General features: G+C 40.0%; 6 protein-coding genes across 9 annotated transcripts; 3 read left to right on the top strand and 3 right to left on the bottom strand.

The window, feature by feature from the left end:
• Positions 1 to 6,076: 6,076 nt before the first annotated feature.
• Positions 6,077 to 22,889, bottom strand: trmt44 (tRNA methyltransferase 44 homolog; the record flags this gene model as incomplete). Its single annotated transcript, XM_083937189.1, has 11 exons — positions 6,077 to 6,619; positions 7,329 to 7,445; positions 12,951 to 13,299; positions 15,646 to 15,829; positions 16,282 to 16,388; positions 17,779 to 17,850; positions 19,155 to 19,262; positions 19,632 to 19,700; positions 19,792 to 20,011; positions 21,191 to 21,308; positions 22,553 to 22,889. The coding sequence occupies 11 exons, from the start codon at positions 22,887 to 22,889 to the stop codon at positions 6,369 to 6,371; spliced, it is 1,932 nt and encodes a 643-aa protein (XP_083793315.1). The 3' UTR covers positions 6,077 to 6,368.
• A 4,773-nt stretch (positions 22,890 to 27,662) lies between these two features.
• On the top strand, positions 27,663 to 40,184 carry tnk1 (tyrosine kinase, non-receptor, 1). Of its 4 annotated transcripts, XM_083936784.1 has the most exons (15): positions 27,663 to 27,681; positions 27,760 to 27,967; positions 30,207 to 30,385; positions 31,902 to 31,963; positions 32,074 to 32,265; positions 34,222 to 34,374; positions 34,471 to 34,748; positions 34,853 to 34,979; positions 35,151 to 35,297; positions 35,773 to 35,867; positions 36,644 to 36,877; positions 37,595 to 37,659; positions 38,756 to 39,264; positions 39,345 to 39,440; positions 39,717 to 40,184. In XM_083936784.1, exons 3-15 carry the CDS (start codon positions 30,223 to 30,225, stop codon positions 39,891 to 39,893), a joined length of 2,298 nt encoding a protein of 765 aa, XP_083792910.1. In that variant the 5' UTR covers positions 27,663 to 27,681; positions 27,760 to 27,967; positions 30,207 to 30,222; the 3' UTR covers positions 39,894 to 40,184. The 4 variants fall into 4 exon arrangements, with proteins under 4 accessions (XP_083792910.1, XP_083792911.1, XP_083792909.1 ...); XM_083936785.1 differs by lacking the exon at positions 27,663 to 27,681 and having other exon boundaries at positions 27,703 to 27,967; positions 30,211 to 30,385; XM_083936783.1 differs by lacking the exon at positions 27,663 to 27,681 and having other exon boundaries at positions 27,703 to 27,967.
• Positions 40,185 to 41,151: 967 nt separating this feature from the next.
• On the bottom strand, positions 41,152 to 51,209 carry LOC310963853 (phospholipid scramblase 2-like). The gene is made up of 8 exons (XM_083936798.1): positions 51,005 to 51,209; positions 50,182 to 50,276; positions 46,488 to 46,765; positions 45,780 to 45,822; positions 45,365 to 45,585; positions 43,491 to 43,652; positions 43,161 to 43,322; positions 41,152 to 43,049 (listed from the first exon to the last, which is right to left on the bottom strand). Exons 2-8 carry the CDS (start codon positions 50,192 to 50,194, stop codon positions 42,990 to 42,992), a joined length of 939 nt encoding a protein of 312 aa, XP_083792924.1. The 5' UTR covers positions 50,195 to 50,276; positions 51,005 to 51,209; the 3' UTR covers positions 41,152 to 42,989.
• A 6,089-nt stretch (positions 51,210 to 57,298) lies between these two features.
• On the top strand, positions 57,299 to 59,180 carry LOC310964287 (uncharacterized protein). Its single transcript, XM_083937357.1, has 5 exons — positions 57,299 to 57,412; positions 57,492 to 57,590; positions 57,700 to 57,905; positions 58,373 to 58,436; positions 59,050 to 59,180. The coding sequence occupies exons 2-5, from the start codon at positions 57,492 to 57,494 to the stop codon at positions 59,089 to 59,091; spliced, it is 411 nt and encodes a 136-aa protein (XP_083793483.1). The 5' UTR covers positions 57,299 to 57,412; the 3' UTR covers positions 59,092 to 59,180.
• Positions 59,181 to 59,362: 182 nt separating this feature from the next.
• phf23b (PHD finger protein 23b) lies at positions 59,363 to 64,761 on the bottom strand. Its single transcript, XM_083937186.1, has 5 exons — positions 64,260 to 64,761; positions 63,073 to 63,104; positions 61,948 to 62,040; positions 61,235 to 61,850; positions 59,363 to 61,087 (listed from the first exon to the last, which is right to left on the bottom strand). Exons 1-5 carry the CDS (start codon positions 64,285 to 64,287, stop codon positions 60,894 to 60,896), a joined length of 963 nt encoding a protein of 320 aa, XP_083793312.1. The 5' UTR covers positions 64,288 to 64,761; the 3' UTR covers positions 59,363 to 60,893.
• A 1,884-nt stretch (positions 64,762 to 66,645) lies between these two features.
• On the top strand, positions 66,646 to 69,470 carry elp5 (elongator acetyltransferase complex subunit 5). Its single transcript, XM_083937305.1, has 8 exons — positions 66,646 to 66,895; positions 67,011 to 67,071; positions 67,181 to 67,261; positions 68,134 to 68,345; positions 68,495 to 68,670; positions 68,754 to 68,849; positions 68,941 to 69,041; positions 69,182 to 69,470. Exons 1-8 carry the CDS (start codon positions 66,841 to 66,843, stop codon positions 69,288 to 69,290), a joined length of 891 nt encoding a protein of 296 aa, XP_083793431.1. The 5' UTR covers positions 66,646 to 66,840; the 3' UTR covers positions 69,291 to 69,470.
• Positions 69,471 to 70,458: the final 988 nt, after the last annotated feature.

The following is a 70,458-nucleotide window of genomic DNA, read 5'->3' as shown; positions in this document are numbered from 1 at the left end:
ATTACACACAATTTAACAAGGTCTTACCATTTGAACCATCTTTTATTTTTAGCCAATAGTGGAAGTGGAAGTTGTACTTTCTGCTGCAAAAATGAAGGTTAAAGGTCAAAGGTCAGTAACACAAACACTGAATTCCCTTTACCAACAGCAGTGACTTAAGTGTATGCTACCTTTCCACAGTAACGTGAAAGAAAAATTGTTGTTAGCATGTCCGGCTGAACAGTTAACTACCTACGTTAACCCAGCATTACTCTGCAATTTGTGGAGTTAGCTTAACTTGTCATAGAGTTAGCTTAACTTGTCATAGAGTTAGCTAAGCTTGTCATAGAGTTAGCTAAACTTGTCATAGAGTTAGCTAAGCTTGTCATAGAGTTAGCTAATCTTGTCATAGAGTTAGCTAAACTTGTCATAGAGTTAGCTAAGCTTGTCATAGAGTTAGCTAAACTTGTCATAGAGTTAGCTAAACTTGTCATAGAGTTAGCTAAGCTTGTCATAGAGTTAGCTAAACTTGTCATAGAGTTAGCTAAGCTTGTCATAGAGTTAGCTAAACTTGTCATAGAGTTAGCTAAACTTGTCATAGAGTTATCTAAGCTTGTCATAGAGTTAGCTAAACGTGTCATAGAGTTAGCTAAGCTTGTTATAGAGTTAGCTAAACTTGTCATAGAGTTAGCTAAACTTGTTGATCGCATCCTAGAAGTAATTTCTCTTGTAACGTTATTATTAACTACGTGAAACAGCTATTGTTTGTAAATACAAGTCAACAGGATGCTTAATGCTAATGTTAGCTTAATTAGCTGTCTACAGCTAATAAAAATCTGCTAGTAACAGTTCAGACCACCATATCCTGATGTTTAAACAAACAAAATCTTCAACATTGTAGTCGCCAATTAGAAATGAGAAGCCTGCTTTTGTCTTCCACTGTTTGAAATAAAGGATTGTTACGAAGAAAAGTTTCAGGTGGAAAACAGGCGTAGCAACAGGCTTAGTGCACTGTAAATATGAGGGGGAATAAATATGACTCAATATATTAAGTCAATATACTGTACTGAAACAATCGCTCTCTACAGAAAACTTAGAAACAAAATAATAAGAAAATGATTTGGTAAGGCAGCAAAAACAAAAGAATCGATCGCAGTGACAGCTGTCAGCGTTGCAGTTCTACACGGCTCGCTTTGCTGAGAGAGACCACTGTATGTCACCGGGCCCCCATGGTGCCACGATGAATAAAGCATGAGATAAACACAGGGAAAGATGTTGACTTAGGCATAGAGATGCATCCACTGCTCCTGACCTAGATTTAAGGCATGTGGAGTCATTTTCTCTGTCTGCTAATGTGTTCACCTCCTTTCTTTTGCTTTCCCCATCTCTAATTCAGTCCTCTGGAATTTCTTCAGAGTGGATGGACATCATTCAAACACGGTATGAGAACAGACAAGTAAAGAGCGAAGAAACCATGAAAAGGAAATGTTCTTCTTAAGTTAGCAAGAACATGTCAAGTACCATTTGTAGGATAAATAACCAAAGCTCCCGTTGAGTGTGAGTCATTGTACAAGAAATATCCACTTTTAAAGGAAACTGTTTGTTTATAGTTCACATAGTTTTCTTCTAGAACAGCAACAGGATCCTGTTGGAGCCAATTCAGCTGCACACACGCTCCCAGCCCCCATGTTGGGAACGACTATCCTCCACTAGTGTTGTTGTTTTTTAATCATCACTTATTTCTCTATGATGAAGACTGTGTGATACGCTTGAAAGCTCCAAACAAAGCTTGCAGTTGGACCTTGACTTGTGATTGTTTTGTTAAACTATTTCATAATGCTGATTAAGGTATTACACAGAGGCGCGGCCAAACTTTAAACTACAGCGGTGACAATTCACAACGTTTGCAGTGACAGTAGGAGACCTGACCTCGCTAGGGGGGCCCCACCTGAGTCCACCCAAGTTTTTATTGTTCTGTTTTATATTGTTCTTCATATTATGTTTGAATAACAAGTTTTTTAATCTTTATATTCATATTTTGAAAATAATTTACATTGAAAATAAATAAAACGTGTTCCTTCTAAATAAAAAATGTTTTCATTCATTCATTCATCTTCAACCGCTTATCCCGGGGTCGGGGTCGCAGGGGTTGCTGGAGCCGATCCCAGCTGACATCGGGCGTGAGGCGAGTACACCCTGGACAGGACGCCAGTCTATCGCAGGGCACATAGAGACGAACAGAATTTTTTTGTTGGTGTCAGATTAACTTTTAACGTGATGTGGGACCCCCTCGAAAACGAGTTGGTACATCTCAAGGGGTTTATCCCATCGAATTAATCAATTTCAAATTTCAATATGAACACTAGTTTGAGGGGCCCCCCCTGTAAATTTTTGCCCAGCTCCCCAACAAACTCTAGAATGGTCTCTGGTATTACAGAATATGTATTGTATCTATTATAGATTTAAGTAGCTTTTATTCTAATGAGTCCGCTACTGTAGAGTGGTAAGTGGTAAGTAAGTCACTCAAAATTTGATTGGTCATAAAATGTGTTATTATTTATAGACACTTTTCATGAGAACCATGGCCAAAGGCACAAAGTTTAAAGTGGATTTCATAGTCACATATACTCATTGTTTCGACAGCCTTTTAAATAACTCTGCACACTAAACAATAATGGCTGTATGCAACGTTGACTTGATCTAGCAGACTTTTTTTTAACACTTATAACTTATCGCTCCTTCTCACTTATTTAGTTTGTACTTATTTCATTTCAATCTGCTGCTAAACTGAACAGTGCGTATGTTGTATATTGTATAAACCTACGCTTAACCACGATGTCTGTTGCACTCTGTCACACTTAGTTAATTGCTTGATTTGTCTTATGTTAGCTTTATATTGATTTGATTTATGTTTATGCTTATTGTTACTCTGATCCTTCCCCACCTTTGTATTGAAACTGTTGCAAAATAATTTCCCTCTGGATAAATAGAGCTTCTTGAATCTGAATCTTGGATCTTGAATCTTACACTTTTCAACCAAATGAAACCCAGTTTTAACCGAGACGTCTAGACATCCTTTCATCTGCAAATTATCAAAGCTAGGCTTACTGGATTCTTTACCGTAATCAACTGTTTCCATGTACTGTGCAAAGGAAACTGTTTCCTTGTTTGTATCAGTTGTTATTTTTGGCATGATGATGCATTCCTCAGTTGGGTGAACAGCAGGCCCCTCCTATGTCGTGTTTACATGAAGGCACTCAGTGTGGGGGGTCCCTCTGAGCTACAGGGCAGCGGTGCAAGGCGGACACAGACAGAGTTATAATGATGCATATTGAACATCTGTCAGAAAGGGCTTGGGTCCAAAGGTCACTGCAAGCGTGGCTGCAAGTGTGCGTGGAGTTGATGACGGGCCACGCCAAATACCTCTGCAGTTAAATGAAGGGCTGCAGGTCGATTGCTTCGGCTGATCTTTGCAGACCCTGACGCGAAGGAGTATTTTCAAGAATTGATTTCTTCCTGGAGGCATAATGACACAAAGGGGAAGGGTGAGGAAGGCAGAAATTATTTGAGCAGGTCGTTAAAATCCACACTTTGTGCACGTTATGACTGAGTACCGCCTGTCGAAACACAAACACACTCACTTTGAGCTCCACTGTGGTTTACGTCTGTCACAGCTGAAGATTCATTGATGTCTAAATGGCCTTTCATTAACAGTCATTTGTCCAGAAAACTATTAGAGCTTTGTGTGGTGCTGGCTGTTTCTCCCTGTGGTCAGACTGAGCAAATACATGTACGTCTTCATCCATATTCAAAGACACAGCCCCTGAGCTGCAGGGGATATGGGGGCATCTAGTCTACTAATGTGTAACTAACCTTAGGATGTCCTTTTTAACCACAGTATGGATTTTATGTTCATCCGAACAGGAAAACCAGTGAATGGACTCTGGGCACATGATACACAACCTGAGACAGGACTCACTGATTTCATTATTTTTTGGTGTTGTGTCCTGAATACAGATATTGTTTTGTTTTTCCGTTCATCAGTGGTTAGCGCTGTCGCCTCACAGCGAGAGGGTTCCTGGTTCGAATCCCTTCTGTGTGGTGTTTGCATGTTCTCCCCGTGTCTGTGTGGGCTTCCTCCCACAGTCCAAAGACATGCAGGTGTTAGGTTAATAATTGACTCTAAATTGCCCGTAGGTGTGAGGGGTTGTTTGTCTCTATGTGCCCTGTGATAGACTGGCGTCCTGTCCAGGGTTTACCCCGATGTCAGCTGGGATTGGCTCCAGCACCCCTGCGACCCCGATAGGGACAAGCGGTCGAAGATGGATGGATGGAAGATAGTCAAAATGGCTTCAAGACAAAAGAGAGACATTTTTAAGTCAGAATTGTGATATACTAAGTCAAAAATACAACTTAATCAGTCAAAATGATATGCTAATAGATATAAGATGATTAAGTCAATATATACAGTAGTTTTTTTAATTAAAAGTATAGGATAAGTGAAAATATAGTGTTTATAATTCAGAACTTATGAGATAAGTAAAACTGTTGACAAATATCATAGTTTGACTTAAAGATGTACTCAATAAGATTTTATCTATTCAATTGTCTTTTAAGTTACTATCTATCAAAGAGTGAGTTAAAACCATTGTGACTGTTCATATGACCCCCTAAAGAAACCACTTCTACTTTACTGTAATACGCAACGTTTTGTTGAGTATTACAATATCTGTGTCTGTGGCGACATTCCCAGGCTAGATGTAAATAAGGCGCCATGTTGGTCTGTCGTTCTAACTTGTCACTAACAGTTATGATGCATTTACTTGCAACCGGAAGTCAGAAACTTCAAACTTGAGTCAGGCTTGTAGTCAGTAAGGACAGAAGTGTAATAGGAAAATGTATGAGTGTGTGTGTGTGTGTGCGTGTGGATTTAAGAGGGTAACATATGGGGGACGGGAAAGTGGAGAGGTTAATGTGTCAATAAAGTTTTTAAAAAAAAGACAAAAAATAAATATTCTACACGAGCCTTTTCTCATTCTGCATTCTTGTCTGTACTTGTGTTCTGGTGGACCCAAGAACTTTTCCAATTCCATAGTCCGCATCTGGCCAACTACGGTTCAAATGCCCAGATGTGACTTGCTCCACCTATTTTATCGAGGATGGCCACTCTGCGTCCTCCTGTCCTCCGGAGTGTGGACTCCGAGTCACACTTGCCAAGTCTGAACTACTAAGCTCACAAGTCTGAACTTGGAATACTTGGTATTGAGAAACCGCTATAGTGACCATCAACGTTTTCTTTTCCTGGGTGAATAGGCTTCCATGAGATGGTTGAGAAAATGTTTTTCATAATTTGAGTGGCTTTACGATTCAGTGGTGCACATTAGTGGCTCCACCATCAGTGGTGTAGTGGAGGGTGTACGCAGGTAAGAGAGACAGCAGAGTGTACCTGTGAGACAGGTGCGTGATAGAAAACATTCTTCCCAGTCTTCTTTGACACTTCACATTCTTCATCTGTGTGACTGCAAAACTGGATAGACTCAAATAGTCTGTCTTTATGTTTTATTGTATCACCGGTGCGATCGCTCACACAAACAAACAAACCCTGAGGAGATGCTTCCCATCACCCCGCTGCAGTCCCTGTGCGGGCCTCATTGTTTTTGACATTTGAGCCACAGGGTGATGGCAAACTGCGTTAGAGAGACACAGCAGAGGGGGCCAGAGGGGACGGCATGCGGCTCACCCCTCAACTCCTGCCAACAAATAATTCATACCGCTAACATTTACTTTGTTCAAACGCTCGCTGGTCTTTATCCACCGCCCTTCCTGTGAACCTCAAAGAACCTCTCTGAGGACAATTAACCGACTAAGTGAAGTCTATAGAAGCTTTTAAAGTGTTGCTGCAGTGGAGGGAAAAGTTGAAAAATACCCTGAGTGCTCGACAAAAAATAAATCCATGACAGACTTGATAATCTTTAAGAAAAAAGAAAAGAGACATTGCTTGAAATACACTTTAATGTACAGTAAGCGCAAACTTTTCTGAGCTTTATAAAAAGTCCACTTTTGAAAATAAGTAAAACAAATTAAATTTCAGCAGACAACTTCACCCAGAGGTATCAGCGGGCTCCAACAGCGAAATCTTAAGCTGCATCACATTTTGGCAGCCTTGCACAGAAGAAAAAGGATACTGTGAAATTTCGAGACCTCAATTCCGAGAAATGATGCAACGTGGCATCAATAAAACTCACACTGCCTGGACCTGAACTTCTTCCTCTTTGTGGCTGCAGAGCTGCACGTGAGGACTTTTCCAGGAGGTCCAATTAACGGAAATAGAAAATGAACACTGTTGATGAGAAAAATGGTGTGTAAATAAAATAGTTCAAATTAAGTGTTCAGGAAGACTGAGCCAATCCAAAGGCATCGGTTTTCATCTTCTTCAGAGGTCTGGTCGACGGCCGGAGGTCATCTTCACCGTGGGCAAAGGCGCAGTGTTCAGTCTGCAGGGGGCAGCGCTGAGGATGGTGGTCGTAGAACCAGCAAGGGCGAGTTTTCAGGGCACCAGGGGCGACGGGCTTCCTCTTGGCATCTGCCCTGGGGGACTTCCTGTCCCGCCAGTCTCTTATGTACACCCGTCCTCCTTCCACTGAAAAAGAATGACAGGAAGCTGCAAGACCTCTTTAAAATAAAGTGCTCCTTTTCCAAAGAATTACTAAGGGGTAATACAAATGTACAATGGATAATCCAGTTTTCTAATGAGTGTAAATAGCACTTGAAAGAATTGCATCTCAATGACAACTGAGCGAACTCCATCTGCTGATGAAGATCGTGAGATATTAATTAAAGCTCCTATACTATGCTCATTTTCAGGTTCATACTTGTATTTTGGGTTTCTACTAGAACATGTTGACATGCTTTAATGTTTACCCCCTGTCTGAAACGCTCTGTTTTAGCACCTGTCTCTTTAAGACCCCCTCATGTTTCCCAAACTTCTGCTCTCTGAACGTCATTGCAGTCAGAGATTGACTGTAACAGCACTGTAGCAGCACTTTATACCTACTATATATATATATATATATATATATATAGTAAGGTTGTGACATTACAACCATACAGAAGTCTTTACGCCTCGTTTAAAGACATACGGACTGTGTGCATTTGTCTGTGGATTGAGAGATTTCATGCTTTCACAGTATTTATGTCGCTCCTCCTCCTGCTTTATAATTCAAAAAAGACATGGAAATCTCACTTTTTTAATATGGGATCTTTAACTACATTTGGGAAAACACACTTTGCCTTCAATTTCATGTTGACTGCGTATAAATCGATGTATGAATATCGAACGTGGACTCTACCTCTAAAGACTTGGTGGTTGTTCCTTAGCAGCGTCTGAAGGCCTCCACACTCCTTCTTCAGGAGCTGCAAGGTTTCCTGCTGCAGCAGCCCAGCGACCTCGCTCACAGAGAGGCTGCCTGATGAGGGGGAAGAAAAGGATGACAGATAAAAGCAAAGAACAGAGTGACGGAGGGGGGGGGGGAGGGGGGTCTATCGACATTACGTTCATCAATATATTAACACGCTGCTGCAGCCGTGCACAGAAATCACTTTTATCCAACACTACAGAGTGAGAAAAAGGAAACTCATACAGCTGATTGGCTTGGGTCGATGCTAGCAGTTGTTTTGTTGTTGTTCGTGTCTGTGAAAATGCTCCAGGAGTGAAAGGGTGATCAATGCCATATACCATATGAGATTTTACAGAAAGACAGGGAAAAACACAGCAGTCACTGTCTATCAGTGCGGCGCTGTGAAGTGCGCTCACTTAAAGCTGCTCCAACAAGCTGTCAGAGTAACCAGCATGCATTTCACCGCTGCATCTCCCACCGGCCGCTTGAGAGCGTGAGTCACTGTCGACACTCCCAGAGCGGGACATTAAATTTAGATACCAAAGAGCAAAAAAAAAAAAAAAAGTAGAAAAAGGGACATTGAACTGTGTGAAGTCCTATGCTACAAGAGCTCTGTTCCAAGAGATTTTTTTGTATTTCAGGCGTTGCCCTTCTTTACCCCCAGAAGAGAATTCAATCAGGACTGACCTTTGGTTTGTACAAATGACAGTCTTCATCCTCTTTTCTCTCACATATTGTGGAGGGACACACCGCAGGATTTCTAATGCTTGACTCTTCTGCCGTTTCATAACAATATTTGACCCAAATCTGTAGACATCATAATGGGATCTTCATCACACTTTTACATAAAAATCTCTAGTGGCGCTCCTGGCAACACGGTTATTCGATATGAGAGAGATTCACTATGAAATGCATTGTCTTTACCTTAGATCTAGGTATTTTAAAGCTGGACTTTTATTAATAATTTGACACTACAGGTGAATTTAGCGCTATGAAGCTTTTCAAAAACATATTGTCTACTCAAATACATCCTAAACTTAGCTGGTCAGACTGCTTAGTTAATACCTCAAATATGCGACACACACACACCCACCTTCACAAACACTCGCGCAGCCAAAGACAGTGTGAAACTGGGCAGACTGCCGTCCTACAGCCCTGACGCCAGGGAGCTCCAGGCCTTAATACAATATCAATACAGCATTTAGAGCTGCCCTTTACTGCCTACAATGTTAATGGGGATTAATGGGAGAAGGGCAGTATTGACAACGCAGACTGTGCTTGGACTAAGACCAACAGAGACCATTATTAATGGCTTGGCTTGACGTGCAGTTGGACATTTTTTTAAAGACCGAACGTCCCCTGTGCAAAACGCTAAAACGGCCAGTGATTGATTGATTGTTGTGGAGGATTGTTTTTCGCTGCTTAAGCCAATTCAGAATCAGGCTGAGTGGGGAAAATTACCTCCAAGATCGCTGAGTGGTGAATAAAACATTTGAAGAGATCAGACACACACAGCTGTAACACACAGCGAGGTCAGAATTATCCAAAGGGGTCACAAGATGGTTACCATGTTGGGAAAGAAGAAGAAAACATTCACTTTCTTTTTTTCTTCTTCTCTCAAATCTTTCCTTTCACTTGTGAAGTAAAATTTGATGAAGAGCCAAAAAAATCATCCCACTCATAACAACAACACTCACAAATCAAGTAAACGGCACAACAAGATTTATAATAATTCCCAACATAATATTATGCAGAGCTGCTATTTTAATTTTTATTAAATAATGTGCCAATTACCTTCTAGATGATTCTTGCAAACAGTCAGGTCTTTAAAAATGTCAGGAACTGGTGAAAAATGCCAACTGCAATTTCGCAAAGCCCATGTTGACAAATTCAAATTGCTTGTGCTTCGCCATTGTTTTCATCAAACACAACTTCAATGTTGCTTTCTACTCATCGATAAATCAACTAATCGTTGTGGCTCTAATGTTATTGACACGGTGTAATGCTCAAGAGAGGGGTGAGTGCAGTTCATCAGTGAACACTGCAACTGTGGAGGAGAAGATGAACATACCGACAGGTCTTCTGGTCTTAATTGGCAAAAAGTGAGATAGGCAGCGCCCACTCGTTAATAACATACTGAACCCTTCTCCCTGTTTCATGCGTTACTGTAGCTGTCTTCTGTTCTTTGGTTTAGTGTTGCATGCTAGATGTACAGCTGCAGTGACTTTCTTTCTCAGCATGATTACATAACTGCCTGAGCCAGCTGCACACACTAACGGCTCGCCAGTGACATATACAGTAATTTCACTTCTGGGTGCAAATATCACGCTACATAACTAGACTACTATAAAATAGAACAATTTCTCATTGACCCCCAAGTTAAACAGGCCGTTTTCACAGCATAATTAAACCTATTTAAGGCCTGGTACAAAAAAACATTCTAGTCTGTATGTTTAGGTCATATCTCCATGACAACACAGAGGGGGGTGAATTTTTTTTCACCATGCTAGTTTTTATTTTATTGTAGGTTAAAGTTTATGAATAATTAGGGACGTGGCCTCTTGATTGAAAGCTAGCCTCTGGCCATCACTTCTCCTCGGAGGTAAACGTGAGCCAGATGGACGTATCTCCCTCCCCAACGTCACATACATGCCCTTTTTTGGTAAGAGGAAATGAGGCGGAATCAAAGTCTGACAAGATGGCGACTCCCGTAGGAGAGTATGATTGGATGAAGTTGAGAGAGGCTATGTCAATTTTTTTATGCAGTCTATGGTTATGCATTGAGTATTTGACAGAAACCTTATGATGTCACAGTGATGTTGACCTTTTGCATATAGAATCATCACTTCATCACTTCATCCCATTCAGACATTTGTGTGAAATGTTGTCAAATTTAGCGAAGTTACAGCCTAAAAATTTAAGTTGTGAGGTGACAGTAGCCTTGACCTTTGACCTCCAAAATCCGATCAGTTACAAAAAGAATATAGAACGCAGCAGAACAGCAGTATTTTACACACACACACACACACACACACACACACACACACACACACACACACACACGCACACACACACCTATTCCTATGACTGCTTGTGTCGTGTTGAAGCTTCATCACTAGCATGGGCGGAGAGAGGTAGACACCAAATAATTGTTTGGGTAAATCTACAGGCTGTTCTCCTCTTATTCCTTTTAGATAACCAGCCAAATGTGTGTGTGTGTTTGATATTTACACTTGAAATGAGGGATAGAAAAGAGACTTGGTGCTCAGGAGCAACTGATTATACACATGGTCATCAAAATTTGGACTTGCGTTAAAGCCTGGAAGCTAAAATTCTATTTAAGTATCGCTTCAAATATCAAAACATGAATAGATCAAATCATCAATAATCCTCATAGTCTTTAAAGATGCATTAAAAATGGAGAGAAACTGAATCCAAAAGCCCTTTCGATGACTCTGAGGTCCTCCTGGGTCTTTTCAACATAAGCTGACTCACCGTGAATTTACCCTTTGTTCCTACACAGCATAACTGGTAGGAATACCTCAATACAAATGCATACCCATGCATAAATCATAGATGGCGGTGCATTATTCATCCAGTCATCTCTTTACAGGGTTACAGACTCCCTTTATTCGCTCTCCCTCATTCTTTCGTCCTCTAATTTCAGCACTGACATCATGACAGATAATTTTCTGTCTCGATCATAGTGGTCCTCTCCTTATGTCATGTGTCATAGCGTGTGCGTGTGTGTGTGTGTGTGTGTGTGTGTGTGTGTGTGTGTGTGTGTGTGTGTGTTTGTGTGTGTGTGGGAGGGGGCACAGAGGTGTTCACAAAGGTGATGTGCAGGTGGTGTATGTATGTGTGTGAGGCAGCGTGCGTATGTGGCACTCTCTGTACCGTGCGGAGCAGGAAGTGGTTGGCAGAGAGTGAGATACAGAGTTCAAAGTGGCGACGCCGTGTGTCACGAAGGCCCTGGCGACCGATGCTGAGAGGGGGACAGGGTGTTGACGAGAGGAGGAGAGGGGGGGTGGGTGGATAGGATAATAGAAGGGGGATCAGATGAGAGGTTCGGGCTGCAGAGGCTGCCAACGTGACACAAAGCATGCGGAAATGTATTTTAAGGGCGAGAAATGTGAGAAGTGATTCATCCGTGTTGTTTTGGAAGTGTTCGGGTCACATCTATAGCTGCCGTACAGATCCAGTTTAAATGGAGTTAAAGGTATATTTTACATTTTGAGGAACACATCTGTTCACTTCGTTTCCCTGTTTCTACTCTTTAGGCTACGCTAAGCTAACCAACTGCTGGTTATAGCCTTACATGAGAGCGGTATCGATCTTCTCAGCCATTTCTATTAAAATTAGAAATAGAGTCTAGTTCCTAAAACATCAATTTACTCCTTTAAAGACCCGAATCTCACTTTTTATACTTCTGTGTTGCCTGAAAAGTATAAAAATGAATAGCTTTTTAAAATCGCAATTCTCACACACTGAGCTAATGATGAGATAGGCACTGCTAGCCTTAGCTAAAGCTAAACCTAATTTAAATATTGATTTTGCCTACCTGTATATACAAGGCATCCATTTTGATGGACAATTGGTAATTGTGTACAGTAAAAATGGTAATTCCCATAGATTGTTTATAAGCTAGCTAACATTAGCTTTGTTAGCAAGTTGCAACCGAATTGCCTCCAATGATTTAATCCAGTTTTTTTTTACGGTTAGGGTCAGGGTTAGAGTTAGGGTCTACATCATCGGACCCTTTTCTCAAAAAAGAAAAGGGTCCAATGTTCCCCATTTACATAAAATGCAGGGAACATAAGTACGCTCCCATCAAAGTCCTCAGAATTTAACACAGACAGACACAGACACTGTGTCCGTCTTTATTACACAGTCTATGTTGATTTCACATAACTAAATGATGCAGCGGCTAAATACAATCCTGAACGAGTAAAAGGCCTGGCTAAACTCCTGCTACCGCTAACATAACTAGCTTAGCAGATGTGTCATTTCTGCTACCTTTAAATTGCACATAATGCATTAAAAGGGAGTCAAAGGGCCACCTAGTAAAATAGAGATGCATTTAATTATAAGCTATAGGCTGTAAATAATGCAAATAATGTTTTCATAGACACTCTAGTTAAAATTAACAAGAAAGCTAAATTAACACATTTTGTCAGTAAATGCTACTTTTCTCAACAGAATGTCGTATCTGCATTTTTAAATATTATGTTAAAGGTAAAATAATCAGCCAAAAATGTCATAAAATGAAGGCATCTCAACCTTTGTATCCGATGTGTTTGCTGGACAGCCTGAAAAATGTGACCCTTCTGTAGATACTAATCTCTTCCTTTGTAAGACATATACATGAAATAGCTGCCTAGCAACAGTTATTCATTACAAAGTAATGAATTCAGAAACCCCCAAAGTGCAAAATAACAGTACTGGATGAGTGAGCTTTACAGAAGTGTCCTACTCTGGATTTAAACTGAATCTGTCACTTCAGTAGCAGCTCTGTGTCCAGGGAGACTTGTGTGATTTTTTTATCTTAGGTGCTTTGTGGTTGTTGCGGTTTACCTCCTCGAGTCCAGTCACTGGAGGACCCGCCGCCGTCATCATCAGTCATTCCCAGAAGAACTTTAGCAACCTGCAGGACAACACCATCAACCAAGTCCCGCGGGAGAGTTGCACAGTTTCGAACCGTTTCAACCCTGTCTCTGGGCTGGAACCCTTCTCCCCAGCTCCTGTCGGGGGTCCTGTCAGTGTCTTTGTTCCCATGGCAACAGTCATCGTCATTTCCGATGTCTGACCTTTGAACTGCGACCCCAGAGGCTGTCTGGCGGCTCTGGATGTAATGAGCTCTTCGCTGCTCTGCATCGGCCTCGTCAGATAGCTGGTAGTTTCTTGACTGTCCCACGAGACACACCTGCAGAAAAAGGAGCTTAATGTCAGGACGACTCCCATGGGTGCTGAGGCACAAAAGTGGAAAACAGAAGCTCTGAAGTAACGTTACAAGTCCTCCACATGTGTGTTACAATTGACAAAACAACCAGCATTATTATTATTATTATTATTAATATTGTTAATAATTCAAAGAAATTTGGTTTCCTGTGCTGATGTTTGGGAAGATTTTGCTTTCATGAATAATTTGATAATAACTGATCCCTGTTCAGTAAACCACAGTAAATACTTGCTTGTTCTTATTATGTGTCCATGTGTACTGAAACCATTAAAGGCTGCCAGCTGTGAAAGAAACGTCCCTTTGGGGACAACAAAGATTTGATTTATTCCTGTCTGTCTATCCTAAATAAGGCTCAGGTGGAGAAAAGGCAGAGATGCACAGCTGTGCCTGTTTGAAGAACAGCAATGCATTTTATGATGATTTGGCAGATAATTGTAATGACCCTTATTATAGGAAGAAATATGTTCATGATCTCTGCTTTAATGGAAAGTCACAGCGAAGAAAAAAATGAGGCGCAAAAGAAAGGTAATGCAAAGAAAGCCAGGGCTGCACCTATGAGTTCAAAGGTATCAGGCACATGTGCATTAAAGGTCCCATATGGTAAAAAATTAGATTTCCATGTGTCGGGGTTGTTTATTTTTTTATTAAAAAGGATGTTGAGTTGCTATTTAAACAAAACCCCTTTTCCAAGTTGTATAAAATATAAATAAAAACTGAGACCCCATATGTAATTCAAAATAACACAAAGACGTAATTTCAATATTGTGCTAGCATAATATTTTATGCTAGCAACATGTTTCAAAAAAGCAGGAAGAGGAGCTAAATATTTGTATTTTGTATTATTCATTTATTTCAGACTTGTAATCCAAAGATGAGAAAAAAACCAAAAAAAAAACAACACATTGAGAAGAGAAAAAAGAAGAATTAACAATTTACACATACAGTCTGAAAAGGGGATGGAAGGAAGCAACGCTTATAAATTTCCAACCCCTCACCCAGCACCACCCAACCCAAAATAACATATTATAACAATACAATATATTGTAGTGACACAAACAGATATACATGACAAACAAAACAGACATATAGACAGACAAACAGACAGACAGGCCCAAACTTTTCCTGCTTCTACACCCCCTCTTCCCTCCAGAACATATAGGCAACAGAGCAAGTGCCAGATAGGCAATTAGCAGATAGACAGGCATTCAGACAGACAGGTGTTTAGACAAACAGACAGACCCTCAGACTGAGAGACAGGCAGGCATCTATACAGACAGAGACAGACAGGTAGGCAGAGCGATAGACAGACGCCTAGACAGACATATATACTGTGAAAGCATGAAATCGCTCACTCCACAGAGAAATGCACACAGCCTGTATTCAGAAACTGTTTTTAAACGAGCTGTCAGGACTTCTGTACGCTTGTGATGTCACAACTACATTATATATAGGTAGAAAGTGCAGCTACAGTGCAGCTACAGTCATTCCCCGGTCATGCAGTGCAGAGACGCAAAGACCGGGGAACGCTGACCAATCAGAGCACACGGGATTTTTCAGGATGGGGCTTAAAGAGACAAAGAAGAGTGTTTTAGACAAAGGGTGAATACAAGTATATTCAGATAGCCAGCATAAGAGGAATAATGTGTTTTTGGAACATTAAAGCATGTAACATGTTGTATATACCCAAAATACAAGTATGAACCTGATAATAATCATTATATGGGACCTTTAACTGCTCAAGAAACCAGCACGGTGTGGCATTAACTTTTTACCACCCACTGGTTCACTATGTAGTCTTTTTACACACTGCCAGTGCTCTGAAAAGTCACAAGTCTGTGAATGTGTTAGATAATATATACATATATATATATATATATATATATATATATATATATATATAGCTCAACTGAATAGAATAATCTTGTCGGTTATTGTGTTCCAGGCGGAGCATGTGGTGTGCTACAAAATACTTGTATAATGTCTTCTGTGGCTTCGGAGGGTGCCTTCCAGTGTGTGGGCATTTATCAGGAAGGGTCTAATGACATGATTAAGTTGCATTATGGGAACTGTAGGATCTCTAGTTTTTGCTGGATGACCCATAGTGGGGCCTAAGGTCAGGATACGTTGGGCTCTGCTGCTGATTTTGGCCATTCTTTAGAAAGTTAAATAATACTTTGCAACTTGTTTCAGAGTACAGATCAAAAGAGCAACATATTTTAAAAAGACGGCAATCACACAGTATGACAAATGTGTAAGGATAACACAAGTGTAAAATAGAGGAAGTCAGTTCTGACTCTGGACTAAGCCTACCCGTTTGGTGGACGGTATTCTCAGGCAGTCCTCTTCAGTGTTGAAGCCACTTAACTGGCTGACCTCTGTGATGAAGTCGATGTATTCTTTATACTGAGACTTCTTGCACTGGCGTCTCTGGTATTTTACGTAGAAGTCGAAGAAACAGCAGGGGAGGACGAAGTACCGGCAAGAGTAAGATGACCTGCGGTGAGAGCAAAACACAAATTCTTATCCGGTACCAAAGAAAATGCCTTCAGCTGTATTGAGTTGTGTAAAATTCAGAATCTGAAACAGACAGGAAACAACAACTGTAGACCGAGGCTCAACATCGCCATCAGGTGGTCGACTTAAAATATACAAACTTGTGAGCGCGCGCACACACACACACACACACACACACACACACACACACACACACACACACACACACACACACACACACACACACACACACACACACACACACACACACACACACACACACACACACACACACACACACACACACACACACACACACACACACACACACAAACACACACACACAAACACACACACACACACACACACACACACACAATAATGGTATTCCAAATTGGAGAGATCAGCTGGCACTTGAGCTGCTGAGAGAGATTGTGTCTGCTGATGACTTGCCTGGCTGCTATAACAGGGATCCACGGTGTGAGCTCGTCCGAGTGGTTCCCAATCAGCCAGTCGGTACCAGGAAATAAGAAACTCTCGCTGGGAGTAATTGCCTTTTCCTGAAATAGCAAAGACCCAAAAAAAAAAAGCACAAGAGCTCCTTAGAGTGGGGAAGATGCACGTCTGTGTGATTTGCTTCTCAATCACTTTATGGAAATTGTGTTAAGAGGAAAACTTTTTCTCTTCTTAAACTTTTAATATATCGTGTATGAAGACTCATTTAGTCTTTGGGCTGGCTTTTTTTAAAATGATGATCAGATAAACACAATGCAGCTAGGAATTGTGGGAAAACATTTCCTATGATCTGGTTCCATCGCCAGCATCACAAATAATTAAGGGTAAGAGCACTGAGGTCTTCCACATCTGCTCCCAAAGACAAAAATCAGTCAATAATAGATGATGTGAAATGGAAAGCAGTCAGCTCCTTGTTGTCAAATGAATGACTGAGTCCAGGAGGGAGACAGGACAGTGCAGTGTTTTGGGGCAGATTTCCCTGTAAATGTGTGTGTTTACATGAATTTGCCTTGTTTTCAGTGGTTAATTTTTGTAGCTTGTGGCAATTACTAAAACCAGAATTCCAGGTAATGTCAGTGTGAAAACTTCACTATTTTATAACTGTTAAAGCAATTCTTACCTTTCTGGCATTTTCACACTTTTCTTTTTTAATCTTAAAAAGCTCCTAATAAGTGTATGTCACACTAAAATGAAAAATAAATCCACCAGGTGTTGAAATACAAAAATAGTTCTATATATTTTCATATTCATATATTTCTGATAAAAGTCCAAATAAAATAATTTGCTGAGCTTCCTGGCTGTCATCCGTCACTCTGTTTCACCTGCACTGCTCATGCTGCGTTGCCATGGGAAATCCAAAGTTTCGGACCTCCAACTAGGGAAAGTTCACTGGCATATTCATTAGTAGGAGGTTCCACTTTGACAGGCATTCCAGTGCACTTTGCCTAGTTGGAGGTTTGAAACTTTGGACTTCCAATTGCACTTGAACGCAGCATTTCTCTCTCAACGTGTCGGGGAGGAGGGAGGGACTTTGGAGAGAAGCGCTGAGTGCTCTGAGAAATGCAAGAAAGGTAAGAATTGCTTTAAATAACAAAATAAATCTTATTTTCTATCTGCAACTCAAATTTAATAAAAAACTATTTAAAACAACAATCAAAGGGACCCTGACAAAACATTAAGGTTTTGTGCTTTGATACGAAATATTTTCTCATGATCTACAAAGTTCAATGCAATATCTCATACTTCAGAAGAATGAAACGAGAGCACAAAGCAGCAGCAGCAGTGAGGGGGCGAGGCCGGCTGAAAAGACACCTACAGTACAGTGTGTGATATGGATTCCCTGTCTCATGTGAAAAGATAATAACACTAATTTAAAAAAAAACCTGAAAGGGGGTTACAATGAATCCGCCTTCTTCTTGCTCCAGCTTCCCTCACCTCTAGCAGAGTCTGGGGGCCGTACATGCCCCAGATCTTCCTCCTGCGAATGTCGATGCCCTTTCCAGGATGCTGCAACACAAGACGGCGTGACGGTCAGTGGCTTATAATCACTCTGGGGCCGCATTCACACTCTCGACTGTCAAACCGCGGCGTGAAATCTCAATTACCCCTTGTCCTAGTTTGTGACTAGCCATTATGGCGACACGCTGCTCTAGATTTTGGATCTTTAGAGACATGAATCCCCTCGCCTTGCCTCACCAGCCCCATGTCATTGATTAAGCTGCCAGGGAAGAGATGGCTAATTGAAAGAGGTAGTTCATCTGGGTTTTAAAGGGGTTAAAAATCTGTTATTCCTTCCTTCATTATATTATATAAAAAATACTTTATAGTGAATCCTCTGGGAGGTCAGTGTGAGTAAGTCAGACAGTTGAGAAGAGCTGCACAATTACTCCATTAACTTATTAATTGATCGAAATAATATTAATCCGCAACTATATGAATAACCGATGATATAGTTTTAAGTCATTCTTCACGCAAAAGAAGCCAAATATGTGCCGATTCCAGCTTCTCAAATGGGATTCACTGTTCGTTCTTATCATATGACAGTGAATTCATTATATTTTGGTTCAGCTCAAAGATTTGGCAGTTCGATTCTTTACGACATGGATATTCAATTAATTTGGAATTGGGGCCGGTTGACAAAAATGATCCAAAATGAGGGGGCGGAAAAATATTGTCTTTGTTTTATCAATGTAAATAGTAGTCGTAGGCCTCAAAGTGCAACAAGCGTGTCAAAAAGCAATCCTTGTTAAATGAACAAACCTGAAGTTTTCACTCAATTATTCGTTTGAGGCTCTTGTTTTTTACTTGCGTATACAGTAAACAGTATTTTTCTTGTAACAACTATTAACGGAAAAATCGGGTAGAGTCGCTAACAGCCGGACGTGGCTAACACTGATTAGCTCGGGGCAGTACGATGAAGGCATTAAAAACGTCTTTTTTAACCACTAATTCTGCTCAAAATAACACCAAACCTCTGCAGTAGCATGAGAAGAGTCTCTACACATAAGCATCTCTCCAGGCATTCTCTATACAGCGTTAAATCATGAAAAAAAATGTCTTGATGGCTTATTTGATATACTTTCATGCCGAAAAAGACCATGGAGTCCATTTTTGCTGAACTTCCACTTTACTACTTCAACTACTGTGTAGTCTCGCCATATGAATCAGTACATACAAAATACTTCAGCAAGCTACCATGCAGGGTGCCGGCCAACCATCAGAATGAATGATGACTCCCTCCCTCTCCGAGCCACAGCCGTCCCCAGGAAGTAACACACTGTATATCACATATTTATCAGCTCCTAACTCACCCCTTCATTTGCCAGTATGTGAACCAGGAGGCCATTTCCACAGCCCAGGTCCACAAAGGACTGTCTGGCCGTCAGACCTTTCTCTGCTCGCTCCTCGGCCCACAGCACCTGCAGGACGGGATAGAGACACAACGTTAACTGTGTGTTTGAGAGAGTTATCAATCACCGGCGGCGTGACACCTTTCACCTGCCCCTGGCAAGACATATGAATCGATTCACTGGGTCAAAGACTTTTTTTTTCACACTCGCATTGACTGACCCAGTTGTGGTGACAGATAAAAATGAGTTTCACCTACACATACATGTACACTATGGACGTGTTTGTAAACCTGGCTGTGGTCATGCACATTTCAAGTCCAAAAAGAAATATGAGGCATGTGGACTATTTTTTTCATATCAATCTTCACGACCCAATTCAAGTATTATTCATCAATCAATCATTGATTTTCATCTTAAAACTTTAGAAATTGAACTCACAAGGAGATATGTAGCAATGGCAACGTCCTCATAGACAAACTTCTCCGGATCTGTAACCTCAGGCCAAACCTGGAAACATGGGGCAAAATATCAATACTCAGTAATAAAGAGGAATAAATGTTAACAGCATTATAACGGCCTCACACTGAGCAGACATCACCTTGACCATGGCCTTGTACTTCTCCTTCAGCCGCTGGTACATGACGCTGTACTTCTCCACCGGCAGTAGAGACAAGGTGCTCGGGAACTCGCCGCTCTTGCGCTCGGCGGCCCAACGCACCAGTTTAGGCAGCAAATCGGCAGACAGCCAGGGAAGCTTTGGGTACGCCACGCCATCAGAGAACCACGCGTCTGAGGCCAACACATGCAGCTCCAAGACCCTGCAGGTAAAGGCATCCAGTGGAGATCACTGTGTGTCAGCTGGTTTGAGCTTATTTCAATGACAATTTATTCAGAAACACCTGCTACTAAAGCGTAATACTGACAAGATTATGGCTTTAATGTGGGTACTGCTTGATTACCTAATATTTAAGGCCTGTGTCTAAAATCAATTAATAATATCTTCAGAAGTATGAAGTATGACACAGGTTTAAATCTGTAAATAAACTTAACTTAAACCTTAATGAGGGAAGAATCTTTTTTATGCTTGTGTCATGTTGAACTGTACAGAACATCTGCCCCACATGGTTTCTCATTGATTTCTGTATCTTGATTGATGTTTGATTGAAATGTTCATCTTCAAATATGTAAATTAAATTAAAAGAGAAAAACAAAAACAATTTTTTTTTCAATGATCGTACCATTGCAGGCAGACAAAAATGTAAAACATCTCTGAATAGAGGTGCAGTTGAGAAGTATAACTGACTTAATCACAACCCTTCTCCATAATCAGAAGTATTTCATTTCTTAAAGTATTCATAATAATATAATTTATTGTTATATAAATCACTACTTATCTTTATTTAATAACAAGATATAAATTAATTCCAGCATATTTATTTATAATGTATAACGTGTTAATCACTTGTTATCTTTACTTTATAACAAGACATAAATTAATTTGAGCATATTTATAAATTATAATATATATTAATCACCACTTATACTCTTTAAAACAAGATATCAATTCATTTCAGCATATTTATTTATAATTTATAAGAAGATATAAATTAATTTTAGCATATTTATTTATCATTTATAAGAGGATATGAATGAATTTCAGCATATTTATTAATAATTTATAAGAAGATATAAACTAATTTCCACATTTTTATTCATAATTTATAAGAAGAAATAAATTAGCCTTGCATGTTGTTAAAAAAAACACTGAGAACAACGATAGAAATAGTTCAAAGTTCAAATATTTGAACTATTAAACAAAAGCAAGACAAATATTGATCTTGTGTAAACATCGTCGATACGAATATTTCTGAAGATATTTTCATCAAAAAAATAAGGTATTCAGACAAAAAAATAGACAAATGATCTGTTCAGTATTTCTGCGTCCTTTGTTGTTAAAACGTTTACCTCCGGGCACAGATGCTCATTGGGCCACTCACCATTCCTCACAGTCCTGATGCAGGAGCTGCAACTGATAAATGTTGCCCCTCTTTAGAGACACCCGTCCTTCTGAATCCTCTTCAAATGGAAGAAAGGTCACTCGTTGTCTCCCAAAGTCTTAAATGTACATTTGCAAAAGTTATTCAGAGTTCCTTTACCTTTTCCAAAGTCAAATTCAAACACTTTTCAAGCACTTCAAGCACAGGATCGACCGATATGGATTTTTTTTCCATCAGCCTTAGCCGATGACCGATACGGACTGACGATTTTTTGAGCCAATATTTGGAGCCGATTCTACTTTTGCCCCCTCAATTTACATCATTAAAATTACACAATAATGATAACAAATGTTTTTAAAAAAGGAACATTTATTGAACTTAAAAAAGGCGTCTCCAGCAACACGGAGCTGCCTGTGGACGCCTGTCTGTAAATAATGCCGGAAAAAACTATCGGCGAACGCAGCATTACATCAGTTGATACCGATACACATAAAAAAATGCAAATATCGGCCGATAATATCGATCTATCACTACTTCAAGGTGCATTTTCATGCTTTTCCAGCACTTTACAGCTACAACTACAAACTACATTTTGTATACAATTCAAAAAAATTAAATTCAAAAAACTTTATTTGTCCCCGGGGGGACAGTGCAATTATACAAAAACATTTTAACCTAACAACAAGAATAAAGTTCAAGAGTAGAGTAAGTGTCAGGATGTTAGTGTGTTAGTACAGGTAGAACAAGTGTCAGGATGTTAGTGTGTTAGTACAGGTTAGATACGGAGAACATCGTCGGCGTGAGATGTAGAAAGACATGCATGTATCAGATGTAAGCAGACATGTGAACGGGTGTATAAGATGTAAACACGCAGTAGACTGTTAAAACAGGTATGAACAGAACTGTAGTGCCGAAAAGATATAAGTGGACAGTGATCGGATTCAGATGAGGTCAGACATGTGTGTAATGAGCAGACGTAAACAGAACTACAGTGCAGTAATAGAGTAATACAGCTCAATACTCAGTATTCAGTGCACTTATTATTGCACTTGTTCATCACATTAAATTAGATGTTATTGTCCTATAACCACCAACATGAAGTTATGAGACAGCTTTCTACAGAGGGATAATAATCACCAACTATTTTGATAATCTGTTAAACATCAAAACTCTTTTTTTTCATCCAAAAATGTCAGAAAAAGCTGTTTTCAATCTCTCAAACATGGAGATGTTCTTTTCTGTGTTATATCCTATGGTTATATCATATATGCCCCCATATAACATAACATTTAAAGCACTTTGCTACTTTTTAAACCTTGAAAACCCTACATCTCACACCTTTCATTCAAATTCAACTCTTACCTTTGAGTATAATCTCTTTATGCAGGTTTGTCCCATAACGGTTTACTTTAGGAATAAACGTCCTGACACTAGAGGACCAGAGGCTTTCCTCTTGGTGCGTGTGTGGAGGGGAAAGCCTGCTGGTCATGAAGGCCAGCACGTCCTGAGAGAGTCCAGGATCCCCCAGCAGGAGCAGCACCTCCTCTCTGTCCACGTCTCTGCTCTCTGTCTCCTTGACTCCGCACAAACGTTTGTTGACAACGTGGGGCTTCTGTATCCACACGTCCACAGCCGACCAGAAGCCTTCGGGCAGAGCCTTACAGTCTGCCGGGAACTTTATATCAAAGAGTTTGGGCATAATTCAGTGTCAGGCACGACGACAAGGCATGTGTTTACAAACGGAGAGTGGTCGCTAGAAGATGACGTTTCCACGGGCGACGGACGTCAGTGGTTACAGGGAAGGAGTAGAGGGCGCTGTTGCTTAGCAGCCAAAATATAATTTTTTTTTAATTAAACAGATAAACAAATACCCAACAAAAATTATACTATATTCATAACTTTTAAATATAGTTATTTTTAAAATACAACTCATCTTAACTGTTATTTTTTTAAATAAACAGATAAACAAATACCCAACAGCATTACCTGGTTATTACTTTTGTAATAATGATTATTATTACTTTTAAATTAACTATTTAATAATTCATTTTTATTCCAGATTTATAACTTTTAAATATATTTATTTTTAAAATACAACTCCTTTCAAATGCTTAGACAACTGATTTTTGACCTTTTTGGCAAATAATGCACACAGATGAATAAATTTGCCTAATACGTGTCTAATTTCTTCGTTTATTTCAGTGTTTGGCCAGACTGTGGATATATCCGGTAGAGTGACTTTGACCTTTTCACAGCATTGGTTCACACTGCATCTCTCTCATACATATGAACAATAAAACTGTTTCTTATTTCATATTTCTCTCTGCTCAAACTATAACACTGCATTCTCCCCGCAGTGACTCATGGACAACATCCCCTCACCTCCAGCCTGTTTCTCTCACACACATGAAACAAGACAGAGAGCTTCCCACACTGTAAGCTGACACTGAGGAACTTCAGCCTCAGAGACTCAAGACGAGCAGAACCAGTGTAAACATCCTTCCCACACACTCCTCCTTATTAGCCCTGTAGACTCAACTGCTCATCAAATCCTGCACTGTAAAAAACTTTTACTGTAAAAAAAAAAATACATAAAACGATCGGCAGCAAAGTTTCCAGACGGATACTGTGAAATTAAAGCAAATAACCATATTTCATTACAGGACGTTTGCATTTATTAACAATAATATACTGTAAAATAAAATGAACTGAAAAGAAAATGAGCTGTAAAAAAAATGACTGTAAAAAAAAAAGTAAAACGACTGGCAGCAAAGTTTCCAGACGAATACTGTGAAATTACAGTAAATAAGCATATTAAATAACAGTATGTATGCATTTATTTACAATAATATACTGTAAAAAATGAACTTTAAAAAAAAGTAAAACGACTGGCAGCAAAGTTTCCAGACGAATACTGTGAAATTACAGTAAATAAGCATATTAAATAACAGTATGTATGCATTTATTTACAATAATATACTGTAAAAAATGAACTTTAAAAAAAAGTAAAACGACTGGCAGCAAAGTTTCCAGACGAATACTGTGAAATTACAGTAAATAAGCATATTAAATAACAGTATGTATGCATTTATTTACAATAATATACTGTAAAAAATGAACTTTAAAAAAAAGTAAAACGACTGGCAGCAAAGTTTCCAGACGAATACTGTGAAATTACAGTAAATAACCATATTAAATTACAGTATGTATGCATTTATTTACAATAATATACTGTAAAAAATGAACTTTAAAAAATAGTAAAACGATCGGCAGCAAAGTTTCCAGACAAATACTGTGAAATTACAGTAAATACCCATATTAAATTACAGTATATTTAATGTAATTTCACTGATTTTCACTTTAAAATGTGCTCTGATTTTTACAGTTTATTACATGTAATGTAATGATGCGGTTCTTTACCGTAATTTCACTGAATCGGTCTGGAAACTTTGCCCTCAGTCGCTTTACCATTTTTTTTACAGATTTTTTTAACAGTGAAATGACAGGTTGTTCTCTAAATACCTGTCTGGGGTTAAAGATGACTTATTAATGCTTCACCTATATTTGTAATATTTGTTAGTCACTTGGCTGTAGCATTTAAAAACAAACAAATGTATCGCTGCAATAGGTCCCTCTCAAACATCAAACTGCAATCTAGGAGGTGCATGAAGTGTAAAGTTCTTGTTTGCAGGGTCCTTTGAATGGTTGCTCCATTGAAATCTATTGTGTGTGCGTGTGTGTGTGTGTGTGTGTGTGTGTGTGTGTGTGTGTGTGTGTGTGTGTGTGTGTGTGTGTGTGTGTGTGTGTGTGTGTGTGTGTGTGTGTGTGTGTGTGTGTGTTGAGTAATTCAGGAAGGCCGGCAGGGAGGAGCGACTCGGGGGAGATACTGTACCAGGAAGTGCAAAGTGCAGGCAGGTCGTCCACTGTGCCGCCTGGTTTTGCATTCAAATGAGCAGCCACGTGAGAAGCTCAAAGAAATCCTGTCCAACTTGCTCTGCAACAGTATTGATGAAAGAAAGACAGAGAAGAAAACCACTTGAGTTTCTTTATTTGACTCAAGGCAAGTTTCTGTTGAGTGCAAACATAAGGGTTAAACATAGAGATCATTAACCATGTTATTTATAGACATAATTAGAACCTCAGCCATTTCACCAAATCATTTGGCAGCAGTTTAAAAGTGTTGATTGACTCTGATCAATTAAAGAAAACAACACATGATGACAGATCAGCCTTTAGGCTATATTCAACTTGTTTTTATTCCCATTATTTTAAATCAGTCTAATACAGAAACCCTGTCATGAATCGTACCTTGATGGAAGTTATAATGTTTTTTTTATTGAAACTGTTTTACTGATGAGTTGATTCAACTTGTTAACTTTGTAATTTTAGAGGCTTTTTAGATGTTTGTGGCACTGGTGATTTCACTGTTTCCCTGAGGTGCTTCTAGTTTATCCTAAATTGTATGAATGGGGTAAAACAAACACATCAAGCATCAGAGTACCTCCACATGATCAAGATGAATAAACACTACAAACAAAGACTAAACATTGTGTACATGAGGGAGTATTTGTTGCAGGGTTGTTGTATTTAGTAGGAAACATTTCACAGAACCCAATGTGCTTTACAGATTACACGGTAACATGAAAACTAAAATTAAGAGAAGGAAATAACAAGAAACCCTGTGCTCAGTGGATAGCCAGCCTTGTCAAATAGTAAAGTTACGTATCAGCTTCTGTCTTGTTTTTATATTTTTTTATAGGTGATATTTACGGAACAACAAGTGTACACAAATAACAACAGTGAACAACAAGGAAAGGAAACATGGGGGTCAAAGTGGTATGAAAACAAACAGTGGGAGAGAGTAAAAGAAAAGAGAGAAAAGGAAGAAAAGAAAAGGAAAACCTCAATTCATCAATTAATCAAATTAAGAGAACAGTATAAGGCGAGGTCCAGTAGTAATTATAGTTTTAATCAATATTAAAGACTGCTGTGATGCTGATTCTAAAGCAATGGTTAAAAGAACAAAAACAAACTTATACATGGATGTGTTTACACGTATATATTTATATATATACAGTATATATATACACACACACACTAGAAATAATAATTATTATTGTTGTTAAACTAAGAGAATATTATTGTATTTTCTACTGAGTTTAAATGTCGTCCCCTGTTTGTAGTTGTTTGTAAGTCTTGATGTCTCATTATTTTTTTTATTTCTTTCCTTTTTTATATGATAGTTGAGTTTAAACCTGTAATTATTTGTAATTTCTTTTTTCTTTCTTTTTTGTCATTATTGAGTTTTAACGTGTAAAAATTTTTGATTTCTGAGCCTGTAATTATTTTAGTTTTTTTTTTATAAATGAATTTCAGCCCGTAATAAATTTTAATTTATTTCTAGTAATTATTTCTAATTTCTTTCTTTTTTTAAACATAATTGAGTATTAATTTGTAATTATTTTAAATGTATTTCTTCTTCTTTTTTTTATCATGGTTGAGTTGTAGCCTGTAACTATTTTTAATTATTTGTTTAACCATAATTGACCACAAACCATAACCATAATTGAGTATTAATTATTGTAAACCTGTATTGTTTAAATTTCTGTATTTTTTGTCATTATTGAGTCTTAACCTGTAATAATTTTTGATTTCTTTTTTTTATCATAATTGAGTTTTAGCCTGTAACTATTTTTAATTTATTTTTTCTCATAATTTATTTTTAGTAATTATTTTTAAATTATTTATATTGTTGAGTTTTAGCCTGTAATTATTTTACATTTATTTTTTAACCATAATTGAGTATTAATTTGTAATTATTTTAAACGTATTTCTCCTTCTTTTTGTTATCCTAGTTGAGTTGTAGCCTGTAACTATTTTTAATTTAATTTTTTAACCATAATTGAGTATTAACTTGTAATTATTTTTCATGTATTTCTTCTTCGTCTTTTTTTTATCATAGTTGAGTATTAGCTTGTAATTATTTTTAACGTATTTCTTCTTCTTCTTTTTTTATCATAGTTGAGTATTAGCTTGTTATTATTTTTAACGTATTTCTTCTTCTTCTTTTTTTATCATAATTGAGTATTAATTTGTAATTATTTTAAATTCATTTCTTCTTCTTCTTTTTATTATAGTTGAGTTGTAGCCTGTAACTATTTTTAATTTAATTTTTTAACCATAATTGAGTATTCATTTGTAATTATTTTTCATGTATTTCTTCTTCTTCTATCACAGTTGAGTCGTAGTGACCCGGTAAGCTGTCTGCTTCACCACATTGCCACTTGGTCATAGTCTTCCCACTCGGTGACCCACATTACTCTCCCACATGTGCTGATGATTTATGTCATTAGACAACGTGTCAGTCGCTGTCAGCCCGTCTGAGAGTGTGTGGAGGTCGGAGTGTGTCGAAAGCTCAGGTGAGTGAAGTCAGGAAGAGGTGTGGTCACCGCAGAAACTGGGGAGAGGCGGAGACAGAGCTGCGAGCACAGGTACGAGACCACAGCCGCGCACCGAGTGACGCACAGAAACATGGAACATTAAAATAACATATTTATATATGTATATAGGCTACATGTTTGTAACCTGGCTGAATCCGTCAGATGGTGACTCATTCTGGAGGTGGTTCAGGATCCAGAGAAGAGTTGTGATTTGTGGGGGAAAGCTCTGGAGGTCGACGTCGCTGGAGGTTCTTAATGCCGACATGGATCACTGTTCTCGGGCTGTGTGTGATTAAGGAATAAGCTGTCAGCTACCGGGGAGTTACTTTGATAAACGGTGAGTATCAGAGGTAATATCACTTATATATATATGTGTGTGAGTGGGATTGTAGGGACACCGGAGTGAGGGGGAAATAGAAAGTTTTATGAACACATCAGGTTTCAAAAGTTTCTTAAACTGTAATTAAGAAAGGGATTAAGTTGTCCTATACCTTAGGCTACTTCATAACAATTGTAAGGTAAATGATATGCCTATTTTATGCTATTTTATTCTATTTTACTTCATTTAAGAGGTAAATATTGCACTTTTTACTCCTTATATTTATTTGACAGCTTTAGTTTAGTTTCTTTTCTGATCAGTTAATAAAATATGGTGCTTAATTATGCATTAAACCACCACCATTTATCGCCAACACCAGCTACAACATGAAAATGCTGCTTACACATATGACATATAATAACGTAACACTAGTGCTTGTCGTCTTTATACATAATACATGTGCATTTTGCTTCATAATAGTTCGGTACTTTCTCTTAAGTACGATTCTGAATGCACTATTTGACATTGTAGTGTACTTTGATTTGAGGAAAATACGCAAAGACTTGACTGTACATGAATAAACAAACACAGCATCTTGGTACATTTCTTTCGAGAGGCAAACTCTTCACCTTTTTTCCTCTGTCTGTGTTTTCTTGCATCACCAGTGTAAATAAATGCTCTCCCAACACAAGTGCAGTTGTACACTGGATAAGCAATGCTGCTGGTCGTTTGAAATCTCAAGGCAATGTCTTGTAAGATAAAAATAATTAAAATTAAAACAGTCCGGGCCAGTTCCACCAGTGACCGATGAAGCCACATTAAGCTATTAACTAAATAGTTGGCCACTTGGTCACACATGCCATTATGCTGAGAGGGTTTTTCAGTAGCTGGGCAGGTTAAAGATTGATCACTCTGTACATAGAGAGAATGATCACAGAGGTTTCTGTGTTTACAAACGTGCATCTTTTCCTTTGGAATTGGAGTGGGACCTGCCTACAATATGCCTCATGCTCACTTAAGTCGGGTACATATTAATTGGGAGTTGTCCCTGGGAAATAAATGCAAGCCCAGGCTAGTACCCTCTTGCACTTGCCTGTCTTTTCTGAGCATCAGTTGGCTTTGAGAATGAGCAGACTGACAATGTGGCTCTGCTGGTTGTTTCGCGTAGATGTAGATATATAATTTTTTTCCCAGGGGTAGCTGACAGGAGAATGCCGAACTCGTACCTGCTGGGCTGATAAGCAGTGGATTTATGGCTGCACAACCCTCGAGTAACGCTAAAAGAGAAGAAGTCAACAAAAGAAGAATTTGCTGAGTTTGATTTTTTTTTTTAGCAATAAGGAAGTTATGCAAACTTAACCGTCCTTGTTATTGCACCTGTGACTCAGGAAACTCCAATTCAGTGGCTTAATTATCAACAACAAAGTAGTTAATGCAAATAAGAATGGCAATAGTTGAGTTTACAGTGAAAATGAAGCTCCAGTCCGCCTTAAAAGAGCTGTGACGCTGCTCTTAACACTTCAGCAGTGACATAAATCCTGCGTGAACACAATCCTGTCCAACGGGTGCCCCTGAAAAACGCAGACAGTTAATGTTTCCGCCACATTCCCCTGCAGGATCGTCGCCTCAGAGGCTCAAATTGAGTCACGTCACTGTTACTGAACCTACTCGTTCATGCTTCTGAGGAATCCTTTATGCCTGTTTTTGTTTCCTGTCCCGTCATCCACCTGTTCCTCTCATTTCACTTCTTGTGTCATCTTTCACCACTTCTCTTATCTGATTCTTGTTTTCATTTGAGTACTGCCTGCCTTTCATGTTGTGTTGGTTATAAAAGCTGTAAGATAGAGTATAGTAAATATAATCAGCAGTGAGTAAATGAGATCATATTCCCTCTCGCAGGGCACCAACAAACAACTTTAAAAAGTTGGCACACGGCTTAAAGCTGAACAATCCCCCTCTGCCATCCCACACTAAGGGCTTTTTGTTAGGTCTCCATGGTAACCAAACAAGGCCCAAGTGGGAGCAATGCTCTTTAATGAGATGGGGAAGAGTCCGACAGCACTGGTTCGTAATTGTGTCTTTGGGTTTTGTCGTTGAGCCGCAGACTGGAAAACATGATTTTGAGTGATTAGTTTGTTCTAATTGTGAAGTTTTAATGAACAAAAACAAAGATCAAGGAGGTTTAATCTAAAGAATTTACATGTACTGAACAAAAACATACACTAAAGGCGTGTTGTAAAAACCTTTGACCCTGAAGGCAGGTCGGCCGGGTGATGCTGATGGACCAGGACACTCAGTGGTTGTACCAACTCCTGACTGACGTCCAGTTGGAGAAGTTCTACATGCGCGTCAGAGATGGCCTCAACATCACCCGCATCGAACACTTCAACTACGTCAAGGAGTCCGACCTGGAGCAGATAGGAATCAGTAAACCTGGTGAGCCTGATCGTCTCTTTTGATCATCCACGCTGGGTACAAATCAACACATTAGCTGTCCTCTCAGTGGCTGATGGTCAGCGCGAAACAAGGAAGGCTTTAAAATCCGTCTGCTACAAAAGCATTGTCTTCTGTTTACCCACAGTAGAGGGTTTGTCTTTTAAATGTCCTTTGGATTTACAGTATCGATGGATTAATGGTCCAAAAACAAATGTTTGAGAATGATCTTACCGCAGCATCCACGTACTTGTTTAAAGTCGTCTTAGTGTAAAAACGTACACATAGACTACTTTATTAATCCTACTCAAACGCAGAGATTAGATCAATTCCTTTTGTTTAGGTACATGGAGCATCACATCAATTTCACCTTGAGGATAAACAGTGAAGATTTAAAGTTGAGAGATTACTTTTCCATGTTGCTACCATGTATCTTGCTGTGTTGCTCTTTTGTTTATATAGAAAGACAGACAGACAGACAGACAGACAGACAGACAGACAGACAGACAGACAGACAGACAGACAAATAAATCTTAATTGCCCTAAGGGGAATTTGTCTTTACGTGCACATACAGACTCAGGAAATGATAGATAAAATGATAGACAAATAAAAACAGACATATAAAAAAGATTTAAAAAAAAACATTCAAAGCGCATAGTGCATACTTTAGGGTGGTTCTCTACGTGAATTCAACCTGTTATGTAACTGAATACTCCTTGGCACAAAAGATGTCAGGGATCTGTTAGTTTTTACATGAGGCGTTCACTAACGCAGACCCAAGGGGAGAGGGGAGTACTCAGGGGAGAGAGAGTGAAATGGATCATCCCGTATCCTCTATTTCCGTCAGTAATGTGTGTAATACTTTTCACCTCAGGCTCAGTTACTTTCCTGCACCTTGTTTGGTGCTGTAATACCACAAACCATAATATCAATTTTATTTACTATCACCTTTTAAAGCTATTCTTACATTTCTGGCATGTCTCAGTTATTTCCCTCCAAAGTCCCACCCGCCTCCCCCTGGCTGACCTCTAACAATCCCTCCTTCCCCGACACATGTGTTGAGATAGAAATGCTGCGTTCAAGAGAAAAATCCGGAGTTTCGGACCTCCAACTCGTCAAAGCGCACTGGAATGCCTGTCAAAGTGTTGAATATCGAATTTGGGGGGAGATCTACCTATCCCGAGTTCACTAGTAGGAGGCACTTTGCCGAGTTGGAGGTCTGAAACTTCTGACTTTCCACTTGAACGCAGCATTTCTATCTCAACACATGTGTCGGGGGAGGAGGGAGCGTCAGAGGTCAGCCAGGGGGAGCATTTTAAGATTACAAAAGAAAAGTGTAAAAATGCCAGAAAGGTAAGAATTGCTTTTAAGACAATTTTTGTGTAATGATGACTGAACAAATGTTGTGCTGATGAATACATGGGAGCAACTGTTAAGTTAAATCGTCATATACATAAAGGCTGTGATGAAACAGTTTTTTACAGATCATTTGGATATAATTATTTTTTTCTCTTCCAGCACAAAGAAGATTATGGGATGCCCTGAAACGCTACAAGACAACCTCACGAGCACGGCCAAAGGTCTGACACACGTTTCAACTTTGTCGCTGAGTCCATTTCTGTTATGTGACATGTAATCAGAGATGGCAGTCAGTAATACGTTTTTTTTATCCGTTTATTGTCACATGTAGATGGTCGTCAGTCGAGGTCCGGATGGAGGGGAGCAGGGTTGCGGAGGCGGCCTGGCTCAGGGTCAGGAGGGTGGGAGCCGGGCGCTTCCTAGTCTGATCCAGGACAACGAGCTGATTCTGGGAGAGAAGCTGGGCTCCGGGTCCTTTGGGGTGGTGAAGAGGGGAGAGTGGCACACGCCTACAGGGAGAGTGGTAAGAGACAGTTTTCAAGATTTCTTTCGATGTATTCGTCCTGTATAGATACAGTTTAACAGTCTAACATCCCCAAAACAATCAGCATGTACTATTGAGTAAATAGTACATTCAATTTTGATTGTTTTGATTGTGTACAAATCAAATACACTTATCCAAAGAAAAAGTGAGCTGCTTTAATTATACTTTGCTGCACATTATGGGATTTTAAAACCACAATGAAAACACAGAGTTAAACAGTCTTGCTATAGGTGCGTGTGTGTGCGTGTGTGTGTGTGTGTGCGTGCGTGCGCGTGTGCGCGTGTGCGCGTGTGCGTGTGTGTGTGTGCGTGCGTGTGTGTGCGTGTGTGTGTGTGTGTGTGTGTGTGTGTGTGTGTGTGTGTGTGTGTGTGTGTGTGTGTGTGTGTGTGTGTGTGTGTGTGTGTGTGTGTGTGTGTGTGTGTGTGTGTGTGTGTGTGTGTGTGTGTGTGTGTGTGTGTGTGTGTGTGTGTGTGTGTGTGTGTTGTACAATCCATAAAGAGGTCAAGAAATTGCAAGACAGAACTTAAAGCTGCTTTAATAAATGTGTTTATATTTACAACAGATCAAATGACAACGTTTGGATGGGTCGCTCGTTGTTACCAACCCACAGATAAATATCACCCGACATTGCCTGTTCCTCTCAGCGCAACAGAGCATTTTGGCCTCTTTCAGCTCATTGTTTTGGTTTCACTATCCATTTTGCTTTTGTTTACCCTCGCTCCTTTCATCAATAAAATCTCTCCAAACAGCAGACACACAGTTACAACGACCGTGTGAACACAGTGGAGACTTTAGCAGCTAAAAAGGAAGATATTTCCCTCGGGAGACTGGGCTTACATTCATCAGTTATTTCTTAAAGGTCCCATATTGTAAAAAGTGGCATTTCCATGTCTTTTCTGATTATAAAGCAGTTAGAAGTGCATGATATTACTGTGAAAGTATCAAAACCCTCAATCCACAGAGAAATGCAATCTGTATTCAGATACTGTGTCTTTAAAGGAACCGTCAGGACTTCTGTATACTTGTGATGTCACAGCTTTACATATAATACATAACTTTATAAAGGCAGAAAGTGCTGCTACTGTCATTCCGCAGCTGACAGAATGGCAGACGGGAAAAATAGCGCCTTTTCATTCCTATGGAAAGCTGCTCAGTGGCGCTGTCTCCCTTAAGGCTGCAGTCATTTGTGGTTCTTGTGAACGCGGTAGGACTTAGGATGTTCTCCTGCCTATTACTCGATTTTGGTAGGGTCTAAAATTATGCCCACATACATTTTTTAAATAGAGGGTCTGAAGATAATTATGAACCTTTTGATTGGTACCCAAAACATTTTTTCAGAGGTGATCTCCTCTTCCCCACATGTATGGGATTGAATGGGCGAATGTGCTTCCAGGTACAGGACCACCACTCAAACAGGCGAGTGCTGCAGTACTACGCTTAGCCGCTAAGCCCATGGTGGCATAGGAACTTGGGAAATCAGAGCAGACTGGGTTTTTACAGGAGGGGGTCTTAAAGAGACAGGCGCTAAAACGGAGCATTTCAGTCAGAGGGCAACTACAGGAATATTCAGACAGACAGGATCAGAAAAATAATGTGTTATTGGAACAATAAAGCATGTTAACATGTTCTAGTAGAAACCCAACACACAAGTATGAACCTGTAAATAATCATTACAGGTGACCTTTAAGTCAAGTGTAAGTTTACATCACATGATTCCTCCAGTCATACTTCTGGATGGGGATAGTGAAGGAAAACAAGTCAGCGCTTGCTTTCAGAGGGTTCTTTTGTCCCGTTGCACCCTATCTGGCAGTCCCGAACACTATCTTGTTTGGGACGCTTAACATGGCGCACCATCGTTTCAAAACAAAAGATGCTGGGGGGTTTAGAGGAAGGATAGGGACTCAGCCTGTGTATCTCGCTTTTCTCTCCTCTTAGTTGCCTGTAGCAGTAAAGTCACTGAGGAGCAGCATGTCCAGGCAGACGGACACACTTACAGACTTCCTCCAAGAGGTGACGATCATGCAGTCACTGGACCACCCCAACATCATCCGACTTTACGGCGTGGTGCTCACTCAGCCCCTCAAGATGGTGAGGTGTTTTTGTTGTCTTTTGATGTTTAAACATGATAATAAATTTGGATCTATTCAAACTCAGAGTGTGTTGACCTTTTTTTCCTTGCTCTAGGTAACAGAGCTGGCTCCCTTGGGCTCACTATATGACACCCTGCGCTCACGTCAGTATGAGTACCCTCTGGTCCGCCTCTGGCTCTTTGCTACCCAGATCGCGGCGGGGATGGACTACCTCGAGTCTAGGAGATACATCCACAGGGACCTGGCTGCAAGGAACGTCCTGCTCGCATCCAGGGAGATGGTGAAGATCGGTGACTTTGGCCTGATGAGAGGCCTGAGCCAAGAGAGGGACCACTATGTGATGTCAGCACACAGAAGGATCCCGTTTGCATGGTGAGGACTGTTGGGAAAAAACGTGAAATTCAATTATGGAGGAGGGGGAAAGATGTCCCTTATTACATCTTTCCTTGTGGTCCCTCCGCCTGTTTTTCCTGCAGGTGTGCTCCAGAGAGTCTTCGCGTCGGCTCTTTCTCCCATTCCTCAGATGTGTGGATGTTTGGCGTCACAATGTGGGAGATGTTTACCTACTGTGAGGAGCCCTGGTTCGGTCTGTCAGGCAGACAGGTACACGCTTGTCAGCTACATGTGAACGTTCACGCTGTTGGTGTTCACGGCAGTCGGCATATTTGCTCTCATGTCTGGAATGCGTGCCCACGCCCTGATGCCGTTTGCTTTTGTGATTTGCCCTGTGACTCACAGTTTTAGTGTCTATGACATTCACTCTCTCCAATCCAGATTTTGTGGCGTGTGGAGCGGGAGGGCGAGCGTCTGGAGAAACCTCCGGATTGTCCACAGGAACTTTACGCCGTCATGAGGAAGTGCTGGGCCTGCAATCCCGCGGAAAGACCCACCTTCGCCCAGCTCACCACAATGGTGGCAGAGGTGTGCAGCTGAATGTGAAGCTTTTAATGTCCCTGGTGATGAAATATCTTAGCCTCATCAGAAGAATCTGTTACTTAAAGGTCCCATATTATACTTATTATTATACTAGATCATGTTTACACGCTTTAATGTTCAAAAACACGTTATTTTTTTATCCTGTCTGCCTGAATATACCTGTATTCAGCCTCTGTCTGAAACGCTCTGTCTAGCGCCTGTCTCTTTAAAACCCCCTCTACTCTGATTGGTCAGTGTTTCAGGGTCTTCTGTATTTGAGAATGACTGAAACAGTACTATAGCTGCATTTTCTACCTATAGTTATATAGTATAGGTGTGACATCACGACTGTAAAGAAGTCCTGATATATAGCACCTCGACTTGCTTTATAATTTTTTAAAAAGTGGGACCTTTCAAATGTTAATGAAATGCATGTTGTTCTGTAAATCTTATTATTTTCCTCTTCTGTCTGCCTCTGCAGGCCAAACCAATGGAGGCGCAAGCAACAAGAGACTTTTCCGAACCCAGAAAACTTGCACTGTCGGCCAACGACCTTGTGACCGTCATAGACCATGGGTAGGTGAAAGAAAGGAGAGTGGGAATAAAAGAGTAAAGGGAAATCTTCAACCAACACAATGGGCCTTTGTTAAGTTGAAACAGGGGTTTAAATCGGCCTCTACAGTGCATTCCAGTCGTGATGTCATGGAGTCCTCGAACGCATTTGTGCTTTGTTTGTTTGAACAAGTCGAGCAGCTATGACACTGTCTTCAGTAGTTTCTTTACAGAATAGATCCATGGTCGAGAGGATATCTGTTGTGTCACTGTTGTGTGTCTTAATTTTGTGCTCTCTCCAAAGAATGTAAATGTAAAATTTATACTATGAGGTTAGTCTGTTGGTATCATTAATGCTCGTCATCACATAATTGGCTACAAAATAAAAAGAAATATGCACACACTGGTACAGATTGATCCGTAACTCAGATATTTCCATCCCAACCTTTTATATTTAGCATTTTTTAAATAAAACTATATAATATATTTAGGTTTTTTTAGCATTAGAGGTTCTTCAGCAAATGTAGCGGGTTCAGCTGTTTCATTACCTTTCTCGCTCTTTACAGACAGTAAAACAGTAAAGATAGTAAAGATAAGAGAAATAAAGAAAGTCTGGTAACACTACTCACTACCTTAGCTGCACCTTGTCAATAACCAGAGTTGCTGCATCTTGTCAGTAACCGGTGAGTTTCTATAAGTTAAAGCGAGACAATGTAACATTTAAAAGAAGAAATAACACAAAAACATCAAAAGTTTCACGGCTTTGGTCTCTAATTGACCTCTTCCCTCTCCCCTTGCAGACTGGAGCTGTGTGAGTGGAGAGGCCAGAACCAAAGGACTCTGACAGTCGGATGGTTTCCCGCAAGCCTCGCCGTGCCGCCGCTCCCTCCCACTGCCCCTGTCGGCAACCCCGGGCCCAACCCCGTGTCCTCCTCCGCTTACATCTCAACCCCACTGAAGGGCAGCCTGCTTCACACCAGCCATGGAGACATCAAACCCGAGCGCTCCTGGGGGACACCTGTGAACCTGGACGAGTCAGTGACACACACGCTTATTCAGTCCTCTCTGTGTTACTGAGGCTGTTACCTCATGTTTACCATCATTATTTGTGATAAACTGAAACCTGCACGGCCCAGGAATGATACTTTAAAACAGTGACTTGAAACACCTGCAGCTAAAAATACAACATCTAAAGACATTATTGGATGGGTATTGTCCCCTACTGCGCTGTGGTTTGGGCTTAGTTTTACCTGAGGTATTTTTTTTATTCTATTCTATTTGTACTGACATTCTCTGGAAAAATGACTGACATAGTGCATTCGGACAGGACTAAAACCTCTGGTAAAAATGACTTTCCCCCGCGTCCCCGGATTAAACCGAATCCCGTCTGAACGGGACGTAAGGCGAGAAACAGGCCCTGAGATACAAAGTTAATCTTTAACAGTATATAATGGTTTAGGGTGGGTGTTTCTTTTATTGCCTTCTGCTCATTTATTAACCTTACAGAATGCTACAAAGCACAGAAAAACAATTCATGGTTGCGATTTGTCCAAATTACATCTTCCCTATTTTTAAATTCTGTATATATACTATCATGTAGAAAACCTATAAACGTCCATCTCAGGTCCTTGAGTTTCATCACAGAATTCTTACAACAACAGTGCAGCACTGAACTTTGACCTGCTGTCAGTCAGTATAGTTTGTGAGCCGAGGCTGTCAGACTAATGTGTGTGCTGTTCTGACCTGTGCAGCAGTGGCAGCTGGAGGACGGGCCCCGCCAGGGAGAAGGAGGGCTCCAATCTGCAGAAAATGACAGGTAGGAACTGAAAATAAAGCAGCTGCAGAATGTATTGAGTTAAGCTGCAAGGTGCCTTTTCATATCAGGATAACGTTAACAACATGATTAAACCAGAGAATATCTGGGATTTGGATATGATATTGTACTTTATCTTTAATAGAGTTTTCTTGTCGTGAAAGCTACATTAAAATAAACAGTGGAGTCCATCACGTCCGTATTTCTAAACGATTTATTTATTGTCATTACATCCTCATTCAATCCTTCTTCTCAATCAGTCATTATGTGTAGGGCAGCTACCTTTAAAACAGGTTATCATAAAAAAACATACCAAACATTTTAAAATACAAAAACAATTAGAGACCAATGTTAGTGATGAGTTAGTACTTTTTTTAAGTAATGGAATTGATTTGAAAGCTATAATAACAATAATTGCAGAAAAACAAAGTGAAATGAAAACTAGATAAAAAAACAAAATAATAAAACAAAGAAAAAGACAATAATATTACATTACAATTTCATTTAGCTGACCTTTTTGTCCAAAGCGACTTCCACTAAGTGCATTCAACAACTAGGGTACAAACCAGAAGAGCAAGTTTAAATAGATTTCAAAGTTGTTGTAATAGTAATTTTAAAAAGAGATAAAAATCAAGTACATACGCTGGATAAATAGACTGAAAAAGGATAAATAAAGGAAATAAGAGGGATGAAAAAAATATAATAATATAACTTGAAATAAAAATCTAGTAATAAGCTCTATAGACCCTTTTTATCTGCGATTGTTCGTATGTTTTTCCCTCACTGCTCCAAATGTATCACGCAGTCTGGAGGGTCGTGCACTTAATGGTTTTAGACCCTAAAAATGTTTAACATATAGCTAATGAACCTATTCCACAGTATGTTTCTTCACACTTTCTACTTTAAAATGCTGTTTTTGTGCTGTTATTCGACATGAAGCTTCTTATCCATCCAGGGAGTAAATCCGTGTCTGTGTTCATTCATTCCCACGTGTCTGCCCTCTGGTGGCTTCATCAGGCTCCCAGCAGTGCCTATGTTGCTACTAACTTGTTGTAACATTTAATGGTGCATTTAAAAAAGCCTCCTCCTGTGTCTTCAGGTATGTCTCAGAGCCTGGAGTCAGTTTTGGGTGGACCCCGGCCTCGGGCTAACACAGTAGGGGCCATGAGAGTGGATCAGCATGGCAGACTCATGCCCCCTGTGATGGCAGCTAGTAGTGTGGTGATGCAGCAGGACCCACGCCGGTTCAGCGAGGCCAGTATCAACCCTCCTCCGCGGCCCCCGCCCCCCAACTTTAAGCGCTTGAACATGAAACCCCAGAGAAGGCCCACAATCCAGCCGGTGCCGGGCACCTCGTGGCCCCCACAGGTGGTCGTGGCCCCTCCAGCACAGCCTCAACCTCAACCCCAGTACCCACCTCAACCCCAGTACCCACCTCAGCAGGCAGTTGGAGGCTCCAACCTGGCTAAAATGAGCCACATGGCACGCTCAACCCCGCAGCTGGACGAGCCCACAGACACCAGAGAGAGAGATCGAGAGTGGGAACGAGTCCGAGATCGAGAAAGGTCGCCTCAAGTGCAACACACAAGAGACAGCCTTGCTGCACAGGTACGGCATTTATCACGGTTTTGATGTTTTTTCTGGATGAAAACTTTGTTCAGTGGATTAAATTACAAGCTTTTCCTCAGGTTATGGAGGCAGTTCATGGAGCGACCATTGAAGAAGTTCATACTGCACTTCAACGTAATGACTGGAACCCATTGAGAGCAGAACAACAACTCAAGGTCAGACCATGAAATGAAATGGAATAATGAGAAAAAGCACCTTATACCTATATCTACCTGTATATGTTCCAGAGTTTAGTTTCTCAAAGTGTCACGTAGACGCACGCAGGACATAAAAAGGCATTAAGACCAGATTTGAAAGAAACACAAAACAATATAGACAATATAGAGTGATAGTAGTAATAAATAAGTAAGATGTTAATAAATATATCCAGGTAAAATGATAAAATGCTGTCGCTAACGAGTTTTGATGATCCTGATTCGTATCTGTTTCAGGTGGAACAGCTGTACTCGCTGAGCCTCTGCTCCAGAGAGGACTGTGTGAGGATCCTCTCCAGGTACCAGTGGAACCTGCAGCTGGCCAGCCGCTACCTGATCCGATGGTCACGGGATGACAGGCCCGGCCCGGGCGAGAGGGAGCGGCCTCAAGTTAGCTCAGAAAGACGAGTCTGAAGTGATTCCGGGGCTTTATTAAGGCATCGATGGTTGACTTTTCCTAGCACTGGAATCTGCCCAATACAACTTTCACTGAACACCTTGATATGAGAACGAAAGGACGGTCCAGTGCTTATAAAAGTAGAAGAGTGAAGCTGTTTGAATGTAAAAAAGAATTTAGCAAAAATATGTTTTTTGTACTTTTAGACGGTATGTGCTTTTTGCAAATAGTTTTTGTAACTTCCTGAATTTGTATATATTGTATTAGAAATGATTGTTTATTGAATAAAATGATCTGGTCTTAATGGTCTGAGCTGCTGCATGATAATATGAGCAGTTGTGCAGTCTGTTAGAGCACATGTTACTCTCAGAAAGATTAAGTTTCTTATTGTATTACTGTATTTAAATTCAAAGCATCCCATTGGCCTGATCAAAGCGTCGTGGACTATTTCTCTTCGTAATTGGATGTGACTTAAAGGTCAACTATTCTTCTCATTTTCAGGTTCAAACTTGTATTTTGGGTTTCTACTAGAACATGTTTACATGCTTTAATGTTCAGAAACGCTCCGTATTAGCGCCTTACTCGTTAAGACCCCCTCCTGAAAAAGCCCAGTCTGCTCTGATTGGTCAGTGATTTAGGGTCTCTGCACCCCTCCTGCAGCCTGGGAATGACTAAGAGCATTTTATACCTAAAGATATCATAGTTGTGACATCACAACTGTACAGAATTCATGACTGCTCGTTTAAATTCAGTTTTCATTAAAGCAACTGAATCGTGACTGTTAGATTGTATATTATGGGATGTCAATTGACATTTGAGTTATCTCCCAGGAGTATTGTGGCACAAATGGATGTACAGACATCCATAAGTACTATGCTTGTAATCCCCCCTTTTCCCCAGAGGGTGGAGCAGTTTGTTATTCAATGTGACCAGGGAGGAGAGGGATGGCCTCCTATACCCAAATCCTCTGAAGTAGGGCATGGGTAAAAGCTTTTGATAAAGAAACGCTGATATTGTCACCAATAAAGGGCAGGTTGTGTTGAGAAGTTACCCAGTAACTAAAGTGGAGCAGAGTTCCAGTGGAAGTGGACTTTGGCTGATGTTGTTCCAGAGAATGAGAGACAGGATTTCCCTCTGAAGCAAGGATCATTTTTTTCCAAGTGAAACCAGATGTCCCACATTTAGACTTTCCGAGGGACTTCCCATAACTTCTCTGACCAATCAGTACAGCAGAAGAACACAAAACAACACTATAACGACGGCTTAATATGGCATTTGTTTTATTTCTGAAGTACAGGGTTATTTTGTTTCTGTAAAAAATGTCATTCACAATCACAAGAGACATCAAAATGGTATAAATGTTGATACATGCAGGAATCTGCCTGCTGCAGCTATAACTGATTTTTAAATGTAAGTGCTGCAGATGAACATCAAACTGACACAATGCACAAATAATGTACAGTATATATATATGACACATTTAGTTACTGACAGTGTAAGAGAGCTGCATTTGAGAGCACTAGTGGCAACAGAGCCTCACAGGAGGCACACCCATGTTCTCTCACGAGAACGATGAAAACAAGAACGATTGTTAAGTGCAGAGCAGTGAGTTCCATTGAACAGCAATAGGAAACATTAACCTGCCATTTTTTTTATTGATGCACAGCGAACAGACTTCACACAACAAGTTAACATTCAGGTCTCTTTCTGAACAACTACAGAAAACCCACTAGTTTTCTTAAACCTACCACTGACGGGGGTTTTCCAACCACTGTGGGGTCAGAAAAACGTTCACTGACATTGACTTCTGCTTTCGGATTTCTTTCTATTCCTCCTTTACTCAGGTTTCTCCGCCTCTTAACCCTAAGCAACACACTCTTTGTCTCTCCAGTATCATGACACTGACACATGTTCAAAGGCAGTGGTATCTGGAGGAATCAAAGGGCGAGGTTTGGCAGTGGCACCAGCCTCCAAGGCGACCACTAAACCACAGAGGGAGCATGAGGGCAGTGACACTTTAGCCTATGCTACAGTGTTGTTACATCATTAATCACTTAGAAAGGCAGCTGAGAGGTAGAGAAAGAGCACTTTGGTAAATACTGCTAGCATGTGTCAACTCGACTAAAAGGTGTTTACACAACAACCACTTCCCTATATAAGCTCAATAATGACAGCGTGTTTACTATGTTGAAAGTTCAGGTTTTATATAAAGCGTTTACATTTATTGTAGCCACACAGCAGTGCTTTGAGCTAATTGCTAATGACTGTATGCTCACCATGACAATGTTAACATTCAGCTGTTGAGCAGGTTTAACTTTAAACATCTTAGTATAGCTTGTTGATATGCTAATGTTTGCTAACACAAAGTATCTGCTAACATAGCTAAAAATACAAAGTGCTAGTCGCTCTGTGCGGCTGTTTAGGCACAGCAGTGTTTTGAGCTAAATGCTAATGTCAGCATGCTAAATTGCTCACAATGACAATGCTAACATTCAGCTGCTCAACAGGTATAATGTTCACCATCTTAGTTTAGCGTGTTCGCATGCTAACATTTGCTAATTAGTACAAAACACAAAGTATCTGCTAACTGCTAGCATGGCTAAAAATACAGGACAATGAATACAGCGACTACATCGACAGTATTGCACTTACACTAAACCTATGAAATCTAAGTGTGATTATAAAATACAAACATACGGCATAAATATGAAATGTTACTGCCAGTGTAGCATAACGCACATTTAAACATGTATATGTTCCCACTCTCATTTCTATGTGTGGGCACTGAAAAAGACATTGAGTTGGGACTATAAGATTGGATTTCTTTGGCTGGTATTAAATCACGGTACGTTCATTCACTTGGATAAGACAACTGTATGGAGTGTAAAGAACCCTGGTAACACGGCAGCTAGTTTCAGTCACTTTGGGTTGAGTAGGATGGACTTAAAAAACAATCATTAGAAGGCATCTGGAATCACATGTTTTTTGGTCTGTGTGTATAAAATTAACCTCGGATAGGCACCATTATGGCTGGAATCTGGTGAATGAAGGATTTAATAAACAAAAGTACATGAACAGAGAATGCATATCTGGCACTTGCTTGTTTTCCTCTGTTATGAAAACACCGAGCTGCGCTGGTTGGCCTCCCCGACCTTCTCGAAGAACATGAAATCCTGCAAAGCGACAACAAAGGCATAAATTAATTCATCACCTGATAAGCCGGATGCAGCAAAGAAAATGTAAATGGTGTTTTTAAAAGTGGAAAAAACTAGGAATAGTCTCACAATGAGGAAGCAGGCTCCCATGAGCACAGCTTTCATCTTCACGTCCAAGTCCAGCGGGAACTGGATGCCAAAGTTGTCCGTGTCTGTGAAGACTTCCTTCAAAAGGCCACTCCACTGCTTGCTGATGCGACCGATGGGCTTGCTACTGTCTGTGCTCTTCAGCTGCAGAGCAAGAACCGCAACAACGTATAAGAAGGTTTATCAAGTATACTATAATGCAATGTTGTCATGTTGAGGTGCTTCCAAAAAATGCCAACTTTGGACTGGAACTGGTTTTTAAAGAAATAGTTTGACATTTTGGGGAAAGACACAACAATCCTCTGACCCCACCTCAAAGTTGACGTCCCCACAGCAGTTGCAAGCAAAGCAGGGCCCCTCCAGTTTCATCACAGTCTCCTTGTTTGGTCCCTGGATGGAAAATTTCGGCAGGCAAGGGTGCCAGTCCTGTTTGACGTAGCCTACGGTGGTGCCCGGCGGTGCCTGGACCTCCATCTGTGGGTCAGAAACATAATTACAGACACAAATTAAAAAAGCTATCCCAGAGAGCTAACGCTAACAGCTATAAATATAACATCATGGGGTTAGCGTGCCAAACATGTCACACGGGACATCAGGATTGATAATTGAACCTCTGACTACTTCATTGTGGCACCACATAACAACGGTAATACATCTCACATGGCTCCTGTCTGGCCAGTAAACAGAACCGCAGTGTGAGATTGTAGCAGCTTGGGTTCGGGCCAATGGGAACGTACTTTAGTCGGATCGCCAACAATGTGATTAAACAGAGAGAACGGTCTCAGAGGTGGAAGGATGGCAGAGGATCGGGGGAGTCTAGGAGATAGTCTGAAGAGACAAAGAGCCATTCATGGTCTTAACAAACCCCTGTCTGAGCAGACTGGTGCACAAAGACACCGATGCGCCACTCAGCAATTCAACAGTAACTCAAGGCGAAGGGAGGAAAGACACAAGTCTCTAAATATGAGCCACTGAGAGCTGTAAGGCTGCAGGTTTTTATGATTATAGGGCTCGACTGGTTACCAGACTAGCATCAAAATATGGCTTTTTTTCACCTTATTTTGAGTAACTAAGATATTATGAAGTTATACGTCAGCCGAATAATGAAAATGTACAAATGTCCTTTTTGTTTTTCATTCAGGTTTCTCTGGTTCTCTGTCAGTTAAATAAATTTGCACATTAGTTTGCGATGTTGACGGGTTAGTTGACCTTTTCACCCCACAGTCAAACAACTTTATTTGCTTAGCTGTTGTCTCTAAACAGATTCTTGTGCAAACACGATTAAACGCACCAACGCACGTGCAGCTTTGGTATGTTCAGTCGTCTGGTTCAAATTCTGAATAACAACATTATATATCAATGGTGCAACAAATATACACTATTTATGTTGTGCTGCTTGCTGTTCCTATTGTTAAAATGTTCAAATTGGATACCCATTGTTGCCAACAAAAGGCCAAGACTGGTTGCTAATTTCTCAGAATCATTGTAAATGGCAACATGGCAACTGTTACTGTCATGCCATACACATTTAAAAGTTTACAATATAATTATATTTACAAGTTTAGTCCGATATACTCAAACCGAATTACACCATAACTTTTTTTTCATTAAATTTTCATTTCAATTTCGTCTCCAACACACACAAACACAGAAACAGCGCTGTTGCACTCAGTGTTGATTGCATGCATTTTAATCTGGGCTCATTTCACATTAAAAAACTGCAACTTTATGCCTTATTTACTATTTTTCTATAGTGCCTCCACAATGTTGTAAACTTCCTGATGTTAGAGGATGACCCTGTTACACAGCACGTCAACAGTTTTCATAGGAACTATTTGTTTAGTAAAGAATAGTTGTTTAATAGTTCAAACTAATTACCCAGCGTAACCGGGACATTGTTTCTGGAAAGACACGCTGGACTTTTAAAATCTGACAAATAAGCTAAACTATGAATCAACTCATTTAGCAGGTAATAGTCCATTCCTCTCCATCATTAATGGTTAAATATTAACAATATGAATAATGGAACATGCTATCAGTGTTCATCCATAAGCACAGTGAGTACATCCATAAGCAATTTAGAGCTGAATGAACTATTGAACTGGTACAATATTGGTGTTGTAAATCAATCTAATATGGGGCTATTAAAAAAACACACACACACACACACACACACACACACACACCTCTTGCAGGCAGCAGGGACACCAGCAGGAGACGCAGCGGAAAGGCCGTATGAGACGGATGACCTCCCTGTCCATGTTGTCCTTTATCTTCATGTCGAAGCTGCGCAGCGAGCCGCAGCAGTTCCTGGTGCAGCAGTCGTTCTTCTCTTTGGCCTTGTAGATCTTCTGGCCCAGACTGTTCTTTATCTCGTACTGGTTGTTTGTCTCAAACCCGATGAATGCTGGGCGGGAGAAGGGAAAACAGGTGGAAACGGTGAATAACAAAAGCGTAGATAAGCAAAGAATTCCAAAGTCATTTTATCATTATGATTTACAGTATATTGTGAAGTTTATAGCTCGCAGGAGCAGCGGAAACAGACAGCTGCTGGTTATTTGCTGCTTATAAATGACTCGATGAACAAGTCACATGTCGTACCTTCAAGGAGTTCAACTTTTTGATGGATCAGGATCTGGTCAATCTAAAAACACGAGAGGAAAAGTTCATCACAGCACAATATGTCCATCTAAAAGTCTTATTCTCTCTCTCTCACACACACACACACACACACACACACACACACACACACAAACACACACACACACAGAAGCAAAGTCACACACTATTTGCCTTGTTTGCATTGCAAAGCAACTTGCTCAATGACAGTCCCTTTAATATGTACGCATAAATACGCCAGAGTTCCTGTTTTAAGAGAGAACCATGTTGAATGTGATCTGAACAAGTTAAAAGGCGGTGATGACTAAGTGGGTAAACGTAATTGGCTTTTTCTGACGCAAAGCAGACTGGCATTGAATTCATCACAGTAACAAGAGTAAATGTAGTTACATGAGTCTTATATATTCTATGACTATTTTCAGACGTGACGTTTTATTTCACATGTAAAGTGCAGTAGTAGGGTGTTACACCTGATGATGGGTGTTCGATCTAAATCATAGCTTGTTATCTAATTTCCATGAGTCAAGCCGCGCGCACATGAACAGGGAAGGAACAAATTCCACAACTGAAGGAGTGGCGCATGAATAATCCATTTTAGCTCAAGATAAAGACACTTGAATATGAATTACTTTAAACGGGTAGGACAGCACGACCCTGACCGCAGGTCTTTCTTTGCTTTCTCTATCCTACCTGAGTGAGGTACTCGAGCCCCGGTGGGACCCCGACAGGGGCCTGGGAGAACCCTCCCGCAGGGGCACCGTACTCCGGGCCTGGAACTGGGCCTGGGCCGACCGCACCAGGCTGATACATGACAGGAGGTTGGCCTTGATTGTAGTCCATGTTGAAGCCCGGTGCAGGGGCTTGACCGGGGTCTCCGTACCCGCCCTGAGGAACTGGATAAGGAGCTACAGAGTGGCCGCCGTGCTGGGGCATGGGGTAGGGAGCGTTGTTGTAAGGATCCGGGTAACCTGGAAAACAGTCAACTACATCAGCAATTCATTTTAACCCTGAAACATTAACCAAATTTAATATAATACATTAAAAACCCCAAGTACTAAAAAGCTGCTTCCTGATCAGATGTCTCGGCCAAGTACAGGCTCCAAGCTCTTACCTTCGGACAAGACAGGAAATAAAAGAATGCAGAAGCAAACACTCAGGTCATCGTTGCCACAGAGGAAGCCGTGATCTGTGTTCGCTGGTTGATAACAGCCGCTCTACGCTCGTAAGTGTGTGAGAGAGCGCGTGTGTTTACCGTGGATCATCCTGCTTTTCACTGCCGGGGCAGCAGAGCCAATAAGCTACTTATTACTGAAACCACAGAGGAGATAAGGGGCACTTTTACAGCCAATAGCTATACAGTCATTGCCCTGGTGGTTTTTCACTTGTTGTTGCCGTCACACTTACATCTTAAACGCTCTCTTAAAATGATGTTTTTAAAACGGCACAATCCCCTGATAACAGTGTTTATTTGGCCGTGAATTCAACAGCTGCAGACTCTTCTCTGACCAGAGCAAACTGGACTCATTAGTGAGGTTTTCACCGGGCAGTTTACAGCAGTGGCTTCAGTTTCAGCGGTAAAAAGAAAGTCTTTATAAAAACAGGTAGGTAGATAGATAAACTGTATTGATCCCAAAGGAAATTCAGTTTTTCTGCTGTTCCATTTCCCTCTTTTTTTATTGTTTTCTGCTTGTTTGTCTGTTTGAAGTGCAATTTTGCCATATTATGCTTATTTTTAGTAATGTTACATCCTGTCTGTCTGAATACACCTGTATACCTGTATTCACCCTCTGTCTGAAACGCTCCGTTTTAGCGCCTGTCTCTTTAAGACCCCCTCCTCAAAAAGCCCAGTCTGCTCTGATTGGTCAGCGTTTAAGGGTTTTTCCCAGTATTTATACATAACCTCCACCTGCTCTATAATAATAAAAAAAGCTAATTTAAGACTTGGCTAGGTTCAAGAGAGTCTAAAGAAATTCAAGAGTACTGAATTACTCACAATCCTTCACACATAGTTAAAAAAGAGCCACAAATAATATGTGGATCACAGAGAAAAGAGCTTTAATTGAAATCTAAAGGAAGCGGTTGCAACACAGAAATGCATGAGAACGCCTGTGTAATAAAGTGGAACCCTGACTGTCATGTGTTCACTTACTAACAGATTTCTCTCAGCAACAGTAATCCTTCTTCTTCCTCTTTCTCACTGCCAGATGCATCAACTACATTTTAGATCAACCAAGAACATGCACAGGATTGCTCACTTTCACAAATCTTCTGATGTCTTGATTGTGTATGTTTCAACTATTAGGCTGACAAACTGCTGACACAGTCATTGTCTTTTTAACAATGTGCAAAAAGTTAATATTTACCAGCTCTGACAGCGATGCTGGTATTGTTTTCACCTCATGAGTCAGTGTGTGTGTGTGTGTGTGTGTGTGTGTGTGGGTGTGTGTGTGTGTGTGTGTCGTCATGACAAAATGTGGCCCTGGAGACACCTACTGTACCTGGAACTGCACAGATGCAGTATTATGTGAAGTGTTTATAGTGTTGGAAAGTAACTAAGTACATTTACTCAAGTACTGCACTTAGTGACACTTTTAAAAGTACTTGAGAAACTCCACTTTATACTTCTACCCCACTACATTTCAGACGAAATATTGTACTTTCATTACATTTATTTGGTAACTTTAGTTACTTTACAGATTAAGATTATTAATACTAATTAAATTTATGTATTAATATATGCATTGTTATAGATTAAGTGGGACAGCAGTATATAAAGTAAAATTAAAATGATATTAACATTAATCTGTCAATAATTATAATCTGATAATACAATATTCTGAAATGGACCACTCTGCATTACCACTTACCATTACTACAGTGTAGTGATACTACTTATCGTTTTAACTTTTTGTACTTTAAGTACATATTGATGCTGATACTTTTGTACTTTTACATTTTATTTTGAACATTTTGACCTCAGCACTTGTCACTACAGTGTGGTATTACGACTTTTACTGAAGTAAAAGCTCTGAGTTCTTCTTACACCACTGGCGGTAGTGTTTAAAATTAACGCCAAGTTCGAAAAAAGGATCATCTTGTCTCATCTATAACCAATTAGTGACTTTTCAGGCAAACGTGCCCGACATTCACAGGTTCCAGCTCCTCGTAATCTTCTGCTTTTCTGCTGTTTTATATCACTGTAAACTGATGAGACGTCTGGGATACGAACTTTAGTTTGGACAAAACAAGAATTGTGTATTCTCTCTGTGGGCTTGTTTTCTGTGGGTGGGTGTTTTTTTTTCTTCTTGTATTTAATTCACCACATGGTTTGGTACGGATGTAATTCATTTTAGAGTGCAATAATTACATCTGTACAAGTGAAATGTTTATTCCAGTGCAAAGTTACGCTGGATTGATTTAATTTATCTTTTATACTTTTATCCACTTTACTATCTTTATACCTTTACTGCACTGATCAGGAGTAGAGTTCCTCACACTAAAGGTTTCCTTTGTGTATCCCTCTGCACAGGTCACTTGTCATTTGTGACTCATTAGTGTTGGGTTAAAGAGGTGTGCCATGTACTGGTGTCAAATGTGTTTAATATCTGCCCAAACTGGTTTCTGTGGGCATGGCAGGACAGTCCAACAGCCAAACAGTTTTCAGAGGTCATTGCACCATTTCACAGTGAGAGTCTTCCTCCCTTAAGGTTATGAAGAGCGATGGCTTACACTTTTAAAGCTGAACCGCTGTTGTTAAACCTCAAAACACACATGGATTACAGTTAGACAGTATTTTAATCAAGCCCCTGACGTCAGAGAGAGGACTTGAGTAATGTGCGCCGTGATCTTTGAGGGCTTGCTGTTGCCCCACCTCTTTCCACATTCCTTTCTCTAACTCGCAGGAAACAAAACCCAAAAATTTGAACCAGAATAAGCAAGAAGGCACACACACACACACAAGCAAACATGCCCGCACAACGGTGCCCTTCACCTCCTGAACGGCTCTTTTCATTCAGAGGGAGGAGTACCAACTGACAAAATCAGAAATGTGTTTTCTCAAGGTTCATGTCAGAGTTTCTTTCAGATTTCACGACCTCGAGGAGGAGAGTATTTCTCAAGGACACTGAAGGAATCTGGGGGTTAGACAGAGCGTCTGTTCCCTTCACAGTGATGCTCAGTGAACAGGAATGTGTAATGGAAACTTTTTAAGATGCAAGAGCCTCATCAATTCAACAATAGGTGTTAGAGCAATCAGGTTTGCAAAGTGAAAAGCTCTTAAATCTGTCTGAAAGTCAAACTACAGATGAAAAATCTGAAAGAGATCGTAGTAGATAGTAGTTTTTTCCCGTTATTTCTAGCTAGAAAGTTGTGTTGAGCTGCTTACCAGGAGCAGACATGGTCGAGGAGCTGGATCAGACTTTTCTAGGCGGTAAAAGGCGGTCGCACTTCCCCCTCGACTCCCAGGGTCTGTGTGGGAAACTGGAGGAATGAAAGGGGGACAGGGGAGGGGGGAGGTTGCACAGAAACAGAAGGGGAGGAAAAGAGTCAAACAGACATTTAAGTGACTTCTATTATCAATGATATTATTAATGATGTATCACCACACCACAGTGGTTTAATAAGTGCAATCATGACAAAGTCCATTAGTTCAGTATGTCCTTTGTGCAATGGCTGGAAACTAAAAGTGCAGTCCAAAGCTCTTGTTTTTAATGCAACATGTTTGAGATCTAATGGGAATGAAAGTGAAAAAGGGTGTGGTATGTTTTTAGCAGAAAGGAGGGGGTCATTTACTTTCCCACTGGACCCTCTGCTGCTCTTCATAGATTACGAAAAGTATAAGCCGGAGTCAAATTCTCTGTATGTCCAACATACTTAGCAATAAACCTGATTCTGATTCTGATTCTGATTACTGTTAGAAATGACTAAATAGAGCTGGATGTGCGCTTAAGATAAGACTGAAACACAACAAATCCATCAGAAGGTCATCAGGTGTACACCTACCGGGTATACATATATATATATATATATATATATATATATATATATATATATATATATATATATATATATATTTATGCCACCCACACACACACACACACACACACACACCCTCACACACACACACGGTCTGGTAAAAGCCTGATAACAGCCTGTAATCCTTGCCAAGACAAAAACAAACAAACATGTAAATAACGCAGAAATCTCACGTTTCCGGCAGCTGGTTCCTTCTCTGTGTCAGCTATAAAAATGAAATGAAAACAAATGTATCGAAAGTAAAAAAAACAAATCCCTCCTGCACGGAGCCGAGGAGTCTATCGTCTTCTTTCCAACCTGTTTCTCGTCACTAAGCTGTTGCGGTCACTCCTCCCTCCCTCGGTGCTCTCGCCTTCTCCTCCCCTCCCACATCCCTTTATTAAAGCTTCCGTGTACCGTCGCAGCTAAGTATGTTCATGCTGTTCCAGGAGAAAAAAATTTAGTTTTTTATCTATTTTTGTTGAAAGAGTTTGTGCTTGTTGTCGCGTCGTGTCTGCTGTCACACATGAGGAGGAACTGCGTCACGGGAACATGTTTGGATCATGCAGCAGCAGCAGCGGCAGCGGCACAGGAGGGGGCGGGGCTGCCAAACACGGTGGTGATGACGACGACAACCACCAGATGGCGCCAATGTGTAAGGAGTGACAGGCACCGCTTTTTATTTATTTCATACAATTTTAAAATGCAAACTTAGAGGGGGAAAAATCCCCAAGATATATATGTGTGTGCGTTGAATTTAAAAACAATAGACGCCATAGAGAAGAATAGATTAAATTGAATTAGTAATAGTATTGACAACAATAAGAGAAGGAAAAGGAGACAAAGCTAAAGGCAAAGAGCAACGCTAGAGGGGGATAAAGTTTTAAGCAAACACCTTTAGGGGCAGTAAAAGCTGTTACAGTTGTAGGATGCAGAATCTTTATTAAAAGCTATATATATATATATATATATATATGTATATATATATATATATATATATATATATATATATATATATATATATATATATATATACATATATATATATATATTTATAAATAATACAGAATGACAGCATTGCTTTTCCATAAAAAAACAATGTAGTCTTGATTAATATTTTAATAGTTTTTAAGGGTATGTCAATGACTTTCTGTCACGTTCTGTTTACATTGTAGCAGCCAATAGTTGGGCATTGCGGGTTGCCAGGGTTGTCTGTTGTTGGGTGCAGCTACTGTAGGCTGGCACTAGGTGAAATGGAGTTTGCCAATCCTGCAGCTGCTTATTCGTCCCAGCAGCTGAGTGACCGGAGACGGGCAAAAACCAGAGTCAGTATAGGCCAAGCACTCACTCCATGGACTGAGATAAAGGAGTTCAACAGCATTAAAACACACGCCCAAATGGCTACGTTTCTCTGTGATCGGTAAGCTAACTTTCATGTTTACTTAGCTGTAACGGCTAACTGTAACGGTAACTGTCAGTCAAACTCCTCCAATACTTGTTTTTATGGTGCGATTTGCTGGAGGGGACGGGTTCAACAGGCTCAAACAGACTCTGGTCTCCTGTTGGCTACTGGGCCGGGTCTGACCAACCTGGCAACCCGACTGCTGGAATTATTTTCTGTTGTTGCGACTACGATCTTGAGACACTAGATGGCTCATTCTCCATTTTCAACCTTTAAGTGAAAAAAAATGTATTGCTTAAACTCAGTAAATGCAATTGGCTTCTTATTAGTGCATTTATGGATATGGTATTTTGCCATTATAACAATAAGATTAATAGTAAATCCTGAGTGTTTTTCTATGACAGTACATACACTCAAATAAAAAAACTACATTAAATACAGAAAAGTCCAACCAAGTAGGCCTATTATCAGCAAAATGTACTTTAAAAAAGGTAAGTTTACATTAGAACTAAGGTAATACCAATAAATATGAGTATTTTTCATGAGAAAAATATATGATATAGGCCTAAGTGTTGGACAATATATAAACAAATATAGATGTGAGTGAAATGTAGTCAAAAAAGAAGGGCAGTAAAAACCTATTTGCAGTATTTCACTCTCAAATGTAACATCAGTGAAGTAATGTGAGGGTTAGGGGTTACGGTTAGGGTCAGGATTAGGGGGTACTGCTAGGGTCAGGGTTAGGGGGTACTGTTAGGGTCAGGGTTAGAGGGTACTGTTAGGGTCAGGGTTAGGGGGTACTGTTAGGGTCAGGGTTAGAGGGTACTGTTAGGGTCAGGATTAGAGGGTACTGTTAGGGTCAGGGTTAGGGGGTACTGTTAGGGTCAGGGTTAGAGGGTACTGTTAGGGTCAGGGTTAGGGGGTACTGTTAGGGTCAGGGTTAGAGGGTACTGTTAGGGTCAGGGTTAGAGGGTACTGTTAGGGTCAGGGTTAGGGGGTACTGTTAGGGTCAGGGTTAGAGGGTACTGTTAGGGTCAGGGTTAGAGGGTACTGTTAGGGTCAGGATTAGGGGGTACTGCTAGGGTCAGGGTTAGGGGGTACTGTTAGGGTCAGGGTTAGGGGGTACTGTTAGGGTCAGGGTTAGAGGGTACTGTTAGGGTCAGGGTTAGGGGGTACTGTTAGGGTCAGGGTTAGGGGGTACTGTTAGGGTCAGGGTTAGGGGGTACTGTTAGGGTCAGGGTTAGGGGGTACTGTTAGGGTCAGGGTTAGGGGGTACTGTTAGGGTCAGGGTTAGGGGGTACTGTTAGGGTCAGGGTTAGGGGGTACTGTTAGGGTCAGGGTTAGAGGGTACTGTTAGGGTCAGGGTTAGGGGGTACTGTTAGGGTCAGGGTTAGAGGGTACTGTTAGGGTCACATAGGCCTGTTTGCCAGGAAATTCTGCACTGATTGTGAAAATAATAACAGTCCGGGGAACATAGGACCCTTACTGTGGAAAACAGGGAACATCGGTCCCTATTTTACGAAACGGGTCCGATGTTCCCCGGGCCGCTGCCCATTTTTGTTAGCCTAGCAGACAACAAGTTAACTAAGACTGGTTAACAGATAACTAAGTTGCTGGACCCTAGAGCTAGAAGGACACTGAATATTGGACTTGTCACATTTGTCATGTGGCCCCATATATGACTCCAAATAAATGTTAATGTTGCTTCATGTCTCATGAATGTGTAAATATATAATTATGGTGTAAATTGGCAACTGTTTGCTAGAATATTAACATTCAACATTAACATCTGGAGTTATTCTGCCCCCAGTGCCCAAAAAGTCCTTCAATAAAGACAAGCAAATTAATAATTACAAGTTCATATAAAAAATAAAAAACATTTTATTTATATAGTGCTTTCCAAGATATTTAAAGACAGTTCACATATAAAATAAATATATATATATATATATATATATATATATATATATATATATATATATATATATATATATACGTACAGTATATATACCAAACTATTTTTGTGGTCGTTGATCATAGACCTTTTTCACAAAAACAACATACTTTAGTTGTTATATAAATGTTGAGATCTTTTTTTATTATTTTCATTTAACCATATTTAAATTTAGTCCAGTAATCTCTTTCACAAGGGTGACCTGGTTTTACTGAAGTAAAACTATAATACTAATATGTCCAATACTTCTTAATTCGTAAGTATTTGCATGTCAACATGTCTGCCATCTATTTCCCAATTCACCACCACTGATAATGACCTAATGTGACCCCTTTGATCAGCTCTTATGTGTGTTTGTCAAATGGATTTGACAAATTAATTGAATCATTTCTAAGGTTGCTCACATTAGTGGCGGGAGCAATCTTTGTCCAGTCTATATTTGGCACCCGCCGCAATGCCTGGTACTTATAGGGCACTGGACCAGGGCGGGGTATGAGATTCAGTGTGCACACACACACAAACACACACACACACACACACACACACACACACACACACACACACACACACACACACACACACGTCCATGTTACCATACTCTTGAGGACCTTCAGTGACTATATTCATTGATTTATTCATTTCTTAAGTGTAATTGAAAGGTGCTGCCCTAACTTTCACATTCATCATACTGTAAATAAAAAGTTAAACCCTTAGTTTTATTTATAAAACTTAATTGTAGAATACTTTCCTGATTACTAATAATGAATGTATGATATTAAACCTAATAATGTTTCTTATGTGTTACTATGTAATGTATCTAAACTTGACTGCACGTTTGACTGTGCAACTTTGAGGCACTTTAAGTTTCTATTTAAGTACTTTTTTGTGCTAAAAGTTTCCTTCTATTTTTACCTTATACTTTGGAGAGAGCCGAGATAGCTGTTTCTGGACTCACGCTACGCTAAGCTAAGCTAAGCTAGCGACTGCTGGCTATAGTTTCATATCTATCCTTCAGACAGAGTGTATTTTCCACTGTTTTATTGTGGTTAATAAGTGAATCAGCGTATTCTGAAAATACCAAACGTTCCCTTCAACTGTAGTCGAGAATATTTAAAGCTATCTGTGACTTGTTGCTGCTCATGGGGGAATTGTTAAGTCTCATGGATGTAAATTAGGAATAAATCATAGTGTGCTATAGGCCTTCTCTGTAAAGTGTCTTGAGATAACAGAGTTATGATGTGGCTATAAATAAAATTGAATTGCATATTTAGTACACAAAGTACAATGTTAAAAATAGCACAGTTTATACAGACATAATAGCAAACTTTTGAGTTTAATCAAACACTTAATATTACTAAGAATATTTTAATGAGACACTTTAAATGAATTAATCAATTAACCAAACTTTAACCTTTACTTTACCCGAACCAGATCCTGATCCTGAACTACCTAACTTACAGAAAGGAGGGCCAACATACTGTCCTCATTTTGAAGGATTCTCCCTCAGTTGAAATCAGGAGGATATTTGGTCCTGTAATACACACACACACACACACACACACAGTCAGAGGCTCCTAATGAGGCTTGTCCCTGATAATGGAGGTAATCAGTGCAGCCTATCTGGCCTCTGCCCCTGCTGACATGCTGCCAGCCTTGCCTTGGTTTATTTATACACGCCTGATCTATCAACACTAGCTCTGTGTTTGGTGGGCCTCAGTGTCCCAGAATAGCAATAATTAGGACAGGGCGGGAAAAGAGGAAAAGTGAAAACGTGTCTGAATGCTCATACACTCAGAGCGGACCCCTCCGCCCAATCCTCTGCCAATCTCTCCGTCCATCCCCGCTACACTGTCTCCTGTCTGTTTTGCTGTCTGGAGACAGAGGCAGCAGGCTGGCGGGTGGAGAGGGTCGTGTGTGGTCTGGATTGGGTGGCAATCCGCCTGGGAAGTCAGGCGAAGCAGAGTGGTCAAGTTGTCCCGGATTACCACACACACCGGGGTCCTGATACTATCTCTGATCTCTCTGTCTCTGTGCTCAAACCCAAACACATTGAATTATTGCAGATATGAGTATTATATCAGTTAATTGACTTCGACTCAGACTCTCAATTAACAGTTAAAGTTCATCATTATAAATATTAGTGTTGCTTGCTTTGCTCAGTTTTATGGCTTTAATGGCTGATTTTAAGTAAATACTTTCATTTTGGACCTTTTACAGATGAACTTGTTAATAAATAATAATAAATTTCTTCAAGGTTACACAGTAGCTAAACTAAGATACAACAGTTTCTTCTTTTAAAAGCAGATTAAACATAACTAACAAAGCTTGTTGTAAGCGTTTAGTTTAAATGTATGGATACTGGGTAAAACTTTTACTTTAGAGTTAGTATTATTGTATTTATTCCTTTTTAAATGTATGATACCATCTTATCTTATTCATTTTTTCACTGTTATACCTTCTTATATGTTTTAAAGTTACCCCAAATGTTTTATTTCTTATATGTTTGTGTTATGTACGTATGAGCTTTGCCTGTTTTCTGCTTTTTATTTTGATGCACATCGAGTCTACGCCTGTCATGTGAAATTAAACTTGACTTGAATGAAACAGTGATAATTTAGAGTACACTTTTTATTCTCTTTAAAGGATAAGATGACCAGTTAAAAACAAACTTGTCGCCAAATCTAAATGCCAGATAGAGTAGGGCAGCAATTAAATACCATTGTGTACAGATTTTTATTGTCTTTAATTTACGAGAGAATATCAAAGACATGTTCATGTGGTAAAATAAATCCAACTAAACTATAAATGCAGATGAGCACAACCCAGGTATTACCCCCAAAGCAACAATGAGCTTATCTCGCTCTCATCTCCCCTCACAATAGCTGCGAGGAAAATGGAAGAGGGCGTGGGACGCGTACATGTATATGTATGTACGTGGGTCAAGGGTCAAGGCGTGTTGTCAGCACTTAAAGGGAGACTTTAGAGGTTTGACACTCATGATGACAATGCCAGGCGGAAAGGCGGCAGATGTAATTGGCATGTCTGAAGTCACATAGTCACACACACACACACTCACACACGCACACACACACTTAGCCTAAACACTGGCAATCCCTGATGCCAGTCCCATAATATAAACCCACCCTAGATGCACGGCTACAAATACCCTCCACACTGGTCGAGAGCTCAGAGAACCATCATCAGCTTTGAGGACAGAACTCCACAGGGAAAAACAGAAGATTTAAGGTGAGCATGTTGCTTCTTAGTTCAAACGCTTGTGTGTTCACTGTTATACTGTTTTCCTGACTCTGGATACTCTGTTCAGATGCTTTGCTCCAGGTGTGTGCTACCTTTCCTGGCTCTGTACATGCTCCCAGAGGAGACATCTTCTGCCGTATTGCCAAGCAGATTCAGAAACAAAAGGGTAAGCCTCTGCACGGAACACCCTTGTCACCTTTCTGGCAACTTAAATACCACCAAATGTTTAATGCTATGCGGCCTATATGAATTTATACAATCTGATTGTTGTGCAGGAAGTCTACCGGCTGGACCCAGAGCTCTTCCCCCGCCTGCCTGATCACTCAGACCAGGGAGACCTCTCTGTGGGGGACGCTGGGGAGATGGACAGGCATGTGCACGACAGTCCCCCTAATTTAGAGACTTTCCTCGCCCCAACAGAGCACCTTTCTCTTCCACACCAGAGCCAGTACCAGTTCCAACGTAAAGCCAATGAGAAGAGGTGAGGAGAAGCCAACTCTCACAGTTTGAATGGCTGTGTGAAGTATTTTTGTGGTCACTCATAATTCAGCTAAAAGAAATAAAGCTTTACAAAATGTGACTTGTGGCTAATAAACAAATTAAAGTAATTGGAAATTTGCTTCATTCACAAAATGTTTAATGGCGACTATCATCTAAATCAATGTGATGGCATCAAGAAATTATGTATTTGATCTTAATCGACAAATGTGTAGACATTTCCTCATTGTGTTTCCTGTAATTACATTTTTTCTTCATCGGTTGATAGGTTAATATAACTTATTAACTTTAAGTCATTTTGGCTGTTGCTGCTTTTGTGGATTTTTTAAAATCATTTTGATGTTATAAATGTAAAGTTTAATGTTGTTTTTGAATGTGTGGTACAGAGTGAATGTATATTATGAATGAAAAGTATAAATTGTTGATTGTTAGTTGTTGCTGTGTTTACAGGAGGAAGGTTGCTCCTCTGGACTCCATCGGCAGATTTCAGATGTCCAGTTCACGAAACCGAAAGGTAAGAAATGGAAAGTGTTTATATATATATATATATATATACTGTATATATACAGTATATAGGTAATGGTAAAAAGTAAGGTAGTTGTAATGAGCAATCTATCAATCTATATCAGTGCTTTAATGTATTGATGGACCGATACAGGCTGCTGCTCCTGCTTTATTTACAGACAGGCGTCCACAGGCAGCCTCGGCGTTGCTGGAGACGCATTTTTAAAGTTCAATAAATGTTCCTTTTTTTAAAATTGAGACTTACATTTCTTATCATCATTGTTTAATTTTTATGATTTTAATTGAGGGAGCAAAAGCAGTATCGGCTCCAGATATCGGCTAAATAAAATTGTCAGTCCGTATCGGTCATTGGCTAAGGCTGATGGAAAAAAAAATCAGTATTGACCCTAAAAAAATCTGTATCGGTCGATCCCCTGTTAAATGTTACAATTTCAATCTATTTTCTACTTCTTTCCTTGTATTACTTTTGTTTCCCATCATTTGCATGAAGTTTTCAACTTGCATGACATTAGCTTGCTCTTGTTTTTGAGTATATTCTTTATAGCATCGATCCTTCCAAAAGACCCTGCTGAAAACAGGGCATTTGCATGTTTGTGTTGCAGGATGAACCTGACATCGACTGGGAAGAAGATCACAAGGAATAAAGAGCAAATCCAACAATTGAGCTCATATTTTATCAGTGCCAAACCATGTGTGACCTTTATACGACATAATCCATATTTATTCCTTATTTAACTCACTGCCACATTAACAAGTGAGATGCCTATCAACTCACTCCCTCTAGTGGTAGAAGACGCAAACATGACAAACACTGCTGTGTGCCAATGTTTTCATAAATGTGACACTAACTGTTTCTAATGTATTAATGTGTCCTTTAATATAAAATATTAAAAATACCAACATCATGTTCCCAAAGACTTTTATTTTTCAAGCTACAATTAAAGAAAACAATATCAGACTGCAGTAAAATATAGATTTTGCTTGGGTATTTTCTCTCTTCACTTTCACATATGTACAGTTGTCAAAGAACAGGATATGAACACAGAATTGAAGTTGTAGAGAGTGCAACTGCTACTGGAGACTTACCAAGACTCTCCCACCAACAAAAGAAAAAGCACATGGTAAAACCAAACAACATAAACGTATGCCGCAACCTACGCGGCGTCAACTTATTTTCTGTACACTACAACTTTGTTCTCCATGTGAGACAATCTTATGTCCGTTCTGATGCCGGTGCATCTCTAATTCCGCTTCTCAGAAAGCTAAGAAATAAACAATTACATGAAACAGAAAAACAAATATTTTACAACCATTCATAAACGAGCCTCAGAGCCACTTTTGATATTGTAAAGCACTGCCAAACCACTTGTCTTACAGCAACATTACGCCCTCACATCGGATGTTTTTAACATGAAAAAACTAAAAATCACACATGAAACAAAACTTTAACAGCTTTTAAATGTAAATGTTGTTCATGGTAAATGATTCATTGATTAACAAGCCAGACAGGGAGAAACTAAGCGCTCAAATCATGAATGTACACAGCTACATGCCAAGTACAGATTTAAATCAGCCGTAGCTCATCGTATCCCAAATATCACCCGTAAACGCAGTGGAATGCTATTTGGGTTTCTATGTAAAAAGTGCACTGTCGAAAGAATTGTCTGTGTGCAATTTAGAAATGTAGCAACTGAGATGCATTTGCCGATGCAAAAGAATATAAGTTGACAGGTTCTATGAATTTAAAGATCACTTATTCTAGAGGAGTGAGATCTCTACATTTTAAAGTTCAGTGGTCATCACTGACAACCAAAACAAAATGCAAACTCAAAGTGAATCGCCAAAATACGATCAAAAAATGCAATTGGCTGCCCATGTAGCATTATAACACCATCCAAAACAAATAACGGGGGATGGGAGGGCATTTTTCCCATCTCCTACACTATAGATTATGTCCATGTGTCAAACTTTGCATTGATTTAAAGTTAAGAAATGTCTATCAAACTGAAAATGGTACTCCTCGAGAAGGAAACATCACTGATTTGTCAATACCTTTTGAGAAATAATCTAGTCAAACGCATCTTCGGTGAATATGAGAATAAGTGTGAAAGTATGTGTGCACGTCAACAGCACAGTATACAACAATAAAGCCAATTAATGCAGGAATTAGTAACAAATAAATGATTCTCCACTGTCATCGTTGCCGTCTGTCCAGTTCTTCACAGTAGCCAAAAGAAAAAAAAAAGTAAGAAACAAATAAAAGAAAACCGTGAGGGGATAAATAAGAATGGTTGTGATTGTCAAAAGAAATCCTACAAACTGACAATACAGTTGCCGTCCAGGTGATAATTTAGGCTGTTTTGGCTGTAGGCATCAAAGAAAACAAGTGTCAAGAGGAGAGCGGAAACAGGGTGGGTGCTCCTCGTGTCTCCCATCCTCTTCATGCCTACGGGTCTTTTTTGTGTCCAGACCGCCGCACGTCCCTGCACTTGTGGCAGTAAAAGATGTCTGGAACGTTGGACTTCTTGATCTTTGCACACGACAAGTGCACCCATATGCCGCACTGATTGCACTCGATCATCGGCCGTCCTGCGAATGGCTTCCCACAGTAACAGGTGATCAAGTCCCATGAATCGTCCCCTGTTTTGAGAAAGACAACAGAGTTATAGGGCCGTATGGTTGTTTAAAATCTGTGCATATTAAGAAAAAGTTAGATTGGATTAAACGTTTACATATTAGATGCAACCAAATAGGATCTTAATAAATGTCAAAAACATAATGCCATACCTGACTCCACCATAATGTCTTCATCGGCGATCCAGGTCTCACCCTCACTGGAGCTCATCTCCGCTTCCCTGAGGGACTCGTCTGGCTGCATCTTCCCCAGGCCCTGCATGTTCGGGGTGGAGCCCCCGTGCTCCGTCAGCTCCTCTGTGGCTGGTCGTACCTCTGTATGCGTATGCCGTGCCTCAGAGTCTGTCTCACTTTGAGCGGCTGAAGTTTTGAGCTTCTTAGGCTTCGGCTGTTTTGAGTTTTTGCTGCGTTTGATGCGGGCTCTTTTCTCGCCTTCGCTGCTGCCGCTGTCTGCCCCCGTCATAGCGGAACCCAGCGACAGCTTTTTCAGTTTTTTGTCCTTCTTGCGCTCGGCCTTAGAGCTGGCCTGGCTCTCATACAGGGAGTCTTTAAGGCGCATCTTATCGAGCAGAGTGCTGTCAGAGTGCATGCGGCGAATACTTTTGCCCTTATTTGCCCGAGCTTTACGGACAAATGTATGGATGGTGTGGATGTCTGAGTTTCCATCGGCCCAAGTACTGCCGGTAGAGCTGCTCCCTCCACCACCTCCATCTGCTGACAACCCTGAACTGTGTGCAGAGCTCGATGATGTTGGAGACCATGAACTTTCCTACAAGACAACAAGAAGGGGAATTTGGGTATATCTGAGCAAGGCAGGGGATAACAGTATTTGTTTCATATCCATAGTGACATTCATAGCAGCTCACCTCCTTTGGACTGGGGATGTAACCAGCATACGCCAGGACAAAGCTGCAGAATTTATTGAAGTCCTCAACAGTCCTCTTTTTCCTCTCTGGGGGCTAAAAAGAGCACATGCCTTTTTTTAAGAAAGTGAAGCTGCACACATACAGACATACTATACACCTGCATATATACACACAAATGAAAATCAAAACTAGAGAACAAATTATAAATACCCGATTTATTCTGAAATACTTTTATTGTTCGGAATTTAATAGAATATGCGCTGTGGCTCTACCACTGCTGTACCAGCATGATTTTTTTTAATAAATAACAAAGTCCCTTCAACAATAACTTTTATTTTGTGCAAAAAAAAAAAAAAAGGTGATCAAAATTAGAGAACAGTATCCATTGAAGTGGGTTTCTTAGACATAACTTTGTTGCCATGGATTTTCCAGAGATTCTCTATGGGGTTTAGATCTGGACTCTTGGCCATTTCATTGTTTCACTATTCTGAACTTCAAGGAACTGCTTAACCTGTTTTGCAGTATGACAGCGGGCATTGTCTTGCATGAAAATTGCAGCTGATTGGGAAACAATTGCAGTGGTATGCGTGTTGCCCAAGGAGGTTCACATAAACATTTGCATTCACCCTGCCATGTAGCTGTACCCCCAACTCCTGCTGCAGAAAACATCCCCCAAACCATGACGAGAATGTATTTGGGTCTGATGGGAAACAAGATGTTCAGTGTCAGATTGGGGAAAGACTGAACCCAAAGTGTCAAAAGAAGTCAGTTAAATTTGGAAGAGTGAGGGTCCAGATGTTGATGATGTGGATAATGTCTAAGAAACCCACTATAGTTACCAAACTGTGGAAGAGACTGAAGAAGAATGGACCAAGATCAAACCAGAGCAGTGTGAGAGACTACTACTACTACTACTACTGTCTAGGTTATTTAAAAATAAAAAAAAAACATGCTAGTACAGCAGTGGGATAACCACGGTGGACATTCTATCAAGCTCTGAACAATAAAAAATAACAGTATTTCAGAATAAATCACGTATTAATCATCTGTTCTTTAAATTTGGATCCTACCACAAAAAGCTACTAAATAAACTACTCCGGGTATTGAAAGTAACAAAGTACTTACCAAAGTTTCCGTTTTGCACGTCAACAGTGAATCTAGTGGAGAAGAGGAAAAAATAAGTTAGTTAGTCAAAAGTGAACACAGAAACAGCAGATACACAGAATTACCAAGCACTTCTTTGGTCAGGGGTATGATGAGACACATGGGGGACTAATGCTAGCATTAGCTTGCTAACACGGCTCAATAACTTAATCAGGGTTAATAGTGCTAAGCATCTTATTTAAGAGATCGTGTTTGTTTAGTTCTGTTAAATTGACCGACCTAATTGATCGTTTAACAGTTAAAGCAGAAAAAATAGATCATTAGATATGAACCCCAGGTGACTGGGTCTGCAAACATCCGCAACCGGTGTCACTCGATCACCATCTGAACTATTTAAAGTCTGGATATATTGGTATGGATATGTATTTAATATCGACAGCCAAAAACAAGTGGTCGATTAAACAAAGCTCAGTTCGTTCGGTGTCAAGCCTTAAACGCATTATTCTGTATTGTCTAGATGCTACATGCTAACGTTAGCTGACACTTAGAGGAGAAGCTAACAACACGTTATGCAGTTTGCAGCGAGTGTCCAGACTAGAATGAGCTCTTTAAAGTCCGATATACTTAATGATTTGCGTTTTAACCGAAACATGTGTGATTAAATGTAACGCGTGCAAACAAATCAGCTCAGCTATCAAGTTAGCTTAATCACGCTTCTTGAAATGGAAGTGCTTATTAGCCATGTTAGCTCGGTGTTAGCAACGTTTAATCTTTTTTGAAATAAGGTAAAATAAATACTGTTTATCGTGGCTGGCAAATGGTCTAATTTAACATAAAGCTGACAAAAGGTAGAGAGTGTGTATCGTGAGGTGGTTAGATCGTGTTAGCTATCCAAGCTAATAAAGCTATTAACGTGAAGCTAACGGCGCGTTAACTGACCACCAGGCTAACGTTAATTGTGCAATAGCTACATTAATCGTGGCAAAACACAACATATATCCACTTTAACACAACTTTAGTGTCTTCTTAACGACAGGTTGGTCAAGAGTAAGTGATGCTCTTAATGCAGCATACGCAACCAAACGTAACACCAACGGTAGACGTAGCTTTAAGTTAGGATAGTTATATAAATACGACAGATTTCAATAGTGAGCGGAATAACAGCACATATTACGGGTACGTTTAATGGCTATTTGGTGAAAACATACCTTGGTGTTCAGACATTATGTCAAGCATTGTCGCCTCACCGACGACAAGGCCCCGATCCAAGAAACAAGCAGCAGCAGGCAGCGAGCTATAGCCGGGGAGTAGCGGTGCCTTTCCCCCGGCGTGGCTGCACCTTACCGCCGGGGAACTTAAGGAGCAGCCAGCCGAGCCAAGGGGCGCGGAAGAACCGACTCTTCCCCAAAAAAACAATACTCCACTGTGGGTCGAAGTTGTGATATTCCCTCTTCCCTGGGGATCCGTTAAAACAGAAGAACTGTCGCTATACTAACGTTATTAGCTCGACTAAATACTAATTCCTCTGTCGCTTAACGCTCCTTCTTCCTCGTCACTACATTTATATAACGCTCGTTATTAAAATAAAGCAAAACCCGTAAAGACTCCTTGGGTAGCTCCGCAGTGTGAACTTCTCCCATGAAGTTTGGTCGTTTCTTCGCTGCAGGAGCACAAAAAACGACTGGAGTTTTGACTTTATTCCGCACGGTCTTCTCCGTGCGCGGCAGAAAACCTCTTGAGGCTGCCAGCGCAGTGTTTCCCGCATGGAACTCTGGGTAATGTAGTCAACATGGCGGCGACTCGCTCAAGAACATTGATGGGGGCTGTAAAATATGTGGAACTACATTTCCCACCTGTGATATTACCCCTTACAATAGTACAGTGAGGGGAACTCTGGGATATGGCGTTTTATTGTGAGCGGTATGAGGAAGACAGAAGTTGTAACGTGATTTTATTGCCTACCTTTCATTATTTTATTATTTTTTTGTATTTATTTATTTAAGCTATATTGTTTTATTTTCTACTCCTTTTATTCGTATCGAATGTTTCAGTACTCTTCTCAACTTTACAATTGTAATCTCTTTATATATATTTATAATAGAGATGGCCTGATACGGATTTTTTCCGATTTTCTTGAGCCAATATTTGGAGCCGAAACTACTTTTGCTCCCTCAATTTACATCATAAAAATTATGCAATGATGAAAACAAATGGTAGAGTCTCAAGTAAAAAAATACATTTAAAAAAAAGCAACATTTGCCGGACTTAAAAAGGTGTTTCCAGCAACATGGAGCTGTCTGTGGACACCTGTCAGTAAATGATGCCAGGAAAAAACTATCTGCGAATGGAGCAGCCCGCATCGGCCAATGCCGATAAGTAAAAAAACCCCGCAAATATCAGCAGTCATATCGCTCAAAGAGATGAATATTTAAATAAAAAAAGAGGAACAAAGAAGACCAATGAGTTAATGATTCAGAAAAGAAAAAGACAAATCCAATCAAATCAATCTTTATTTATATGGCACTTTTCATACTTTTACAGTAGCACAAAGTGCCGTACAGAAGATAAAAGCCATACCTCCCACCCCCACAAATATACACGCAGAGATACACAAGGACATACACACTCACGCACACACTCACGCACACACTCATACTACCTGTTGCTGAGGAGACATGGGCGCCGAGATCTGAGGTGAAGAAGAATCTACCTTTGGGGGCTGCACACTCAGAGAGGAATCATGGTCCATGGCAGCAGGGGACAGCACACGACCAGAGACTACTCTCGGTGTGGTCGGCCCCCTGGAGGAAACACTGGAAACCCGAGGGGCTAAAACAGTAACATAAGATAAAAAAGAATAAAAACTATGAGAAAATAAAAACAGTAAAATAAGATTTTAGAAAAGAATAAAAACTATGAGGGAATAATAACAGTCAAATAGTAAAATAAGATAAAAGGAATAGAAGCTAAAAATAAAAAATATATAAGAAGCATAAAAGGAATTAGAAAGAATCAAACCGGTCGGTTAAATGCCTGATTTAAAAAGGTCAACATCAACTTCCTCTGCGGCCCTGAGGTTCTCCGGCAGGCTGTTCCACAATCGGCGTCCATAATACAGAAAGTACAATTTGATTTAATAGATATTTTACAAAATGATTCAAATAAGTTTTATGAAATTATATTGCATTTTCTCTGTGTAACTAATTTGTTTGGAAAGATATAGGGTAGTATTATTATTATTATTATTATTATTATTATTATTATAAGTAGTAGTAGTAGTATTGTATTACATTTTCATTCTATTTTTTATTTGTTTAGTTTGGTTCATATACACTCCATACCAATTGGTGGCGGTAATGCACCAAAAGGTTGTTTGCCAACCGCCAAAAGACTCGGTAGCGAGTAGAACTCTGGGTAACGTAGTCATTTGTGCAGTCATTGGAACCGACTCATCCATGGGTTGGTGATGTTGCTGAACTACATTTCCCATATGATCACTACTGAAGTACGGGGTAGCTGGTATATGACGTTTTTATCCGCCTGTACACTCCAAACATGCTATCCAGCGAGACCTGCCGGGCTTGGTTTGGGCCAGAGATGCTTTATTTTTACTGAAATATTTTTTTTTGCGACTTAAGGCGCTCGACCCTCTGAACTTTGAGAAATGTCGTTAAGTTACTGAGATTTCTTCCATCATGATATTCACGTTTAGCGTTAAATAGGTGGTGAATCAGAGACATGCTAACTAGCTGAAGCTACCTGGACCTTCTGTCATTTTAAGTTAGTGCAATGTTGCCTGAATTATTACAAGGGCTGGATGCTGGGGGGTTTCTCATAATACAAGGTAAATACTTTAAATGTTGTAGAATTCAAGTCTTAATTGTACAATATATACAGTAACGTTGAAGTCACACTTTATAATAATAATATAATAATGCACTTTATGTTTGCATAATTAGATTCTGCCAGTTATTCTGGTCGACATCTCCTGAAGAGCTTCATTAAAGCTGCATTGAGCAGGTATTTAAAGAAGTGCATGGTGGCTGTTTGTTTACGTGTGTACTATCACTTATTATTGTATTTGCTTAAGTAAACAGTCATAAAAAAACGACCTATTTTGTGAATGTAGGGAAGAAGCTGTCCATGTCCTTGGCTTTGACGTCAGTGAGGAAGAGCTGAAAGATGGATTCAAAGGATCACCTGTTCAAAGGTAAATAAGATCTGTGCTGAAATAATTAGCCCATCAACATAAAAATAATAATTATAACAATATTTGTGTAGCACCTTTAAAACAGCATTTTACAAAGTATTTTGACAGCACAAATCAAAATAAACATATATATACAGTGTAAAAAAAAAAAGAAAAGAAAGGAATAATAATAATCACAGTGATACAAGGGTGCAACATAACCATACTTACACATCATTGTATAGAAAGAGAGGGCATCATTATTGGACAAAGGATAATTATTACTAGCTTAAGGTGCTTTCAAATAAAGATAAAGAGACGATAAAAGATAATTAATAGCCATCTACTCTGATTTTGGTTAATATAACTGGCTCCAACTTTTCCAGTGTGAGCATTTGTTGCTTTTCTTTATTTTTATATTTAATTTTAACATTGACTTCTCCCATATTATAGAGCAAATGATTAATCAAATGATGAGAACCACAATAAATAGATCCATAATGAAATCATGGTTTGCTGCAGCTGTTTTTATTAGTCGGTTTAATAAATCTATAATTGAGGCTGCACAATGTGAGGAAGATATCTAATTGTGATTTTTTTTTGACATATTTTGCAGCTGCGATGTGATTCATAATATCGGGGGAATGATCATTTGTGCATCAAGATTCTCATTTTATTTGGAAATATAGTAAAAAAAAACGTTTTTTTGTCACGTTTGTAGAATACGATTTGTAGGCCGGGACAACTTTGCAGCACCATAAAACCTAATTCAGAATATTATTTTGTCTTTAACACAATGGGATTTGGATATTACACTAGTTCATATTGCTAACTGTTATTGCTTACTACCTATAACCAAACCCAACGCTGACCATCTGTTTTTGTCGCTCCAGGCTACACTTTCACAATGCTTATACGGACCCCCTTGGCTGGACCGATCACCCAGCTTTCACAGTTCATCAGTTCTGTTCGGAGGAACTTACACGTCTGGTCAAGCAAACGTCCCACCAAAAACCAGCTACCTTAGTGATTGACTCCCTTTCATGGGTTTTGAGACACTTCAGTGCCCCTGCTGTCTGCCAGACTCTCCAGCAACTTAGAAAAGGTAATAAATCATCTTCTTAATTTGGTTGTGTCAGCGGGATGTCACATTAGTGTCTTGTGGTATTATATGAAAGAAGTTATGACATCCAGGAACTTCAAGACCATGCAGTTTTTCCACTGTTTAAGGGTCTTTTCCTGTGTTATCATTAGGGGGAGCTGTGAGAGCTATTATCGGCCTGCTCCATGCAGACATGCATCAGAGGGGTACAGTGGGGAGTGTGTGCCACTTGGCGACTTCTGTCATCACTGTAGCACCTGGGATGAATGGAGAAGAAGCTGTGGCAAGGATAACAAAGCGCTCAAAGTCGGGAAAAGTTGTGCAAGATGTAAGCAGTGTTTCCTTTGGGATGAATATTATGTGTTTCTTTTCTCTTAATTTTATTTAATAACAGTATTTTTTTTTCCTTAGGAGGAGATTTTCAGCGTCAAAGATGATCTAACGGTCATAGTACAGAGGAAGTCCAGCTTACTTGGACATAAACAGACTGACGCTGAGGAAAAGGAGGTGCAGTATAACAAATGCTTAATACCTTCACACCATACCTGGATCAGTAGAAAATAGGATACTGAAAAGTGTGTTTTTTGTGTTTCTATAGACGGATCCAACGGCCAACTTGACCTTCAACCTTCGACTATCTGATACAGAGCGTGAGGCCAAAGAGAAACTTGCACTTCCCTTCGTCTTCAGCAAAGAGAAGTGAGACAGCAACTGTCATACATTATTTTGGGAAAGAGATCTTAATCTCAATGAGACTACCTGATTCGTTTTCAGTGGTTGCGCTCCATATCTTTTTACAAACAACTTTAAAACACTGTACCATCTTTTTACTCTTACAGGAAAACAGCTCTGCTCCACTCGGGCCCAGGTTCAGGACGGATTCTGTATGAGCCTGATGCCAATGATGACTATGACCAGGAGGACCCCGATGATGATCTCGATGTGTAGGGTTCAGACAGGCACAAACCTCGCTGAAGGCAGAGGAGGATCCTTGTTTTATGACTGAGTCATTTTCAGCAGTGAAGATTCAAAGACTTAGCACCACCTCATGGACTTTATGAGATATAAAATAATGTACAATATTTCTGTAAGAACTCTGTATTCTGTTTATAAAATGGCTTTATCCAAGAGTTCTCCGGTTTCCTCCCACAGTCCAAAGATGTGCACGTGTTAGGTTAATTGATGACTTAAAAAAATTGCCCGTAGGTGTGAATGGTTGTCTGTCTCTGTTCGTCTCTATGTGCCCTGTGATAGACTGGCGTCCTGTCCAGGGTGTACCCCGCCTCACGCTCGATGTCAGCTGGGATCGGCCCCAGCCCCCTGCAACCCCGACAGGGACAAGCGTTTGAAGATGAATGAATGAATGACATTAATAGTTTTCTCTTTATGAAAACAACTATGTTTTCATACAACCTTATAACCGCAATATAACACCACACTTGGCTTTTTTATTAAATTAAATGTTGTACATGTAATCGTCATCCTCCTGTCCAAGCTACTGTATCGTTCAGCTGACTCTTGAAACAATGATTTGTTGTTTCATTGATCTCAAACATAAAGACGAGTGGGATCACAAGATTATTAATGTAAAGAGAAAGAAAAATCATGTATTTTTCTGACTTTTCTCTAAGTATTGCTCCTTTATTGTAAAATACTGTTTGTTTGTCCTTTTCCCGGAGCCTCCTACAATACAAATGAAACAGTCTGAGGGGAAAAATACTGCCCACAGTTGTCCATATCTTGGCCATAAAACATGAGGGTAATAAGTAGATACTGTCTCACTGTAAAAGATAATCACACTTAAGTTGAAAAAAAAAGATAACTTAATGGGTGACTTCAACAGCGATATGAATTCATGCCCCAGGCCTGTTTGCTCCAAATGATCATCAGTTTTCTGTTAAACATTTTCATTATAAATATCATCACTAAATCATTTGTGCTAGTTTCATGGCAGTGCCGGAGCAGATTGTTTTTGGTTTCCTAATAGTTTGAAGTCATTCATTAATTTAAATATACTTTTATCTGGCTCACATATTGGGACTAAACTAAAAATAAATACAGGAATACACAAATAAATGTAGGCGAACAAAAATATAGAAATAACTGTAGAGCATTT

The sequence above is a fragment of the Echiichthys vipera genome (genome assembly GCF_963691815.1).
Source record: "Echiichthys vipera genome assembly, chromosome: 22".
Classification (NCBI taxonomy): Eukaryota; Metazoa; Chordata; class Actinopteri; order Perciformes; family Trachinidae; genus Echiichthys; species Echiichthys vipera.
The sequence above is the reverse complement of the archived record's forward strand: the minus strand, read 5'-3'. Positions and strand labels throughout refer to the sequence as shown.

What these genes read in the sequence shown, in the direction of transcription:
- LOC310964287 (XM_083937357.1), top strand. Translation starts at nt 57,492, where the DNA reads ATGCTTTGCTCCAGGTGTGTGCTACCTTTCCTGGCTCTGTACATGCTC. An exon ending in GCAGATTCAGAAACAAAAGG is followed by an intron (nt 57,591 to 57,699) that starts GTAAGCCTCTGC and finishes ATTGTTGTGCAG; the next exon opens with GAAGTCTACCGGCTGGACCC. An exon ending in CGTAAAGCCAATGAGAAGAG is followed by an intron (nt 57,906 to 58,372) that starts GTGAGGAGAAGC and finishes CTGTGTTTACAG; the next exon opens with GAGGAAGGTTGCTCCTCTGG.
- phf23b (XM_083937186.1), bottom strand. Translation starts at nt 64,287, where the DNA reads ATGCTTGACATAATGTCTGAACACCAAG. An exon ending in CATAATGTCTGAACACCAAG is followed by an intron (nt 63,105 to 64,259) that starts GTATGTTTTCAC and finishes CTTCTCCACTAG; the next exon opens with ATTCACTGTTGACGTGCAAA. An exon ending in ACATCCCCAGTCCAAAGGAG is followed by an intron (nt 61,851 to 61,947) that starts GTGAGCTGCTAT and finishes GTTGTCTTGTAG; the next exon opens with GAAAGTTCATGGTCTCCAAC.
- tnk1 (XM_083936784.1), top strand. Translation starts at nt 30,223, where the DNA reads ATGCTGATGGACCAGGACACTCAGTGGTTGTACCAACTCCTGACTGAC. An exon ending in GATAGGAATCAGTAAACCTG is followed by an intron (nt 30,386 to 31,901) that starts GTGAGCCTGATC and finishes TTTCTCTTCCAG; the next exon opens with CACAAAGAAGATTATGGGAT. An exon ending in ACACCTGTGAACCTGGACGA is followed by an intron (nt 36,878 to 37,594) that starts GTCAGTGACACA and finishes TGACCTGTGCAG; the next exon opens with CAGTGGCAGCTGGAGGACGG.
- elp5 (XM_083937305.1), top strand. Translation starts at nt 66,841, where the DNA reads ATGTTGCCTGAATTATTACAAGGGCTGGATGCTGGGGGGTTTCTCATA. An exon ending in TCTCCAGCAACTTAGAAAAG is followed by an intron (nt 68,346 to 68,494) that starts GTAATAAATCAT and finishes TGTTATCATTAG; the next exon opens with GGGGAGCTGTGAGAGCTATT. An exon ending in CTGACGCTGAGGAAAAGGAG is followed by an intron (nt 68,850 to 68,940) that starts GTGCAGTATAAC and finishes GTGTTTCTATAG; the next exon opens with ACGGATCCAACGGCCAACTT.
- LOC310963853 (XM_083936798.1), bottom strand. An exon ending in GGCTCGAGTACCTCACTCAG is followed by an intron (nt 45,823 to 46,487) that starts GTAGGATAGAGA and finishes TCGTGTTTTTAG; the next exon opens with ATTGACCAGATCCTGATCCA. An exon ending in GTCCCTGCTGCCTGCAAGAG is followed by an intron (nt 43,653 to 45,364) that starts GTGTGTGTGTGT and finishes TCTGACCCACAG; the next exon opens with ATGGAGGTCCAGGCACCGCC.